General features: G+C 43.6%; 2 protein-coding genes across 6 annotated transcripts in view; both read left to right on the top strand.

Annotated features, from left to right (window-relative positions):
- Positions 1 to 11,859: 11,859 nt before the first annotated feature.
- On the top strand, positions 11,860 to 30,776 carry rnf2 (ring finger protein 2). 2 transcript variants are annotated; one of them, XM_045714390.1, is made up of 8 exons: positions 11,860 to 12,009; positions 13,206 to 13,301; positions 18,610 to 18,770; positions 20,080 to 20,295; positions 20,768 to 20,867; positions 24,150 to 24,331; positions 26,567 to 26,756; positions 30,420 to 30,776. In XM_045714390.1, the coding sequence occupies exons 2-8, from the start codon at positions 13,215 to 13,217 to the stop codon at positions 30,519 to 30,521; spliced, it is 1,038 nt and encodes a 345-aa protein (XP_045570346.1). In that variant the 5' UTR covers positions 11,860 to 12,009; positions 13,206 to 13,214; the 3' UTR covers positions 30,522 to 30,776. The 2 variants fall into 2 exon arrangements, with proteins under 2 accessions (XP_045570346.1, XP_045570345.1); XM_045714389.1 differs by having other exon boundaries at positions 11,861 to 12,009; positions 24,147 to 24,331.
- A 31,073-nt stretch (positions 30,777 to 61,849) lies between these two features.
- LOC106596213 (macrophage mannose receptor 1) overlaps positions 61,850 to 70,583 on the top strand; it is a 56,963-nt gene continuing 48,229 nt past the window's right edge. For 3 of the 4 annotated variants that reach the window (XM_045714387.1, XM_045714386.1, XM_045714385.1), the window contains exons 1-6: positions 61,851 to 61,973; positions 65,520 to 65,855; positions 66,368 to 66,541; positions 67,148 to 67,303; positions 68,004 to 68,117; positions 70,230 to 70,367. In XM_045714387.1, the coding sequence (XP_045570343.1) occupies positions 61,910 to 61,973; positions 65,520 to 65,855; positions 66,368 to 66,541; positions 67,148 to 67,303; positions 68,004 to 68,117; positions 70,230 to 70,367 (982 nt within the window). In that variant the 5' untranslated portion in view covers positions 61,851 to 61,909. Of the gene's footprint in view, positions 61,974 to 65,519; positions 65,856 to 66,367; positions 66,542 to 67,147; positions 67,304 to 68,003; positions 68,118 to 70,229; positions 70,368 to 70,583 lie in introns of all 4 variants that reach the window. The other variant, XM_045714388.1, reaches the window with a different exon arrangement.

The following is a 70,583-nucleotide window of genomic DNA, read 5'->3' as shown; positions in this document are numbered from 1 at the left end:
AGCTGTTTATCAGTCTGATGGCCTTGAGATAGAAGCTGTTTTTTAGTTCCAGCTTTGATGCACCTGTACTGACCTCGCCTTCTGGATGATAGCGGGGTGAACAGGAAGTGGCTCGGGTGGTTGTTGTCCTCGATGATCTTTTAATATGGTCATTAAACTGTCATGCATTTTATGGCTGGCTATGATGTCAACCCACATTTTATTCAACAACAAAATAACATTTCCCGCAAAGAAGTTTATTTTAGTTTGTTAACCCCTTTGTTTTGAGTTCTTTTTTTAATAAATATTTTTCATCTTTTTAAATAACTTGTAGAAAATATACTTTATGTCGTTTTGATGAAACATAATGAACATACTGTGTCACTTTACTTGGACTAAGAAAACACTTTGACACTTTCAAGAAGTATTATGACCGTCATAATCATATAAACCAGATAGACCAATCACGTACATGCCCTTAAATCAGTCATCTGTCAAAAGGGTGTCTTGGTCCTGCTCCTGAAAATCTTCTCCTGCATTCCTCCCAGTCATCAGAAACAGCATTAGAGTATGGTGCATGTCTGACATCAATGAGTGTGCAATTACAATTTATAATTTAATATGGTCCATTTAAAAACAATTAGATATAACTGAGACATAGGTTATGGTGTGCCAGCCTGGCAGGCAGTGGGCCAACTCCACTCCTCAGGACTGATTTGGAGTCACTCTTTTTCTCCATCCCAAACAAACAGCTGATTAATCAAATTGCCCCACATGGGCATGGATATGTGTAACCATTGCAATGTAACAGTTTAGCTTCCGTCCCTCTCTTCGCCCCAACCTGGGCTCGAACCTGGGACCCTCTGCATACATCAACAACTGACACCCCACGAAGCATCGTTGCCCGCCGCGCCACAAAAGCCACGGCCCTTTGCAGAGCAAAGGGGAACAACCACTTCAAGGTCTCAGAGCGAGTGACGTCACCCGATTGAAACGCTATTAGCGCGCACCACCGCTAACTAGCTAGCCATTTCACATCGGTTACATGTGCTGGGGCCTTGCTGGGTACCCCATGGGCTGAGCTAGCAGGCGCCATTGCTCCTAAAAAACCCAAAGTGAAACGTAGGTAGCGTTCGCCACTTGGGCTAGTAGCCTATCTAGTTAGCACAGTGCTAGCCAGAGAAGCTCATCCTTTAACAATATGAATGCATATAGCTTTTGCTTCGTGGGTCGATAGCCTAGCTTGTTAGCACAAAGTTAGCCAAAGGAAGCTAGCACTATGTTGGTCTTGCAACGAAGAAAAGCGTGGCTCTCAACCGATAAGCAGTAGTGGCTGCTCAGTGAAACGACCTGTCCTGATTTGTCATAGACGCTTGATAAAAAACTTTACTGAGCAAGTCTTCCTTCATGATCTGGCCTCTGTAAAATGGTATAGAATCAGCTTGATCCCCTCTGTTAAATGGTATAGAATCAGCTTGATCCCCTCTGTTAAATGGTATAGAATCAGCTTGATCCCCTCTGTTAAATGGTATAGAATCAGCTTGATCCCCTCTGTTAAATGGTATAGAATCAGCTTGATCCCCTCTGTTAAATGGTATAGAATCAGCTTGATCCCCTCTGTTAAATGGTATAGAATCAGCTTGATCCCCTCTGTTAAATGGTATATGATCAGCTTGATCCCCTCTGTTAAATGGTATAGAATCAGCTTGGTCCCCTCTGTTAAATGGTATAGAATCAGCTTGGTCCCCTCTGTTAAATGGTATAGAATCAGCTTGATCCCCTCTGTTAAATGGTATAGAATCAGCTTGATCCCCTCTGTTAAATGGTATAGAATCAGCTTGATCCCCTCTGTTAAATGGTATAGAATCAGCTTGATCCCCTCTGTTAAATGGTATAGAATCAGCTTGATCCCCTCTGTTAAATGGTATATGATCAGCTTGATCCCCTCTGTTAAATGGTATAGAATCAGCTTGATCCCCTCTGTTAAATGGTATAGAATCAGCTTGATCCCCTCTGTTAAATGGTATAGAATCAGCTTGATCCCCTCTGTCGAAGACGCTTGGACCTTCTTTTTTGATATTTTCAGTGGTATTGTTAACAAACACATAAAGAACATGAGAACTAAAAACGGGTTCAGCCCCTGGTTCGACCGTGATCTTGCAGAGTGACTCCACCTCCAGGAATTGCATTTGACGAAAGGCTCGGCACACGCATACTCAGGCTGACTGGGCGCTCGTTCAGGCAAATGAGAAATAAGTGCACTCCGGAAGGCCAAAGTTAGTTACTTTAAGGAGCAGTTCTCTCTCTGTGGGTCTCTAACCCCAAGAAGTTCTGGAAAACGGTTAAAGACCTGGAGAATAAACCCTCCTCCTCATAGCTGCCCATGTCCCTTAATGTTGATGATGTGGTTGTTACTGACAAGAAGCACATGGCTGAGCTCTTTAATCACCACTTCATTAAGTCAGGATTCCTATTTGACTCAGCTATGCCCGTCCAACATTTCCTCATCACCCACCCCTTCTAATGTGACTAGCCCTGATGCGTCTCCCTCTTTCCCCCCTGCCCCGCTACAAAGTTTCTCCCTGCAGGCGGTCACTGAGTCCGAGGTGCTAAAGGAGCTCCTGAAACTTGACCCCCAAAAAAACATTTGGGTCAGATAGTTTAGACCTTTTCTTCTTTAAGGTTGCTTTCCCTATCATCGCCAAGCCCTATCTCTGACCTTTTTAACCTCTCTCTCCTTTCTGGGGAGGTTCCCATTGCTTGGAAGGCAGCCACGGTTAGTCCTTTATTTAAACGGGGAGATCAAGCTGATCCTAACTGTTATAGGCCTATTTCTATTTTGCCCTGTTTATCAAAAGTGTTGGAAAAACTTGTCAATAATCAACTGACTGGCTTTCTTGATGTCTATAGTATTCTCTCGGGTATGCAATCTGGTTTCCGCTCAGGTTATGGATGTGTCAATGCAAACTTAAAGGTCCTCAATAACGTCACCATCACTAAGCGATGTTGTGCTGCTATTTTCATTGACTTGGCCAAAGCATTTGATACTGTAGACCATTCCATTCTTATGGGCCGGCTAAGGAGAATTGGTGTCTCTGAGGGGTCTTTGGCCTGGTTTGCTAACTGCCTCTCTCAAAAAGTGCAGTGTATAAAGTCATAACATCTGCTGCCTCAGCCACTGCCTGTCACCCCAAGGCTCGATCCTAGGCCCCACGCTCTTCTCAATTTACATCAACAACATCGCTCAGGCTGTAGGAAGCTCTCTCGTCCATTTATATGCAGATGATACTGTCTTATACACAGCTGGCCCATCCCTGGATTTTGTGTTAAACGCTCTACAACAAAGCTTTCTTAGTGTCCTACAAGCTTTCTCTGCCCTTAACCTTGTTCTGAACACCTTCAAAACAAATGTCATGTGATTTGGTAAGAAGAATGCCCCTCTTCCCACAGGTGTGATTACTACCTCTGAGGGTTTAGATCTTGAGGTAGTCACCTCATACAAGTACTTGGGAGTATGGCTAGACGGTACACTGTCCTTCTCTCAGCACATATCAAAGCTGCAGGCTAAAGTTAAATCTAGACTTGGTTTCCTCTATCGTAATCGCTCCTCTTTCACCCCAGCTGCCAAACTAACCCTGATTCAGATGACCATCCTACCCATGCTAGATTACGGAAACATAATTTATTGATCGGCAGGTAAGGGTGCTCTCGAGCGGCTAGATGTTCTTTACCATTCAGCCATCAGATTTGCCACCAATGCTCCTTATAGGACACATCACTGCACTCTACACTCCTCTGTAAACTGGTCATCTCTGTATACCCGTCGCAAGACCCACTGGTTGATGCTTATTTATAAAACCCTCTTAGGCCTCACTCTCCCCTTTCTGAGATACCTACTGCAGCCCTCATCCTCCATATACAACACCCGTTCACTCCCCCCTATCTGAGATATCTACTGCAGCCCTCATCCTCCACATACAACACCCGTTCTGCCAGTCACATTCTGTCAAAGGTCCCCAAAGCACACGCATCCCTGGGTCGCTCCTCTTTTCAGTTCCTTGCAGCTAACGACTGGAACGAGCTGCAACAAACACTCAAACTGGACAGTTTTATCTCCATCTCTTCATTCAAAGACTCAAGGTAAAGCCCCGGCTTATCTCAGCTCACTGGTCACCATAGCAGCACCCACCCTGTAGCACGCGCTCCAGCAGGTATATCTCACTGGTCACCCCCAAAGCCAATTCCTCTTTGGCTGCCTTTCCTTCCAGTTCTCTGCTGCCAATGACTGGAACAAACTACAGAAATCACTGAAGCTGGAGACTCCTATCTCCCTCACTAACTTTAAGCATCAGCTGTCAGAGCAGCTCACAGATCACTGCACCTGTACATAGCCCATCTGTAAACAGCCCATCCACCTACCTCATCCCCATACAGTTATTTATTTTTTGCTCCTTTGCACCCCAGTATCTCTACTTGCACATTCAAATTTCTGCACATCTATCACTCCAGTGTTTAATTTCTAAATTGTAATTATTTCGCCACTATGGACGATTTATTGCCTTACCTACCTTATCTTACCTCATTTGCACACACTGTATATAGACTTTATTTCTATTGTGTTATTGACTGTATGTTTGTTTATTTGGGTAGAATCAGGAATTCCCCAGGGCAGCTGTCTAGGCCCTTACTTTTTTCAATCTTTACTAATAACCTGTCACAGGCTCTGAGTAAAGCCAGTGTGTCTATGACTCAACACTATACACATCAGCTACTACAGTGACTGAAATGACTGCAACACTTAACAAAGAGCCGCAAGTTAATTTCAGAATGGGTGGAGTCTTTTACGCTGCTGCTACTCTCTTACCTATGCATAGTCACTTTTAATAACTCTGCCTACATGTACATATTACCTCAATTACCTTGACTAACCGGTGCCCCTGCAGATTGACTCTGTACCCCCTGTATATAGCTTCGCTGTTGTTATTTTACTGCTGCTCTATAATTATTTTTCCTAACTGCATTGTTGGTTAAGGGCTTGTAAGTAAGCATTTCACTGTAAGGTTGTATTTGGCGCATGTAGCCTAGTGGGGCGGCAAGTAGCCTAGTGGTTAGAGCGTTGACAAGGTAAAAATCTGTTAGTTCTGTCCCCTGAACAAGGCAGTTAACCCACTGTTCCTAGACCGTCATTGAAAATAAGAATTTGTTCTTAACTGACCTAGTTAAATAAAGGTTAAATAAAATATGTGTTATATTCGTGGCAGGGAAGTCAGGCGCAGGAGAAACTAAGTTGGTTAAATATGGAGTATTTAATTAAAAACAAACTCCAAAACCAAAGTACAAAATAAAATGGGTAAAGGATACCCGTCGCACACCGATACACAAAATCCACGTAACATAACATACAAACAATCACCGACAAGGACATGAGGGGAAACAGAGGGTTAAATACACAAGTAATTAATGGGATTGGAAACAGGTGTGATGGAAGACAAGACAAAACCAATGGATAATGAAAAATTGATCAATGATGGCTAGAAGACCGGTGATGTTGACCGCCGAGCACCACCCGAACAAGGAGGGGCTTCGACTTCGGAAGAAGTCGTGACAATATGTGACAAAAAACATTTTTATTTCATTTGAAAGATTAAGTTGTAAATATTTCAGAAACTAAAAGCATTGTATTTGGGACATATCGTTCACTAAACCTATAAAAAATAAATATTTTTAATAAATAAATGTGGAAATTGAGCAAGTAGAAGTGACTAAACTGCTTGGAGTGTAGAAAATAGTCCAGAATAAGAAAAACCCTTGAATGTGTAGGTGTTCTAAAACTTTTGACCGTAATAAAGCCCTACCTAGTTTCTACCTTCATAACAGCACTATCAACAAGGCAGGTCCTACAGGCCCTAGTTTCTACCTTCTTAACAGCACTATCAACAAGGCAGGTCCTACAGGCCCTAGTTTCTACCTTCTTAACAGCACTATCAACAAGGCAGGTCCTACAGGCCCTAGTTTCTACCTTCTTAACAACACTATCAACAGGGCAGGTCCAACAGGCCCTAGTTTCTACCTTCTTAACAGCACTATTAACAGGGCAGGTCCTACAGGCCCTAGTTTCTACCTTCTTAACAGCACTATCAACAGGGCAGGTCCTACAGGCCCTAGTTTCTACCTTCTTAACAGCACTATCAACAGGGCAGGTCCTACAGGCCCTAGTTTTGTCACACCTGGACTACTGTTCAGTCATGTGGTCAGGTGTCACAAAAAGGGACTTAGGAAAATTACAATTGGCTCAGAACAGGGCAGCACGGCTGGTCCTTGGATGTACACAGAGAGCTAATATTAATAATATGAATGTCAATCTCTGATGGTTCAAAGTGGAAGAGAGATTGACTTCATCACTACTTGTATTTATGAGAGGTTTTGACATGTTGAATGCACCGAGCTGTCTGTCTAAACTACTGGCACACAGCTCAGACACCCATCCATACCCCACAAGACATGCCACCAGAGGTCTGTTTGAACTACTGGCACACAGCTCAGACACCCATACATACCCCACAAGACATGCCACCAGAGGTCTGTTTGAACTACTGGCACACAGCTCAGACACCCATACATACCCCACAAGACATGCCACCAGAGGTCTGTTTGAACTACTGGCACACAGCTCAGACACCCATCCATACCCCACAAGACATGCCACCAGAGGTCTGTTTGAACTACTGGCACACAGCTCAGACACCCATCCATACCCCACAAGACATGCCACCAGAGGTCTCTTCACAGTCCCCAAGTCCAGAACAGACTATGGGAGGTGCACAGTACTACATAGAGCCATGACTACATGGAACTCTATGCAGTAGTTTATGTGTCGGGGGGCTAGGTTGTCCCACTGACATTACTTTATCCATCACATCTTTTAGCTCAGCGTTTAGTCTGACACATAGCACACTCTGATGGATGAGACAATGCAAACCATTCATTAGCGTGGCGTCCTTCAACCTGCTGACCAGGCCCCTGTGTCTGCTCACCATAGCAGGAGCACTGTCTGTGACCACAAAGTTGACTTTTTCGAATGACAGGCCACATAGTTTATGTGTCGGGAGGCTAGGGTCAGTCTGTTATATCTGGAGTATTTCTCCTGTCTTATCCGGTGTCCTGTGTGAATTTAAGTACGCTCTCTCTAATTCTCTCTTTTGTTGTTGTCCTTGATGATCTTTTTGGCCTTCCTGTGACATCGGGTGGTGTAGGTGTCCTGGAGGGCAGATAGTTTGCACCCGGTGATGCGTTGTGCAGACCGCACCAGCCTCTGGAGAGCCTTACGGTTGTGGGCGGAGCAGTTGCCGTACCAGGCGGTGATACAGCCCAACAGGATGCTCGCGATTGTGCATCTGTAAAAGTTTGTGAGTGGTTTTGGTAACAAGCCAAATTTCTTCAGCCACGCTGTCTGTGTGGGTGGACCATTTCAGTTTGTCTGTGATGTGTACGCCGAGGAACTTAAAACTTTCCACCTTCTCCACTACTGTCCCGTCGATGTGGATAGGAGGGCTGCTCCCTCTGCTGTTTCCTGAAGTCCACGATCATCTCCTTTGTTTTGTTGACGTTGAGTGTGAGGTTATTTTCCTGACACCACACTCCGAGGGCCCTCACCTCCTCCCTATAGGCCGTCTCGTCATTGTTGGTAATCAAGCCTACCACTGTTGTGTCGTCTGCAAACTTGATGATTGGGTTGGATGTGTGCATGGCCACGCAGTCGTGGGTGAACAGGAAGTACAGGAGGGGGCTGAGAACGCACCCTTGTGGGGCCCCAGTGTTGAGGATCAGCGGGGTGGAGATGTTGTTACCTACCCTCACCACCTGGGGGTGGCCCATCAGAAAGTCCAGGACCCAGTTGCACAGGGGCGGGGTCGTGACCCAGGTTCTCGAGCTTAATGACGAGTTTGGAGGGCACTATGGTGTTAAATGCTGAGCTGTAGTCAATGAACAGCATTCTTACATAGGTATTCCTCTTGTCCAGACGGGATAGGGCAGTGTGCAGTATGATGGCGATTGCATCGTCAGTGGACCTATTGGGGTGGTAAGCAAATGCCAAGTCACTCACCCACTATTGCACCTTGTACCAAATGGTAGGTTGGACCTCACTTTATATATGTGCAGAAAGATACATTTGTATGTGTTCATCCACAAAGGCCTTTTGGGTAAACTCCCTCTTTACCTCTGTAGTCTGGTCTCCTTCACCACCAGCAGTTACCATACTTGTGGTTGCTATGTTACCATACCCGGTCTGCTAGGTGGTTTCTATGTTACCATACCCGGTCTGCTAGGTGGTTGCTATGTTACCATACCCGGTCTGCTAGGTGGTTGCTATGTTACCATACCCGGTCTGCTAGGTGGTTGCTATGTTACCATACCCGGTCTGCTAGGTGGTTGCTATGTTACCATACCCGGTCTGCTAGGAGGTTGCTATGTTACCATACCCAGTCTGCTAGGAGGTTGCTATGTTACCATACCCAGTCTGCTAGGTGGTTGCTATGTTACCATACCCGGTCTGCTAGGAGGTTGCTATGTTACCATACCCAGTCTGCTAGGAGGTTGCTATGTTACCATACCCAGTCTGCTAGCTGGTTGCTACTTAAAGTCCCCAGGACATTCACAGTATTAGGGAAGACTGCCTTCTCTTCTTGTGCACCAGAGGCATGGAATAGTCTACAAGCCATGCTTCATCTAGATATGTTAGTACCACTGAATGAATTTAAAATGTTGATGAGAGACTCTGTTACGGAGGAGTGTAAATACATTTTTTTTTTAGGCTGGATCATGTTTTAATTATGTAATGTATTGATTATTGCTGCTGCCTTGGCCAGGTCTCCCTTTAAAAACAGAATCTGGGTTTCAATGGGCTTTTCCTGGTTAAATAAAAATAAATACAAATTTTGTCTGTAATAAAGTTCTTGGGCCTATGCCCTCCTGGGCCCACCCATGGCTGCACCCCTTGCCCAGTCATGTGAAGTCCATAGATTAGGGGCCTAATGAATATATTTCAATTAACTGATTCCCTTATATGAACTGTATGTAACTCTGTAAAATCTTTTAAATTGTTGCATGTTACGTTTATATTTTTTGTTCAGTATAATCACCATCATATAAAAGTACACTTGGGAGTCACACGATGATATGTTGTGTGGTCCTCCCACTACGACTCGGGGGAACCATGCAGTTTATTAGGCTACAGATTAAATAAACGATGAGGAAGCGAGGATGGAAAAACGTTGATAAATAACATCAAGACGAAGCAGCTGCTTTATAAGTGGGATGTACTGTTGAGAGTTCTACATCCCGAGGGGTTCCTCGGGATGTAGACAGCCGGGTTAAAATGGCGTCCCTTGAGAAGACAAGAACAAGATGTATGTCAGGAGAAGTACAGTATTATCATAAGGAGACTTATACTTGGAATATGGAGGAGGAATGGAGGGAAAAAGAGAGGCAGAGGATGTCAGAGAGAGAGAGGGATGAAGAGAGGCAGAGGATGTCAGAGAGAGAGGGAGGAAGAGAGGCAGAGGAGGTCAGAGAGAGAGGGATGAAGACAGAGCAGAGGAGGTCTAAGAGAGAGAGAGGAAGAGAGGCAGAGGAGGTCTGAGAGAGGGATGAAGAGAGGCAGGGGATAGAGAGAGAGAGAGAGAGATATGAAGAGAGGCAGAGGAGGTCTGAGAGAGAGAGAGATGAAGAGATGCAGTGGAGGTCTGAGAGAGGGAGAGGGATGAAGAGGGTGAGCTTGAGTCAGTTAAAAAATGGCGGGGAAAAGGGAGATGTTTGTTAAAGAAAAATGGTAGAAAATATTAGCAGAGTGAGCTGAAGACAGGAGGAGAAATGGAAATGAATGAGGGCGACGTATTGGAGGAGGTCGGTGGTGAAGTTCTCGGAGCCCGAGGGTTGCACCTAGGGTCAGGATAAAGATGAGTCTGTGACAGTAAGACTGACGTTTTGGGAAAAAAGTGGACCCTTGCCTTTTGGCTGATCCATGTGTGGTTTCAGGGTGGGTGAAAACAGAGTTGGGTGCTGTGGAATTGGTGAGGGGAACCAGAAGTGGTCTTGTGATAATTGTTTGTGTTTCTGCTGGTCAGAGGGAGAAGGAGCTCCGCGTTGAACAAATGGGGGGCAAGAGATGTGAATTGCCTGCAGCTATGGAACCCTGATATGTTCACCGGACGTGCTACCTGTCCCAGACCTGCTGTCCCAGACCTGCTGGAACCCTGACCTGTTCACCGGACGTGCTACCTGTCCCAGACCTGCTGGAACCCTGACCTGTTCACCGGACGTGCTACCTGTCCCAGACCTGCTGTTTTCAACTCTCTAGAGACAGCAGGAGCGGTAGAGATACTCTCAGATTGGCTATGAAAAAGCCAACTGACACTTACTCTTGTGTTACTGACTTGTTGTACCCTCGACAACTACTATGATTATTATTATTTGACCATGCTGGTCATTTATGAACATTTGAACATCTTGGCCATGTGCTGTTATAATCTCCACCCGGCACAGCCAGAAGAGGACTTGGCCACCCCTCATAGCCTGGTTCCTCTCTAGGTTTCTTCCTAGGTTTTTGGCCTTTCTAGGGAGTTTTTCCCCTAGCCACCGTGCTTCTACACCTGCATTGCTTGCTGTTTGGGGGGTTTTAGGCTGGGGGTTTTCTGTACAGCACTTTGAGATATCAGCTGATGTAAGAAGGGCTATATAAATACATTTGATTTGATTTGATTTGTGATAATTGGGGTAGAGGTACATGTGAAAGTTGGCCAACTAAAGGGGAAGATTCTCGGTGTTTGTGATGCTCGTTGTTTGGTGCGACGCAGACACGGTGGCGTGAGCGGTGAAAGTGTCGTTGTCTGTTCATGTTGAATCTCTGTCCGACAAAGTGATGTTAGGATATACAAGTTATCCTGTACGAGCTTTTGTGCCGAATACATTACGTTGTTACAGGTGTCAGGCTTATGGGCAGCAGTCTGTAGGAGGGAGGGTCCAAGGTGTGAGAAGTGTGCAGAAGGGCGATGAGACAAAGGAATGTGTAGCATTGGGGAAAGTAGTGGTTAACTGTAGGGGTGCCCATGGGGCTGGGGATCAGAAATGTCCCGTGCGAGAGAGGCAGGTTGAGGTTTCCAGGGTTAGATTAGTGCAGAAGTTGTCTTGATGATCGATACTTGGCTGCCTTTTGACAAATACAAATAATATCGCTCTTATCCATAATAATCTTATCATATAGGTAGCCAATTCGCACTGTATCAGAGCTGTTGGCTAGAGTGCCGTTTTTGTGACAAAACCGTCAGTAGAGTTAACAATGACATGGCAATACATTTAACTTGTATTTTTAATTTGATACATGGGAATTTCAAGTTTATATTTATGTGCACTACGTCACAAAGTGCAAAAAGTCAGTTTGATGGAAACATGTCTATTGGAAAAATGCGCATATAGTATTATGCAGATGTTTGAATATTCGCATGAATGTCTTTCGCAAATTAGTTGGAAACCTAGCTAATGACAATAAATATATTCACAAATAGAAGGCAGTCTGGTGCATCAACTGGGCCTATTCTAGCAAAGGATAAAGCAGATATGCTGTGAACAACAGGCAAAACTCCGATATAAAGTATTTGTTTCTCAAAGTTGCCAGGATATCACGTGTCCTACTTATATCATTACACTTGTAACAACCTCAGCATAACGAAACGTATATTTGATCAAAATAAACCATTACATTTTGTCAATAAAAATACGGCGCTCTCTCATTGACCTCCATACAAAAACGTCACCTGCTGGAGAAGACAGATTTTGGCCCAGCTATCCCTGTCGTTTCGCCTCTTCCGCTCTGCCGAAGCGGAACAAAGAATTAGAGGGGCAAATTTGTGAAACTTTTTTTGGGCCAGTGGGCCTACATTTCCCAAAACCCACTGCGACGGCCAAAATCCGCCATATTGAAATCGCCAGAACGGGAACGCGCTGGCTGTATAGTCTGTATCCACAACACAGCATGTAAGTACATAAACAAACACGTTTCTGGTGATATTTCATTATTATTATTTTTCTTCCAGCTTCATAACTAAGACGACTACAGTAACGATAAAACAAGGGTGAATCAGCTAATGGTACATTGAAGAATAGATCGCTTGTATATTAGTACATCGTTGATTTGTCGTGAGGCTCCGTCGCAGCTGTTGTAGCTACTGTAGCTAACCTTAAGTTAGCCAGCTAATCTGTCTTTCTCCCCCTAGTAATAGTGCAGAATAATATACATAAAACGCCATCTATCTTGTTGCGCATAGGCATTATACATAGATATGATTAGAAGTGAAAAGGTTCAGGTCTATATAGCAGATTTTATCCAGGCGATTGTGTATGCGCACATCTGTAACGTTAGCAGCCATAATTCAACACAAAGACAAATGGGAAAGCTAACTGCCTAGCTCTGCTAATGCTATGCTAGCAGTGTGTTAGCTAGCTAATAATGTATTGTTCCACTGTCTTGGACATATAACTGGATATATAAAATACATTCATTTTTTTTAAGACCGTTGCCTCGCAAAATAGATGAAAGTATGCATTTGGTATGATTGTACTCCGGGTTGCTAGCTAATTAATGTGCTTTTGGAGGCAAAAAAATAATAATATGAATCCTAGCTAACTGTCAAACCATCAGATGCTGTGGAAGGGAACTTCCATGGTAACAGAGTGATGCTGAGACTCAGATTTTTCTCTTTAAAAGTCTATGTCAAAGTAAAACCAATGATGGCAGATTTAAGCCTAAGCACAACGCAATGCACATTGACCTCTTTTTTTTTTTTTGGTAAACAATTTCCACAGAAAAACACATTTACTTGAAGAACAGTGCGGATCCAATGTTTGGTAACAGAAGTAATGACAGTTTGTGGTGTTGGTTCCGTCATTCTGTTACCAAACTTTGCATCTGCAACGAAACAGTGATTTGTCATCACTGCAATGTTTAAAGTTATTTATTTATGTTTTCCAGTCTCCGGATGATCTACCTTATCTATCTTATCAATTTATCTAGCTTCTCTGTTTTTCTTTTCTGCACATGAAATCCAAACATTTTGTTAAACGGTGCTGACCAAAAGTAAGCGTCTGTAAGAGGGAGGGGTGGAGAAAGAGAGAGAGAGAGAAGGATGTGTTTTTGATCCATTTTAATTATGATAATGTTTTTTTTATTCCAGATTGGGACTATGACGCAGACAGTGCAGACGAACGGGGTGCAACCCCTCAGTAAGACCTGGGAACTCAGTCTGTATGAGTTACAGAGGACTCCACAGGTAGGGACCACATTTAATGTAACACACTCAGTCTGTATGAGCTACAGAGGATTCCACAGGTAGGGACCACATTTAATGTAACACACTCAGTCTGTATGTGCTACAGAGGATTCCACAGGTAGTTATGAACTTTAGTTTAAAGTTCATAATGTAGATTTGAGAGTTTGTCACAGATCAGGGTTCATACGGTGCGTTCGGAAAGTATTCAGACCCCTTGACTTTTTCCACATTTTGTTATGTTACAGCCCTATTATAAAATGTATATATATTTTTTACATCCCTCATCAATCTACACACAGTACCCCATAATGACAAAGCAAAAACAGTTTTTTAGACATTTTTGCTAAGTATTAAAAATAAAAAAGAGATACCTTATTTACGTAAGTATTCAGGTGCTTCCTGTTTCCCATTGATCATCCTTGAGATGTTTCTACAACTTGATTGGAGTCCAGCTTTGGTAAATTCAATTGATTGGACATGATTTGGAAAGCCACACACCTGTCTATATAAGGTCCCACAGTTGACAGTGCGTGTCAGAGCAAAAACCAAGCCATGAGGTTGAAGGAATTGTCCATAGAGCTCCGAGACAGGATTGTGTCGAGGCACAGACCTGGGGAAGGGTACCAAAACATGTCTGTAGCATTGAAGGTCCCCAAGAACACAGTGGCCTCCATCATTCTTAAATGGAAGAAGTTTGGAGCCACCAAGACTCTTCCTAGAGCTGGCCGCCCGGCCAAACTGAGCAATTGGAGGAGAAGGGCCTTGGTCAGGGAGGTGACCAAGAACCCGATGGTCACTCTGACAGAGCTCCAGAGTTCCTCTGTGGAGATGGGAGAATCTTCCACAAGGACAACCATCTCTGCAGCACTCCACCAATCAGGTCTTTATGGTAGAGTGGAGCCAGACGGAAGCCACTCTTCAGTAAAAGGCACATGACAGCCTGCTTGGAGTTTGCCAAAAGGCACCTAAAGGACTCTCAGACCATGAACAACAAGATTATCTGGTCTGATGAAAACGTGATTGAACTCTTTGCCCTGAATGTCAAGCGTCACGTCTGGAGGAAACCTGGCAATATCCCTCCGGTGAAGCACGGTGGTGGCAGCATCATGCTGTGGGTGTGTTTTTCAGTGGCAGGGACTGGGAGACTAGTCAGGATCGAGGATCGAGGGAAAGATGTACAGAGAGATCCTTGATGAAAACCTGCTCCAAAGCGCTCAGGACCTCAGACTGGGGCGAAGGTTCACCTTCCAACAGGACAACGAGCCTAAACACACAACCAAGACAACACAGGAGTGGCTTCAGGACTTGTTTCTGAATGATTTTGAGTGGCCCAGCCAGAGCCCGGACTTGAACCTGATCGAACATCTCTGGAGAGACCTGAAAATAGCTGTGCAGCGACGTTCCCCATCCAACCTGACAGAGCTTGAGAGGATCTGCAGAGAAGAATGGGAGAAACTCCCCAAATACAGGTGTGCCAAGGTCATACCCAAGAAGACTCAATGCTGTAATCGCAGCCAAAGGTGCTTCAACAAAGTACTGAATAAAGTGTCTGAATATTATGTAAATGTGATATTTCAGTTTGTTATATGTTTTTTTTATTAAAAAAAATGTTTAAAAAAAACAACGTTTTTGCTTTGTTGTTATGGGGTATTGTGATGTCATTATGGGGTATTGTGATGTCATTATGGGGTATTGTGATGTCATTATGGGGTACTGTGATGTCGTTATGGGGTATTGTGATGTCATTATGGGGTATTGTGATGTCATTATGGGGTATTGTGATGTCATTATGGGGTATTGTGTGTAGATTGATGAGGTGGGGGGGGGGACTATTTAATCCATTTCAGAATAAGGCTGTAACGTAACAAAATGTGTAAAAGGTCAAGGGGTCTGAATACTTTGCGTATGCTCTGTATATGCCCTGACGTGGCTACAGACACCTACTAGCACCATCACACGGTGCATTAGACTGAAGTGGCCTGGTAGAGTAGTCCTTTATTATCCCCAGGGGGGTATTTGATTTGGCAGCGGCTAGTAAAATCACACAGAAAACATGACAATTAATGTACACCAATACAATACATACGACAATATGTAGTATGGCCTTCCCTGTGGCTCAGTTGGTAGAGCATGGTGTTTGCAACGCCAGGGTTGTGGGTTCGATTCCCACGGGGGGCCAGTACAAAAAAAAAAATTGAAATGTATGTATTCACTACTGTATTCGCTCTGGATAAGAGCGTCTGCTAAATGACTAAAATGTAAATGTGGTATAGTGCTGGGCAATTGGTACTTTTTTGACGTCGGTTCGATTATTACATAATTTTTACGGATTTCGGTTTCGATGTATTTATTTTTGACATTAAATGCATTATGAAATAGTGACATTACAATGATTTTTATAATTTTTAATGGGATTCCTTACCTTATGACTAGTGTCTGGGATTCCCTCAGAGTGGATGGCTCCTTACCTTATGACTAGTGTCTGGGATTCCCTCAGAATGGATGGCTCCTTACCTTATGACTAGTGTCTGGGATTCCCTCAGAATGGACTGCTCCTTACCTTATGACTAGTGTCTGGGATTCCCTCAGAATGGATGGCTCCTTACCTTATGACTAGTGTCTGGGATTCCCTCAGAGTGGATGGCTCCTTACCTTATGACTAGTGTCTGGGATTCCCTCAGAATGGATGGCTCCTTACCTTATGACTAGTGTCTGGGATTCCCTCAGAATGGATGGCTCCTTACCTTATGACTAGTGTCTGATACAGGTGAGAAAGGTGAAAGTTCATACATATAATCCTTCTACCCAGTTTAACAATGTTACCCAGCCTGTTCTTGCTCTGTTTAGACGACCAAAACAGTTAACGATCTGCAGAAGATGGTCATCAGCGTCTTGTCGACCCTGAAACTGGAGTTTCCTCAGAAAGAACAAGCACCGATTTCCCCTTTGAACAGATAGCTTCCACATTAGCCTCAACTCAGTTTGCTGTCAGGGAAAGTGGCAAGATATTTGTGTCAATCAGCGGTAGGGCTGGGGGCGGTAATACGGTCCAATCAGCTGTAGGGCTGGGGGCGGTAATACGGTCCAATCAGCTGTAGAGCTGGGGGCGGTAATACGGTCCAATCAGCTGTAGAGCTGGGGGCGGTAATACGGTCCAATCAGCGGTAGAGCTGGGGGCGGTAATACGGTCCAATTAGCGGTAGAGCTGGGGGCGGTAATACGGTCCAATCAGCGGTAGAGCTGGGGGCGTGTATACGGTCCAATCAGCTGTAGAGCTGGGGCGTGTAATACGGTCCAATCAGCGGTAGAGCTGGGGGCGGTAATACGGTCCAATCAGCTGTAGAGCTGGGGGCGTGTAATACGGTCCAATCAGCGGTAGAGCTGGGGGGCGTGTAATACGGTCCAATCAGCGGTAGAGCTGGGGGCGTGTATACGGTCCAATCAGCTGTAGAGCTGGGGGCGGTAATACGGTCCAATCAGCTGTAGAGCTGGGGGCGGTAATACGGTCCAATCAGCTGTAGAGCTGGGGGCGGTAATACGGTCCAATCAGCGGTAGAGCTGGGGGCGGTAATACGGTCCAATCAGCTGTAGAGCTGGGGGCGGTAATACGGTCCAATCAGCGGTAGAGCTGGGGGCGGTAATACGGTCCAATCAGCGGTAGAGCTGGGGGCGGTAATACGGTCCAATCAAGTCCCTTAGTATGATCAGTTACCCCTATAGGATGACATATAGAATATATAACATGTAGGGTCGTGGTCTGTTTGTTCCCCGTAGGAGGGTCTGTTTGTTCCCCGTAGGAGGGTCTGTTTGTTCCCCGTAGGAGGGTCTGTTTGTTCCCCGTAGGATGGGTCTGTTTGTTCCCCGTAGGAGGGTCTGTTTGTTCCCTGTAGGAGGGTCTGTTTGTTCCCTGTAGGAGGGTCTGTTTGTTCCCTGTAGGAGGGTCATGGTCTGTTTGTTCCCCGTAGGAGGGTCATGGTCTGTTTGTTCCCTGTAGGAGGGTCTGTTTGTTCCCTGTAGGAGGGTCGTTTGTTCCTGGGAGGGTCTGTTTGTTCCCTGTAGGAGGGTCATGGTCTGTTTGTTCCCTGTAGGAGGGTCATGGTCTGTTTGTTCCCTGTAGGAGGGTCATGGTCTGTTTGTTCCCCGTAGGAGGGTCTGTTTGTTCCCTGTAGGAGGGTCTGTTTGTTCCCTGTAGGAGGGTCTGTTTGTTCCCTGTAGGAGGGTCATGGTCTGTTTGTTCCCTGTAGGAGGGTCTGTTTGTTCCCCGTAGGAGGGTCATGGTCTGTTTGTTCCCCGTAGGAGGGTCATGGTCTGTTTGTTCCCTGTAGGAGGGTCTGTTTGTTCCCTGTAGGAGGGTCATGGTCTGTTTGTTCCCTGTAGGAGGGTCTGTTTGTTCCCCGTAGGAGGGTCTGTTTGTTCCCTGTAGGAGGGTCTGTTTGTTCCCTGTAGGAGGGTCATGGTCTGTTTGTTCCCTGTAGGAGGGTCATGGTCTGTTTGTTCCCTGTAGGAGGGTCATGGTCTGTTTGTTCCCTGTAGGAGGGTCTGTTTGTTCCCCGTAGGAGGGTCATGGTCTGTTTGTTCCCCGTAGGAGGGTCATGGTCTGTTTGTTCCCTGTAGGAGGGTCATGGTCTGTTTGTTCCCTGTAGGAGGGTCATGGTCTGTTTGTTCCCTGTAGGAGGGTCATGGTCTGTTTGTTCCCTGTAGGAGGGTCTGTTTGTTCCCCGTAGGAGGGTCATGGTCTGTTTGTTCCCCGTAGGAGGGTCATGGTCTGTTTGTTCCCTGTAGGAGGGTCTGTTTGTTCCCTGTAGGAGGGTCATGGTCTGTTTGTTCCCTGTAGGAGGGTCTGTTTGTTCCCTGTAGGAGGGTCTGTTTGTTCCCTGTAGGAGGGTCATGGTCTGTTTGTTCCCCGTAGGAGGGTCATGGTCTGTTTGTTCCCTGTAGGAGGGTCTGTTTGTTCCCTGTAGGAGGGTCATGGTCTGTTTGTTCCCTGTAGGAGGGTCTGTTTGTTCCCCGTAGGAGGGTCTGTTTGTTCCCTGTAGGAGGGTCTGTTTGTTCCCCGTAGGAGGGTCATGGTCTGTTTGTTCCCCGTAGGAGGGTCATGGTCTGTTTGTTCCCTGTAGGAGGGTCTGTTTGTTCCCTGTAGGAGGGTCATGGTCTGTTTGTTCCCTGTAGGAGGGTCATGGTCTGTTTGTTCCCCGTAGGAGGGTCATGGTCTGTTTGTTCCCTGTAGGAGGGTCTGTTTGTTCCCTGTAGGAGGGTCATGGTCTGTTTGTTCCCTGTAGGAGGGTCATGGTCTGTTTGTTCCCTGTAGGAGGCCATCACAGATGGGCTGGAGATCGCGGTGTCTCCCCGGAGCCTCCACAGCGAGCTGATGTGTCCCATCTGTCTGGACATGCTGAAGAACACCATGACAACCAAGGAATGTCTGCACCGCTTCTGTGCCGACTGCATCATCACCGCCCTCAGATCAGGGTATGTCTCCCTACCCTAAACCACCCTACCCTAATCCACCCTACCCTAAACCACCCTACCCTAAACCACCCTACCCTAAACCACCCTACCCTAAGTACCCCTAACCTACCCTACAGTAAGTTGACACACCACCTACACCACCACCACCACACCACCACCACCACCACCACACCTACACCACCACCACACCACCACCACACCTACACCACCTCCACTACCACCACCACCACCACACCTACACCACCACCACACCTACACCACCACCACCACCTACACCACCACCACTACTACCACCACCACCACACCTCCACCACACCTCCACCATCTACACCATCTACACCACCACACCTACACCACCTCCACTACCACCACCACCACCACACCTACACCACCACCACACCTACACCACCTCCACTACCACCACCACCACCACACCTACACCACCACCACACCTACACCACCACCTACACCACCACCACTACTACCACCACACCTCCACCATCTACACCATCTACACCACCACACCTCCACTACCACCACCACACCTACACCACCACCTACACCACCACCACTACTACCACCACACCTCCACCATCTACACCATCTACACCACCACACCTCCACTACCACCACCACACCACCACACCTCCACTACCACCACCACACCACCACCACACCACCACACCTCCACTACCACCACCACACCACCACCACACCTACACCACCACCACCACCACCACCACACCTCCACCACCACCACCACCACACCTCCACCACCACCACACCTATACTACCACCACCACACCACCACACCTCCACCACCACCACCACCACCACCACCACCACCTCCACCACCACCACCACCACCACCACCACCTACCACCACCACCTCCACCACCACCACCACCACCTCCACCACCACCACCACCACCACCACCACACCTCCACTACCACCACCACCACCTACACCACCACCTCCTACACCACACCACCACCACTACTACCACCACCACCTCCTACACCACCACACCACCACCACCACACCTCCACCACCACCACACCTCCTCCACCACCACCACATGCTACTGTTGACACACCACCACCACCACACCACCTCCTACACCACACCACCTCCTACACCACACCACCACCAAACCATCACCACCACCACCACCACCACCTCCTACCCCAGTTGCAGTGTATTGCATTTATCTATGTCTATCAACTGCTGATCAGTGTAGTGACACAGGACATCATTACCTCAGGTGACGTTCTGACCTCTGTCTGTCTGTGTGTTCGTTCTACCCAGCAACAAGGAATGTCCTACGTGCAGAAAGAAGCTGGTGTCTAAGCGATCCCTGCGGCCGGACCCTAACTTTGACGCCCTCATCAGTAAGATCTACCCCAGCAGAGATGAGTACGAGGCCCACCAGGAGAGGGTTCTGGCCCGCATCTCCAAACACAACAACCAACAGGCCCTGTCCCACAGCATCGAGGAGGGCCTCAAGATACAAGCCAAGAACAGGTACTGTACCCTGACCTTTAACCTCTAACCCCTGTCCCACAGCATCGAGGAGCGCCCCAAGATACAGGCCATGAACAGGTACTGTACCCTGACCTTTAACCCCTGTCCCACAGCATCGAGGAGCGCCTCAAGATACAGGCCATGAACAGGTACTGTACCCTGACCTTTAACCCCTGTCCCACAGCATCGAGGAGCGCCTCAAGATACAGGTCATGAACAGGTACTGTACCCTAACCCTCAACGCTTTTTCCTGACCCTTAACCCACAGCATCGAGGAGGTCCTTGAGATGCAGCCCGTGACTGTACTGCCAATCTCATTTTAATAACGTTTTCTCATTTAGGTGTCTCCTCACAAAGTTCAGAACAACTTACCCTATGATTTAAAACATGTTTCTAGAACTATGGTGAAATTGAATGTTACTTTATAAAATGGAATTTACATTTGACCTCCCACCACTGGGTGTCACTGCAGGCTGCAGCGAGGGAAGAAACACCAGCTGGAGAACGGGAGCGGGGCGGAGGACAACGGTGACTCCTCCCACTGCAGCAATGCCTCCGTCCACTCCAATCAGGTATGAGCATTCCTTCATCTGCCCCTGTCGTTCTGCCCCTGAACAAGGCAGTTAACCCACTGTTCCCCGGTAGGCCGTCATTGTACATAAGAATTTATTCTTAACTAACTTGCCTTAGTTGGGTTGCAGAATGCCAGTAACGTCCCCAAAAATTCCCAGGTTTATCAGAAATTCCCGGTATCAGGAAAAAGCAGGAAATCCGGATTCCTCCAAACAGGATTTATTGAAAACCTGACTGGATTGGTGCAATCATATTCCCATGTCTATAAAATACCTAAACAGAAATCAGTGAATCTGAGTTGTTAGCACGCGACTGACAGAATGTGTAAGGGTAGGATGTATTACATATGTGGCTGTATGAGACGTGTATGACGTGGGCAGTGTGCAGGGTAATAGTAATGTATTGTGTATATGGGATGGGATGGGTAATGTGCAGGGTAATAGTAATGTATTGTGTATATGGGATGGGTAGCGTGCAGGGTAATAGTAATGTATTGTGTATATGGGATGGGTAATGTGCAGGGTAATAGTAATGTATTGTGTATATGGGATGGGTAATGTGCAGGGTAATAGTAATGTATTGTGTAGATGGGATGGGTAATGTGCAGGGTAATAGTAATGTATTGTGTAGATGGGATGGGTACCGTGCAGGATAATAGTAATGTATTGTGTATATGGGATGGGTAATGTGCAGGGTATTAGTAATGTATTGTGTATATGGGATGGGTAATGTGCAGGGTAATAGTAATGTATTGTGTATATGGGATGGGATGGGTAATGTGCAGGGTAATAGTAATGTATTGTGTATATGGGATGGGTAATGTGCAGGGTAATAGTAATGTATTTTGTATATGGGATGGGTAACGTGCAGGGTAATAGTCATGTATTGTGTATATGGGATGGGTAACGTGCAGGGTAATAGTAATGTATTGTGTATATGGGATGGGTAATGTGCAGGGTAATAGTAATGTATCGTGTATATGGGATGGGTAATGTGCAGGGTAATAGTAATGTATTGTGTATATGGGATGGGTAACGTGCAGGGTAATAGTCATGTATTGTGTATATGGGATGGGTAACGTGCAGGGTAATAGTAATGTATTGTGTATATGGGATGGGTAATGTGCAGGGTAATAGTAATGTATCGTGTATATGGGATGGGTAATGTGCAGGGTAATAGTAATGTATTGTGTATATGGGATGGGTAACGTGTAGGGTAATAGTAATGTATTGTGTATATGGGATGGGTAACGTGCAGGGTAATAGTAATGTATTGTGTATATGGGATGGGTAATGTGCAGGGTAATAGTAATGTATTGTGTAGATGGGATGGGTAATGTGCAGGGTAATAGTAATGTATTGTGTATATGGGATGGGTAATGTGCAGGGTAATAGTAATGTATTGTGTGTATGGGATGGGTAATGTGCAGGGTAATAGTAGGGTAATAGTAATGTATTGTGTGTATGGGATGGGTAATGTGCAGGGTAATAGTAATGTATTGTGTATATGGGATGGGTAATGTGCAGGGTAATAGTAATGTATTGTGTATATGGGATGGGTAACGTGCAGGGTAGTAATGTATTGTGTATATGGGATGGGATGGGTAATGTGCAGGGTAATAGAAATGTATTGTGTATATGGGATGGGTAAGGTGCAGGGTAGTAATGTATTGTGTATATGGGATGGGATGGGTAATGTGCAGGGTAATAGTAATGTATTGTGTATATGGGATGGGTAACGTGCAGGGTAATAATAATGTATGGTGTATATGGGATGGGTAATGTGCAGGGTAATAGTAATGTATTGTGTATATGGGATGGGATGGGTAATGTGCAGGGTAATAGTAATGTATTGTGTATATGGGATGGGTAACGTGCAGGGTATTAGTAATGTATTGTGTATATGGGATGGGTAACGTGCAGGGTATTAGTAATGTATTGTGTATATGGGATGGGTAATGTGCAGGGTAATAGTCATGTATTGTGTATATGGAATGGGATGGGTAATGTGCAGGGTAATAGTAATGTATTGTGTATATGGGATGGGTAATGTGCAGGGTAATAGTAATGTATTGTGTATATGGGATGGGTAATGTGCAGGGTAATAGTAATGTATTGTGTATATGGGATGGGTAACGTGCAGGGTAATAGTCATGTATTGTGTATATGGAATGGGATGGGTAATGTGCAGGGTAATAGTAATGTATTGTGTATATGGGATGGGTAACGTGCAGGGTATTAGTAATGTATTGTGTATATGGGATGGGTAACGTGCAGGGTATTAGTAATGTATTGTGTATATGGGATGGGTAATGTGCAGGGTAATAGTCATGTATTGTGTATATGGAATGGGATGGGTAACGTGCAGGGTAATAGTAATGTATTGTGTATATGGGATGGGTAATGTGCAGGGTAATAGTAATGTATTGTGTATATGGGATGGGTAATGTGCAGGGTAATAGTAATGTATTGTGTATATGGGATGGGTAACGTGCAGGGTAATAATGTATTGTGTATATGGGATGGGATGGGTAACGTGCAGGGTAATAGTAATGTATTGTGTATATGGGATGGGATGGGTAATGTGCAGGGTAATAGTAATGTGTTGTGTAGATGGGATGGGTAACGTGCAGGGTAATAGTCATGTATTGTGTATATGGGATGGGATGGGTAACGTGCAGGGTAATAGTAATGTATTGTGTATATGGGATGGGTAACGTGCAGGGTAATAGTAATGTATTGTGTATTTGGGATGGGTAATGTGCAGGGTATTAGTAATGTATTGTGTATATGGGATGGGTAGTGTGCAGGGTAATAGTAATGTATTGTGTATATGGAATGGGACGGGTAATGTGCAGGGTAATAGTAATGTATTGTGTATATGGGATGGGATGGGTAATGTGCAGGGTAATAGTAATGTATTGTGTATATGGGATGGGTAATGTGCAGGGTAATAGTAATGTATTGTGTATATGGGATGGGATGGGTAATGTGCAGGGTAATAGTAATGTATTGCATATATGTTGCGTGTAATATATATTTTTATTTTCCATTTCAAATCTGTTCCTTTGTGAAGTGCGGGGGGTTTACATGTTTTGTTGTAAAGTGGGCGTGTAAATGCATACGAATGTCCATTTTTGTTGAGTAAATGACACCCAGGAATATAATGGCAAGATCTCCAGTCAGTGTGTCTTTCCTCGTTTTTAAAGCATCTCATCGCGTCAACGTTTTATGCCCTGGGTTGTGTTCAGCGTTTCTCATCAATCTCATCAATCACAGCAGGAGGCGGGTCCGAGCATCAAGCGTACCAAGACGTCAGATGACTCTGGTCTGGACATGGACAACGCCACGGAGAACGGAGGAGGAGCTGGAGGAGACATGGCCGTGGAAGGAGCCAGCGAGATAGAACTGGTGTTCTGTCCTCATCCTACGCTCATGGACAAGGAGGACACCGTGCAGACCAGGTAAGGGATCTGAGGTTGAGTGGGATACGGGATGGGGTGGTTTGTTCCAGGTGTAGAATCTGCACAATATTAAAGCTGCGTTATGTACATTTTTTTTTGCGTGACCGAAAGTGTCATTGAACACAAGTCTGAGAAGCGTTAGATCTGTTCTATGTGTTATGGATCTGTCGTTCTCATTTAAAGCCAGTCTGAGAAGCGGTAGATATGTTCTATGTGTTATAGATCTGTTGTTCTCATTTAAAGCCAGTCTGAGAAGCGGTAGATATGTTCTATGTGTTATATATCTGTCATTCAAAGCCAGTCTGAGAAGCGGTAGATGTGTTCTATGTGTTATATATCTGTCATTCTCATTTAAAGCCAGTCTGAGAAGCGGTAGATCTGTTCTATGTGTTATATATCTGTCATTCTCATTTAAAGCCAGTCTGAGAAGCGGTAGATCTGTTCTATGTGTTTATATATCTGTCATTCTCATTTAAAGCCAGTCTGAGAAGCGGTAGATCTGTTCTATGTGTTTATATATCTGTCATTCTCATTTAAAGCCAGTCTGAGAAGCGGTAGATCTGTTCTATGTGTTTATATATCTGTCATTCTCATTTAAAGCCAGTCTGAGAAGCGGTTGATATGTTCTATGTGTTATATATCTGTCATTCTCATTTAAAGTCAGTCTGAGAAGCGGTAGATATGTTCTATGTGTTCTATTTCTATGCTGCCCGTTAAATTTTGCGTTTTGTCTTTTATTTTCGATTTTGTACTTCAGCTTCAAACTGCTGAAAATACAATATTGTAGGTTATGGAAAAGATATTTCACAGCAGTTTAGATGGTACAAACTGAAATGAGATTAACAATTAGAATTTCAGCAACTAATAATTGCAGAGCGATTTCTGCATAGTGCACCTTTTAAATCTTTAGAATGACTGATGTAGTGTTGGTCTTCTAATCTGAGTAGGCCTGTCTCTTCTAATCTGAGTAGGCCTGTGTTTTCTAATCTGCGTAGGCCTGTCTCTTCTAATCTGAGTAGGCCTGTCTCTTCTAATCTGAGTAGGCCTGTGTTTTCTAATCTGCGTAGGCCTGTCTCTTCTAATCTGCGTAGGCCTGTCTCTTCTAATCTGAGTAGGCCTGTGTTTTCTAATCTGCGTAGGCCTGTGTTTTCTAATCTGAGTAGGCCTGTCTCTTCTAATCTGAGTAGGCCTGTGTTTTCTAATCTGCGTAGGCCTGTGTTTTCTAATCTGAGTAGGCCTGTCTCTTCTAATCTGAGTAGGCCTGTGTTTTCTAATCTGCGTAGGCCTGTGTTTTCTAATCTGAGTAGGCCTGTCTCTTCTAATCTGAGTAGGCCTGTGTTTTCTAATCTGCGTAGGCCTGTGTTTTCTAATCTGAGTAGGCCTGTGTTTTCTAATCTGCGTAGGCCTGTCTCTTCTAATCTGCGTAGGCCTGTGTTTTCTAATCTGAGTAGGCCTGTCTCTTCTAATCTGAGTAGGCCTGTGTTTTCTAATCTGAGTAGGCCTGTCTCTTCTAATCTGCGTAGGCCTGTCTCTTCTAATCTGAGTAGGCCTGTCTCTTCTAATCTGAGTAGGCCTGTGTTTTCTAATCTGAGTAGGTTCTGTCTCTTCTAATCTGCGTAGGCCTGTGTTTTCTAATCTGCGTAGGCCTGTGTTTTCTAATCTGAGTAGGCCTGTCTCTTCTAATCTGCGTAGGCCTGTGTTTTCTAATCTGCGTAGGCCTGTCTCTTCTAATCTGCGTAGGCCTGTCTCTTCTAATCTGAGTAGGCCTGTCTCTTCTAATCTGAGTAGGCCTGTCTCTTCTAATCTGCGTAGGCCTGTGTTTTCTAATCTGCGTAGGCCTGTGTTTTCTAATCTGCGTAGGCCTGTGTTTTCTAATCTGCGTAGGCCTGTGTTTTCTAATCTGCGTAGGCCTGTGTTTTCTAATCTGCGTAGGCCTGTGTTTTCTAATCTGCGTAGGCCTGTGTTTTCTAATCTGTGTAGGCCTGTGTTTTCTAATCTGCGTAGGCCTTTGTATTTGAATCCTGTCTGTGGAAAACAGTTAAATGGGGAAAGTTTAGATCGTGAAAGTCTGTGTGTATCTTTCTAGACCTCTCAGGCAATGTGTTGTGGTATTGTGTTAGGGCCCAGGTTCATCAAGAAGTCTGCTAATGCAACGTGTGTGTGTGTGTGTGTGTGTGTGTGTGTGTGTGTGTGTGTGTGTGTGTGTGTGTGTGTGTGTGTGTGTGTGTGTGGTAGTGTTGAGTTTGTTCCCAGGTACATCAAGACGTCAGGTAACGCCACAGTGGACCACCTGTCTAAGTACCTGGCTGTGCGTCTGGCCCTGGAGGAACTGAGGAAGAACGGAGAGGCCAGCCCCGTCAATGTAGACGCTGCCTCAGAGAAACAATACACCATTTATATCCCTACAGCCAACGGCCAGTTCACGGTAATAATACAATATGTTACTACAAATACTACTACAATACACCATTTATATCCCTACAGCCAACGGCCAGTTCACGGTAATAATACAATATGTTACTACAAATCCTACTACAATACACCATTTATATCCCGACAGCCAACGGCCAGTTCACGGTAATAATACAATATGTTACTACAAATACTACTACAATACACCATTTATATCCCTACAGCCAACGGCCAGTTCACGGTAATAATACAATATGTTACTACAAATACTACTACAATACACCATTTATATCCCTACAGCCAACGGCCAGTTCACGGTAATAATACAATATGTTACTACAAATACTACTACAATACACCATTTATATCCCTACAGCCAACGGCCAGTTCACGGTAATAATACAATATGTTACTACAAATACTACTACAATACACCATTTATATCCCTACAGCCAACGGCCAGTTCACGGTAATAATACAATATGTTACTACAAATACTACTACAATACACCATTTATATCCCTACAGCCAACGGCCAGTTCACGGTAATAATACAATATGTTACTACAAATACTACTACAATACACCATTTATATCCCTACAGCCAACGGCCAGTTCACGGTAATAATACAATATGTTACTACAAATACTACTACAATGACGAGAAAACAATACCTTCAGACCATAAATTATATAATTATTGTGCAATTAGTATCTAGAGGCTACATTGAGGTTTTTCTTTATATTAGGCCTTCTGGCATTAGTGCTTAAGTCCAAGTTTTAGCGTCTAACTTTACGCACGCCGAATAGCCTACTAGCCAACTGATTTTAGGAACGAGCAGAAAACGTTTACATTGATCCACTGAGGCGAAAAATAAACATGTTGGAGTTTAGTTTAATAAGAGATAATCTGAGAAATGGAGAGTTGAAAATAGAGAGAGAGGGCCTGAACAGTTTTGTTTAGGAAAGACTTGAACTGGTAAAAGAGAATGTCGTGTGAGGCTCGATACTATACTGATCATATACTAATTCTATACTGTGCTAATGATATACTATACTATACTAATTATATACTATACTAATTATATACTATACAAATTCTATACTGTACTAATTCTATACTGTACTAATTCTATACTATACTAATTATATACTATACTAATACTATACAAATTCTATACTGTACTAATTATATACTGTGCTAATTATATACTTATACTATACTATACTATACTAATTATATACTATACTAATTATATACTATACTAATTATATACTGTACTAATACTATACAAATTCTATACTGTACTAATTATATACTGTGCTAATTATATACTTATACTATACTATACTAATTCTATACTATACTAATACTATACAAATTCTATACTGTACTAATTATATACTGTGCTAATTATATACTTATACTATACTAATTCTATACTATACTAATTATATACTATACTAATTATATACTAATACTATACAAATTCTATACTGTACTAATTCTATACTGTGCTAATTATATACTAATTCTATACTGTGCTAATTCTATACTGTACTAATTCTATACTGTACTAATTTCATACTGTACTAATTCGATACTGTACTAATTCTATACTATACTAATTTTATACTAATCTATACTGTGCTAATTCTATACTATCCTGTACTAATTATATGCTAATACTATACTAAATCAATATTATACTAATTCTATACTGTACTAATTCTATACTAATTCTATACTGTACTAATCATATACTGTACTAATTATATACTAATACTATACTAATTCTATACTATACTAGTTCTATACTAATACTGTACTAATTATATGCTAATACTATACTAATTCTATACTATACTAATTCTATACTGTACTAATGATATGCTAATACTATACTAATTCAATACTATGCTAATTCTGGTCTATGCTAATTCCATACGATACTAATTCTGTTCTATGCTAATTATATACTAATACTATACTAATTATATACTGTACTAATTCTATACTGTACTAATTCTATACTGTACTATTTTATACTGTACTAATTCTATACAAATTCTATACTGTACTAATTATATACTGTGCTAATTATATACTTATACTAATTCTATACTGTACTAATCATATACTAATTCTATAGTATACTAATTATATACTAATACTATACTGATTCTATACTGTACTGATTCTATACTGTGCTAATTATATACTAATTCTATACTGTACTAATTCTATACTGTACTAATTCTATACTGTACTAATTCTATACTGTGCTAATTATATACTAATTCTATACTGTACTAATTCTATACTGTACTAATTCTATACTGTACTAATTTTATACTAATTCTATACTGTGCTAATTCTATACTATCCTGTACTAATTATATGCTAATACTATACTAAATCAATATTATACTAATTCTATACTGTACTAATTCTATACTAATTCTATACTGTACTAATTATATACTGTACTAATTATATACTAATACTATACTAATTCTATACTATACTAGTTCTATACTAATACTGTACTAATTATATGCTAATACTATACAAATTCTATACTATACTAATTCTATACTGTACTAATTCTATACTTTACTAATGATATGCTAATTCTGGTCTATGCTAATTCCATACGATACTAATTCTGTTCTATGCTAATTATATACTAATACTGTACTAATTCTATACTGTACTAATTCTATACTGTACTAATTCTATACTAATTCTATACTGTGCTAATTCTATACTATCCTGTACTAATTATATGCTAATACTATACTAAATCAATATTATACTAATTCTACACTGTACTAATTCTATACTGTACTAATTATATACTAATACTATACTAATTATATGCTATACTAATTCTATGCTATACTAGTTCTATACTAATACTGTACTAATTATATGCTAATACTATACTAATTCTATACTATACTAATACTATACTAATTCTATACTGTACTAATTCTATATTGTACTAATTCTATACTTTACTAATTATATGCTGATACGATACTAATTCAATACTATGCTAATTCTGGTCTTTGCTAATTCCATACGATACTAATTCTATTCTATGCTAATTATATACTAATACAATACTAATTCAAAATTATATTAATTCTATACTATTCAATACGATGCTAATTCTATACTGTACTAATTATATGCTAATACTATGCTAATTCTGGTCTATGCTAATTCCATACGGTACTACATCTATACTATGCTAATTCTATACTAATTCTATACTATTCAATACGATGCTAATTCCATACGGTACTACATCTATACTATGCTAATTCTATACTAATTCTATACTATTCAATACGATGCTAATTCTATACGGTACTATTCCACTGTTATGCTAATTCTATACGATCCTAATTCTATAGTATGCTAATTCTATACCATGCTAATTCTATTCTTTACTAATTCTATACTATACTAATTCGACGATCACAAGACGGACTTCAAATAGGCACACACTCCTAGTTGTCACCCAGGTGATCGTTAGCCTAGTGTTGCGTCTAATCGCTGGTCACCCAGTTGAGCTTGTGTGTATATAATGCAACTAGTGAAATGTGGAAAGAATTTCCTCCTGAAAGACGATAAATCAGTCAATGCTCTCTGCCGGTCCTCTAGGTGCTGAACGGGTCGTTTTCTCTGGAGCTTGTCAGTGAGAAGTACTGGAAGGTGAACAAGCCCATGGAGCTGTACTTCGCCCCCACCAAAGAGCACAAGTAGACCACCTGGAGTACACCTGGGGGGTAGACCACCTGGAGTACACCTGGGGGGTAGACCACCTGGAGTACACCTGGGGGGTAGACCACCTGGAGTACACCTGGGGGGGTAGACCACCTGGAGTACACCTGGGGGGTAGACCACCTGGAGTACACCTGGGGGGAAGACCACCTGGAGTACACCTGGGGGGTAGACCACCTGGAGTACACCTGGGGGGAAGACCACCTGGAGTACACCTGGGGGGTAGACCACCTGGAGTACACCTGGGGGGCTAGACCACCTGGAGTACACCTGGGGGGCTAGACCACCTGGAGTACACCTGGGGTGTAGACCACCTGGAGTACACCTGGGGGGCTAGACCACCTGGAGTACACCTGGGGGGTAGACCACCTGGAGTACACCTGGGGGGTAGACCACCTGGAGTACACCTGGGGGGGTAGACCACCTGGAGTACACCTGGGGGGGTAGACCACCTGGAGTACACCTGGGGGGGCTAGACCACCTGGAGTACACCTGGGGCGTAGACCACCTGGAGTACACCTGGGGGGGTAGACCACCTGGAGTACACCTGGGGGGGCTAGACCACCTGGAGTACACCTGGGGGGGTAGACCACCTGGAGTACACCTGGGGGGAAGACCACCTGGAGTACACCTGGGGGGGTAGACCGAATGATACCGTATTCCCTGTGTACCAGGGTAATGTCAGGAGGGAATAGGGTTCCATTTGGATCACAGTCCTGGACGAGACCTGCCAGGAGGACCAGGTGTCTAATGGACACTATGGACTCTCACTCTCCGTCTCTCCCCTTTTCTGATCTCTCTCTTTCTCTCTGTCTCTCCCCCTTTCTGATCTCTCTCTTTCTCTCTGTCTCTCCCCCTTTCTGATCTCTCTCTTTCTCTCTGTCTCTCCCCCTTTCTGATCTCTCCATCCCCTTCTGATCTCTCTCTTTCTCTCTGTCTCTCCCCCTTTCTGATCTCTCTCTTTCTCTCTCTCTCCCCCTTTCTGATCTCTCTCTTTCTCTCTGTCTCTCCCCCTTTCTGATCTCTCTCTTTCTCTCTGTCTCTCCCCCTTTCTGATCTCTCTCTTTCTCTCTGTCTCTCCCCCTTTCTGATCTCTCTCTTTCTCTCTGTCTTTCCCCCTTTCTGATCTCTCCATCCCCTTTCTGATCTCTCTCTTTCTCTCTGTCTCTCCCCCTTTCTGATCTCTCTCTCCATCTCTCTCCCTGTTTCTGATCTCTCTCTTTCTCTCTGTCTCTCCCCCTTTCTGATCTCTCTCTTTCTCTCTGTCTCTCCCCCTTTCTGATCTCTCTCTCTCTCCCTCTCTCTCCCCCTTTCTGATCTCTCTCTTTCTCTCTGTCTCTCCCCCTTTCTGATCTCTCTCTCTCTCCCTCTCTCTCCCCCTTTCTGATCTCTCTCTTTCTCTCCGTCTCTCCCCTTTTCTGATCTCTCTCTTTCTCTCTGTCTCTCCCCCTTTCTGATCTCTCTCTTTCTCTCTGTCTCTCCCCCTTTCTGATCTCTCTCTTTCTCTCTGTCTCTCCCCCTTTCTGATCTCTCTCTCTCTCCCTCTCTCTCCCCCTTTCTGATCTCTCTCTTTCTCTCCATCTCTCTCCCTGTTTCTGATCTCTCTCTTTCTCTCTGTCTCTCCCCCTTTCTGATCTCTCTCTCTCTCCCTCTCTCTCCCCCTTTCTGATCTCTCTCTTTCTCTCCGTCTCTCCCCTTTTCTGATCTCTCTCTTTCTCTCTGTCTCTCCCCCTTTCTGATCTCTCTCTTTCTCTCTGTCTCTCCCCCTTTCTGATCTCTCTCTCTCTCCCTCTCTCTCCCCCTTTCTGATCTCTCTCTTTCTCTCCATCTCTCTCCCTGTTTCTGATCTCTCTCTTTCTCTCTGTCTCTCCCCCTTTCTGATCTCTCTCTGATCTGTCTCTCCCCCTTTCTGATCTCTCTCTTTCTCTCTGTCTCTCCCCCTTTCTGATCTCTCTCTCTCTCCCTCTCTCTCCCCCTTTCTGATCTCTCTCTCTCTCCCTCTCTCTCACCCTTTCTGATCTCTCTCTTTCTCTCTGTCTCTCCCCCTTTCTGATCTCTCTCTTTCTCTCTGTCTCTCCCCCTTTCTGATCTCTCTCTCTCTCCCTCTCTCTCCCCCTTTCTGATCTCTCTCTTTCTCTGTCTCTCCCCCTTTCTGATCTCTCCATCCCCTTTCTGATCTCTCTCTTTCTCTCTGTCTCTCCCCCTTTCTGATCTCTCTCTCTCTCCCTCTCTCTCCCCCTTTCTGATCTCTCTCTCTCTCCCTCTCTCTCCCCCTTTCTGATCTCTCCCTCTCCGTCTCTCCCCCTTTCTGATCTCTCTCTCTCTCCCTCTCTCTCCCTGTTTCTGATCTCTCTCTGATCTCTCTCTGATCTCTACACCTCTGTTTAACCATGTCTGGTGTATATTAGTTGGTAACATGTTAGTATATGGGGCCTACACATGGAAAACCATCCATCAGCAAGCCATAACATCTTCATAAGCATTACTGGGGACATAACTGCAGTGCCAGGGTGGTGATCAGGAGGGCAGTGCCAGGGTGGTGATCAGGAGGAGGGCAGTGCCAGGGTGGTGATCAGGAGGAGGGCAGTGCCAGGGTGGTGATCAGGAGGAGGGCAGTGCCAGGGTGGTGATCAGGAGGAGGGCAGTGCCAGGGTGGTGATCAGGAGGAGGGCAGTGCCAGGGTGGTGATCAGGAGGAGGGCAGTGCCAGGGTGGTGATCAGGAGGAGGGCAGTGCCAGGGTGGTGATCAGGAGGAGGGCAGTGCCAGGGTGGTGATCAGGAGGGCAGTGCCAGGGTGGTGATGAGGAGGAGGGCAGTGCCAGGGTGGTGATCAGGAGGAGGGCAGTGCCAGGGTGGTGATCAGGAGGGCAGTGCCAGGGTGGTGATCAGGAGGGCAGTGCCAGGGTGGTGATCAGGAGGGCAGTGCCAGGGTGGTGATCAGGAGGAGGGCAGTGCCAGGGTGGTGATCAGGAGGGCAGTGCCAGGGTGGTGATCAGGAGGAGGGCAGTGCCAGGGTGGTGATCAGGAGGAGGGCAGTGCCAGGGTGGTGATCAGGAGGAGGGCAGTGCCAGGGTGGTGATCAGGAGGAGGGCAGTGCCAGGGTGGTGATCAGGAGGAGGGCAGTGCCAGGGTGGTGATCAGGCGGAGGGCAGTGCCAGGGTGGTGATCAGGCGGAGGGCAGTGCCAGGGTGGTGATCAGGAGGGCAGTGCCAGGGTGGTGATCAGGGGGGGGCAGTGCCAGGGTGGTGATCAGTGTTGCACCCTACTAAACACAACCCTGGTGTTGACCAGTGGTAGTTCATACCAGCGGACTAAACTCTGAAACTAGGTCTCAAATGTCTGCTTGTTCTCTATGTAGTGGACTGCTTGGACCACAGCCCTACTGACCCTGGTCTAAAGTAGTGCACTGCATGTGGAATAGGGGGCCATTTGGGATAACCTGAATGTATTATGACTTGCTGTCTGAAGGTGTTGTGACTAGCCAGTGGTCCTGTTACATAGCCCCTGTTGTAGAGTCCTCTTACTGAGTTAGTACCTGCTCGTTCCAGGGCTGTCTACCTTCTACCTGCTCTGGATAGAGGTAGTACCTGCTCGTTCCAGGGCTGTCTACCTTCTACCTGCTCTGGATAGAGGTAGTACCTGCTCGTTCCAGGGCTGTCTACCTTCTACCTGCTCTGGATAGAGGTAGTACCTGCTCGTTCCAGGGCTGTCTACCTTCTACCTGCTCTGGATAGAGGTAGTACCTGCTCGTTCCAGGGCTGTCTACCTTCTACCTGCTCTGGATAGAGGTAGTACCTGCTCGTTCCAGGGCTGTCTACCTTCTACCTGCTCTGGATAGAGGTAGTACCTGCTCGTTCCAGGGCTGTCTACCTTCTACCTGCTCTGGATAACTGTGGCTGCTTTGGGACCTTGGATTGTCTTTTTGTATCTGGGGTTACGGGGAGTTGGGTTGGCGATGGGACGGTGTGGGAGGCTTCTAGAAGATCTATTACCACTGTGTACGTACCGAGGGCTTCTGGTATGTTATGTTCTCAACCGACACAATATCAAGAAGCTTGTTTTCTGTTAAACCCCGTGATATCTGTTGTATCTGTTGACATTGGAATGTGTCTCAAATGGCAGACTGTTCCCTATTAAGTGCAATATACACAGGGCTCTGGGCTATAGTAGTGCACTATGTAGGGAATAGGGCTCTGGGCTATAGTAGTGCACTATATAGGGAATAGGGCTCTGGGCTATAGTAGTGCACTATATAGGGAATAGGGCTCTGGTCTAAAGTAGTGCAGTATATATGGAATAGGGCCCTGGTCTAAAGTAGTGCACTATATAGGGAATAGGGTTCTGGTCTATAGTAGGGCACTATATAGGGAATAGGGCTCTGGTCTATAGTAGTGCACTATATAGGGAATAGGGCTCTGGTCTAAAGTAGTGCACTATATAGGGAAAAGATTGCCCTTTGGGACGTTAACTTTAATAATGTCGCTGTCACCTGACTGATCTGGTAACCATGGAAAACATCTGATACGACCCAACGACATTCTATTAGACAGACTTCATCTCGTTATTTACCCATCTCTCTAGTCTGGTTGGCTCTCGTTCTGTTGTCCTAGAAATGGTCATCGTTTACAGCAGGGTCTGGGATCCGTTTGGATCAGGCCGTGGAATAATCTCTATACCTTCTCTCTCTGAGGAGGACCTCTCCTGTGTGCTCTGACAAATAAAAAAAAAACACTCATAGAAAACCATGAATTAAACTAGTATAAGAATGAAATTGAGCCCAACCCTGTTTCATAGTAACATTTGATTATCTCAGCAGGTTAAAGTCTAGTTCAGTATAACATGGTATTGTAGTTACACCTTTTGTTCATTCATCTCAACCAGGAATGTATCACTCAAACTGATCCCAACACACCTAAACTGTATGCAAGTGATCTGTCTGTGGACATAAACCAACCAGCTCTATTCATCACCTTCAAGCTTAATGAACTGTGTGTGTGTGTGTGTGTGTGTGTGTGTGTGGGGACCCAAATTGTGTTTTCTCCCCCCAAAAAATATTTCATAACGATGATACCATGGAAGAAACATTTTACAAATATACTTTTTAAAAGCATGTTGTTCGGTTATTATTATTATTTTTTTTTACAATTTTCTTTGCATAAATATCTGTTTTTGTTTTGGGAAAACTGCAAACTGCATTAACTGTTTGGAAAATAAACAACAAAATATGTGTAAAACATGGAACCCACGATATCTCAATGCTCCGCTGTGAAGTTTCCCCTAGTTACTGATCTGGGATCAGCTTTTCCCTCCCCCAGTCCTTCCCATAACCATTAGTGGGGGAAATGTCAAACTGACCCAAGATCAGCATCTATGGAACAAATTCACCCAACACCTTTTTTCACCACCACCTCTTCAGGGGTGTGTTTTAGACATAAAACGTTTCGGGGGGGGGGGGGGGTGAGATTTCCCAAATCTTTGTGGTACTTTTTAAGGCTGGATCTGCAAACATTACTAGTCTTAATTCATGATTCCTCCGTTTCCCCATTCCTCACCTCCCTCTCAAAGCGCGTTGGAGGAGACGAGGACGGAGGAAGCAAGGATTTGACAGCCAGTAGGGTCATCCTTGTTTTTGGATGCTCTGGATCGACAACATGTTCCAGTTCCTGCCAATTTCCATCGACTTCGCACAGCCGTTGAAGAAGAGGAGTGGGACAAACATCAACAGCCTGATCAACTCTGTGTGAAGGAGATGTGTCACGCTGCATGAGGCATACCAGATACTGACTGGTTTTCTGTGCCAGGGTGGTGATCAGGAGGGGCAGTGCCATACATTAAAAAAATAAAAAATAAATCTGTGACCAACAGATGCATATCTGTATTTCCAGTCATGTGAAATCCATAGATTAGGGCCTAATGAATTAATTTACATTTACTGATTTTCTTACGAACTGTACACACTTGAAATTGTTACATGTTGCGTTTTTTTATATTTTTGTTCAGCGTAGAAACAGGTGAACAGTTTTGGAACACTGAGCCATTGACTGCCTGCAGCAGGTAGTTGTTATGAATGGGTTTGCTGAGCCATTGACTGCCTGCAGCAGGTAGTTGTGTTATGAATGGGTTTGCTGAGCCATTGACTGCCTGCAGCAGGTAGTTGTGTTATGAATGGGTTTGCTGAGCCATTGACTGCCTGCAGCAGGTAGTTGTTATGAATGGGTTTGCTGAGCCATTGACTGCCTGCAGCAGGTAGTTGTTATGAATGGGTTTGCTGAGCCATTGACTGCCTGCAGCAGGTAGTTGTTATGAATGGGTTTGCTGAGCCATTGACTGTCTGCAGCAGGTAGTTGTTATGAATGGGTTGCTTTAGACAATAAGGCACCAGGCTCCAGCCATGTACTTTTGAACCCAGGAGAACCAATGTACAGGTCCCAGTTTGGAAAAATGAGGTGCACAGGTGCTCTTAAATAATGTTGTTTTATTTTAACACAAAACTTTGTAGAAGAAAAATAAACGCACACCTATTAAGGTGAGGTGCTGGCTAGCGGAGTAGAAAACTAGAAAATAAAGGGAGAGCCGCACACTCCAGGAGCTCAGATGCAAAAATGTTCATATCCAACGTTTCGACAGCCAAGCTGTCTTCATCAGGGTATCATCACAAGCACTGAGAGATGACTCGTTTATATAGTGTCAAAAGACACACAGGTGTCTGTAATCATGGCCAAGTGTGGCCTAATATCATTGGTTAATTCTCAAATATAAAAATGGCATACAAAGAACAGCATACAAAAAAAAAAAAAATGGATAGCATACGATCATAGATTCATTTTAGACTACACAAGCTTACAAACAATTACAATGGCAAAGTCACAGTAATCACAAGAATGGCTTCAGATCAAAGTCTATGTTGAGACCGAAGGGAGCAAGGGTCTTTAAGTTAAAGATCCAGGCAGCCTCTCGTTTTAACAATAAATTATCAAGGTCACCCCCTCTCCTAGGGAGGGTGACATGTTCGAAGCCGATATAACGCAGAGACGAAATCGAGTGGTTTGATTCCGAAAAGTGGGCCGCAACTGGGTAAGTCGACTTTTACCACCAAATGGTGCTACGATGCTCTGAGATACGTACTTTTAATTCACGCTTTGTTTTACCCACATCATTTTTTACCACAAGGACAAGTTATAAGATAAATAACTGCCTTAGTGGAGCACGTAATAACACCTTTGATTGGGATCTGTTTCCCTGTTTGGGGGAGTTAAGGATCTACATTTATAAGTGCCATTGCATTGAGCTCAGCCATTACACTTGTAGTTTCCATCCAGTAGGGGGCGCAAATAGACATTGTTCAGGAATATCTTGGGGTGGTAAATCAGAGTGTACCAATTGATCTCTGAGGTTTCTGCCCCGCGAGAATACGACCAAGGGAAGGTCCGAAAACACATTACCGAGACTATCATCGGATCTTAGAATGTGCCGATGTTTGTGAACGATTCCCTTAATTTGTTCAGAGCACTTTGAATAGCGGGTAGTTAGAACGCAAGAATGCGTCTTTTTACGAGACTGACCTTGAAAAAGGTCATGTCTCTTTTTGAATTTTATCAATGGCAATATTAATCTGATCATTTTTGTACCCCCTCTCTGAACTTTCTTTGCGTCTCAGCCATATTTCTGTCGAAATCTGATAGTTTTTTGCAAATTCTTTTGATTCGAACAGAATTGGCTGTAGGGCCAACTAACCTAGGAGAACCAATGTACAGGTCCCAGGTTAGAAAAATGAGGTGCACAGGTGCTCTTAAATAATGTTTTATTTCAACACAAAACTTTGACCATACATTTTGTTTGTGTCACACGCTCCCCAAAAGATCGTGGAAGGTACAGTTGAAGTCGGAAGTTTACATGCACCTTAGCCAAATATATTTAAACTCAGTTTTTCACAATTCCTGACATTTAATCCTAGTAAAAATTCCCTGTTTAGGTCAGTTAGGATCACCACTTTATTTTAAGAATGTGAAACGTCAGAATAATAGTAGAGAGAATGATTTATTTCAGCTTTTATTTCTTTCATCACGTTCCCAGTGGGTCAGAAGTTTACATACACTCAATTAGTATTTGGTAGCATTGCCTTTAAATTGTTTACCTTGGGTCAAACATTTTGGGTAGCCTTCCACAATCTTTCCACAATAAGTTGGGTGAATTTTGTCCCATTCCTCCTGACAGAGCTGGTGTAACTGAGTCAGGTTTGTAGGCCTCCTTGCTTGCACACGCTTTTTCAGTTCTGGCCAGGGCTTTGTGATGGCCACTCCAATACCTTAACTTTGTTGTCCTTAAGCCATTTTGCCACAACTTTGGAAGTATGCTTGGGGTCACTGTCCATTCGGAAGACCCATTCGCGACCAAGCTTTAACTTCCTGACTTATGTCTTGAGCTGTTGCTTCAATATATCCACATAATTTTCCTGCCTCATGATGCCATCTATTTTATGAATTGCACCAGTCCTCCTGCAGCAAAGCACCCTCACAACATGATGCTGCCACCCCCGTGCTTCACGGTTGGGATGGTGTTCTTCGGCTTGCAAGCCTCCCCCTTTTTCCTCCAAACATAACGATGGTCATTATGGCCAAACAGTTATATTTTTGCTTCACAGACCAGAGGACATTTCTCCAAAAAGTACGATCTTTGTCCCCATGTGCAGTTGCAAACCGTAGCCTGGCATTTTTATGGCGGTTTTGGAGCAGTGGCTTCTTCCTTGCTGAGCGGCCTTTCAGGTTAAGTCAATATAGGACTTGTTTGACTGTGGATATAGATACTTTTGTACCTGTTTCCTCCAGCATCTTCACAAGGTCCTTTGCTGTTGTTCTGGGATTGATTTGTACTTTTCGCACCAAAGTACGTTCATCTCTAGGAGAAAGAATGCGTCTCCTTCCTGAGCGGTATGACGGCTGCCTGGTCCCATGGTGTTTATACTTGCGTACTATTGTTTGTACAGATGAACGTGGTACATTCAGGCGTTTGGAAATTGCTCCCAAGGATGAACTAGACTTGTGGAGGTCTACTATTATTTTCTGAGGTCTTGGCTGATTTGATTTTGATTTTCCCATGATGTCAAGCAAAGAGGTAGTGAGTTTGAAGTTAGGCCTTGAAATACATCCACAGGTACACCTCCAATTGACTCAAATGATATCAATTAGCCTATCAGAAGCTTCTAAAGCCATTACATCACATTCTGGAATTTTCCAAGCTGTTTAAAGGCACAGTCAACTTAGTGTATGTAAACTTCTGACCCACTGGAATTGTGATACAGTGAATTATAGGTTAAATAATCTGTCTGTAAACAATTGTTGTAAAAATTACTTGTGTCATGCACAAAGTAGATGTCCTAACCGACTTGCCAAAACTATAGTTTGTTAACAAGAAATTTGTGGAGGGGTTGAAAAACAAGTTTTAATGACTCCAACCTTAGTGTATGTTAACTTCAGATTTTAACTATGTAGGTGTGGTATGGTGTATTGGAGTGAGGTGCAACTTGGTAGTGTGGTGCAGCGGCAGTCAGTGCAGTTAATGAGGGAGCACAATGTTTCGTTCTCTAGGTTGCTTCATTGGCGCAGCTTTGGCTGGACGTGGAGGTACGTCGGACGGTACGAGGAGAAACGGGTTCCAATGGAGCGTCCTCGATCTACCTTCGCTGGTCTCTGGGCTGATTTTATTAACTGACGGAGAGAGAGAGAGAGAGAGATCAGGTTGTCAACAACTTTGTTCTCTGACTATGTAGATGTTCCTCTCCCAGTATGATCCGTTTACCCAGACCACCTCTTTCACAGACTGAAGAACTACACCCCTTGTCTGCTTGTTTCTGGAACTTGACTGTTTACTGTTTCCAGACGCTATCTTATATGCTTCAGTCATCCGGTCTGCCCGTTTCTCTGCATATCCTCTCGGTGAACAACATTGAACAAAAATATAAACGCAACACGTGAAGTGTTGGTCCTGTGTTTCATGAGCTGAAATTAAAGATCCAAGAAATGTTCCATACGCACAAAAAGCTGTTTGTTTACATCCTTGTTTGCGAGTATTTCTCCTCTGCTAACATAATCTAGCCACCTGAAAGGTGTGGCATATTAAGAAACGGATTGAAAAACATGATCATTACACAGGTGGACCTTGTGCTGGGAAAATAAAAGGCCATTTTAAAATGTGCAGTTTTGTCACACAGCACAATGCCACAGATGTCTCAAGTTTTGAGGGAGTGTGCAATTGGCATGCTGACTGCAGGAATGTCCACTAGAGCTGTTGCCAGAGAATTTAATGTTCATTTCTCTACCATAAGCCTCCTCCACTGTCATTTTAGAGAATTTGGCAGTACGTCCAACCAGCTTCACAACCGCAGACAACGTGTATGGTGTCATGTGGGCGAGCGGTTTGCTGATGTCAACATTGTGAACAGAGTGGCCCGTGGTGGGGGTGGGGTTATGGTATAGGGCCCCGTGGTGGTGGTGGGGTTATGGTATAGGGCCCCGTGGTGGTGGTGGGGTTATGGTATAGGGCCCCGTGGTGGTGGTGGGGTTCTGGTATGGGCAGGTATAGGCTACGGACAACAAACAAAATGGCATTTTATTGATGGGAATTTGAATGCACAGAGATACCGTGATGAGATCCTAAGGTCCATTGTCGTGCCATTCATCCACCGCCATCACCTCATGTTTCATGATAATGCACGGCCCCGTGTTGCAAGGATCTGTACACAATTCCTGGAAGCTGACAATGTCCCAGTTCTTCCATGGCCTGCGAACTCGCCAGACATGTCACCCATTGAGCATGTTTGGGATGCTCTGGATCAATGTGTATGACAGCGTGTTCCAGTTCACACCAATATCCAGAAACTTCACACAGCCATTAAAGAGGAGTGGGACAACATTCCACAGGCCACAATCAACAGCCTGATCAACTCTATGCGAAGGAGATGTGTCGCGCTGCATGAGGCAAATGTTGGTCACACCAGATACTAACAGGTTTTCTGATTGACACCCCTACCTTTTCTATTTAGGGTATCTGTGACCAACAGATGCATATTTGTATTCCTAGTAATGTGAAATACATAGATTAGGACTTAATTAATTTCAATTGACTGATTTCCTTATATATGAACTGTGCACTCAGTAAAATCTTTGACATTGTTGGATGTTGCGTTTATGTTTTTGTTCAGTGTAACTTTTCTCCACCTCATCATTCCACCCTGTTAATTCAAGTAATGTGCAAAAGTATGTTATGACATTATGATGTTTAACTACAGTACATGCAGTATATATTGAGATATGATGTTTAACTACAGTACATACAGTGCCTTCAGAAAGTACTAATTCCCCTTGACGTATTCCACATTTAGTTGTGTCAATTCCCCTTGACGTATTCCACATTTAGTTGTGTCAATTCCCCTTGACGTATTCCACATTTAGTTGTGTTAATTCCCCTTGACGTATGCTCTGGATCGACAACATGTTCCAGTTCCCCTCAATATCCGGGCAGGTAGCAGGTAGCCTAGTGGTTAGAGCGTTGGACTTGTAACCGAAAGGTTGCAAGATTGACTCCCCGAACTGACAAGGTAAAAATCTGTCGTTCTGCCCCTGAACAAGGCAGTTAACCCACTGTTCCTAGGTTAACTGACTTGCCTAGTTAAATAAAGGTAAAATATATATATATATAATATGTATTTTAAATATCCATCAACTTCACACAGCCAGTGAAGAGAAGTGGGACAACATTCCACAGACCTCTCCAACAGAACAAACTTTTCAACAAACATTCCACAGACCACAATCAACAGCCTGATCAACTCTATGAGAAGGAGAGGCAAATGTTGGTCACACCAGATACTGACTGGTTCTGATCCACACCCCTACCATTTTTTCCCCATACCTATTTTTTTTTAAGTTATCTATGGTGTGAAATCAATAAAGTTTTTTTTTTCAATTGATTGATTTCCTTGTATGAACTGTAACTCAGTAAAAAAATTGAAATTGTTGCGTTTTATATTTTGGTTCAGAATAGTCTCTTCATCTGTGATCAACCTGAACAGCAGGTCAACAGCAGGGAGACGGGGTCAGTATAGTCTCTCCATCTGTGATCAACCTGAACAGCAGGTCAACAGCAGGGAGACGGGGTCAGTATAGTCTCTCCATCTGTGATCAACCTGAACAGCAGGTCAACAGCAGGGAGACGGGGTCAGTATAGTCTCTCCATCTGTGATCAACCTGAAGAGCAGGTCAACAGCAGGGAGACGGGGTCAGTATAGTCTCTTCATCTGTGATCATCCTGAATGATCCTCGGGATGAAATCATTAACCTCTCTAGGGTAGGGGGCAGTATTTTCACGGCCGGATAAAAAACATACCCGATTTAATCTGGTTATTACTACTGCCCAGAAACTAGAATATGCATATAATTGTTTGATTTGGATAGAAAACACCCTAACGTTTCTAAAACTGTTTGAATGGTGTCTGTGAATATAACAGAACTCATATGGCAGGCCAAAACCTGAGAATATTCTGTACAGGAAGTGCCCTCTCTGACCATTTCTTTGCCTATTACACTCTCTTTATCGAAAACAGAGGATCTCTGCTGTAATGTGACACTTTCTAAGGCTCCCATAGGCTCTCAGAAGGCGCCAGAACGTTGAATGATGACTCTGCAGTCCCTGGCTTATAAACAGTAGCGCATTTGGTAAGTGGTCGATCTGAGAACAATGAGACGGGTGCGTGCATGCACGTGAAGAGTCCATTTTACTTTTTCAGTCTTTGAACGAAAACAACGACTCCCGGTCAGAATATTATCGCTATTTTACGAGAAAAATCGCATAAAAATTGATTTTAAACAGCGTTTGACATGCTTTGAAGTACAATAATGGAATATTTTGACATTTTTTGTCACGATACGCGTCCGCGCGTCACCGTTCGGATAGTGTCTTGAACGCAAGAACAAAACAGAGGATATTTGAACATAACTATGGATTATTTTGAACCAAAACAACATTTGTGGATGAAGTAGAAGTCCTGGGAGTGCATTCTGATGAAGAACAGCAAAGGTAATCCAATTTTTCTTATAGTAATTCTGAGTTTAGTGAACGCCAAACTTGGTGGGTGTCAAATTAGCTAGCCCGTGATGGCGAGCTATCTACTCAGAATATTGCAAAATGTGCTTTTGCCAAAAAAGCTATTTTAAAATCTGACACCACGATTGCATAAAGGAGTTCTGTATCTATAATTCTTAAAATAATTGTTATGTTTTTTGTGAACGTTTATCGTGAGTAATTTAGTAAATTCACCGGAAGTTTTCGGTATGTTTGCTAGTTCTGAACGTCACATGCTAATTTAAAAAGCTGGTTTTTGATATAAATATGAACTTGATTGAACAAAACATGCATGTATTGTATAACATAATGTCCTAGGGTTGTCATCTGATGAAGATCATCAAAGGTTAGTGCTGCATTTAGCTGTCTTCTGGGTTTTTGTAACATTATATGCTAGCTTGAAAAATGGGTGTCTGATTATTTCTGGCTGGGTACTCTGCTGACATAATGTAATGTTTTGCTTTCGTTGTAAAGCCTTTTTGAAATCGGACAGTGTGGTTAGATTAACGAGAGTCTTGTCTTTAAAATGGTGTAAAATAGTCATATGTTTGAGAAATTTAAGTTATAGCATTTCTGAGGTATTTTTATTTCGCGCCACGCGATTCAACTGGCCAAGCCAGAAATAATCAGACACCCATTTTTCAAGCTAGCATATAATGTTCAATCAAGTTCATATTTATATCAAAAAACAGCTTTTTACATTAGCATGTGACGTTCAGAACTAGCAGACCCCCCGCAAACTTCCGGGGAATTCGCTAACAATTTACTAAATTACTCACGATAAACGTTCACAAAAAACATAACAATTATTTTAAGAATTATAGATACCGAACTCCTTTATGCAATTGCTATGTCCGATTTTAAAATAGCTTTTCGGTGAAAGCACATTTTGCAATATTCTGAGTAGATAGCCCGGCCATCATGGCTAGCTATTTTGACACCCACCAAGTTTGGCGTTCACTAAACTCAGATTTACTATAAAAAAAATTGGATTACCTTTGCTGTTCTTCATCAGAATGCACTCCCAGGACTTCTACCTCAACAACAAATGTTGGTTTGGTTCCAAATAATCCATAGTTATATCCAAACAGCGGTGTTTTGTTGTGCGTTCAAGACACTATCCGAAGGGTAACGAAGGGTGACGCGGCCAGCGCGTATCGTGACAAAAAATTTCAAAATATTCCATTACCGTACTTCGAAGCATGTCAAACGCTGTTTAAAATCTATTTTTATGCGATTTTTCTCTTAAAAAAGCGATAATATTCTGAGTTGTTGTTTTCGTTCAAAGACTGAAAATGTAAACATGGAGTCGTCTCGTGCACGCGCGACCCAGTCTCATTGTTCTCAGATCGACCACTTACCAAATGCGCTACTGTTTTTCAGCCAGAGAGAGCAGAGTCATCATTCAACGTTCTGGCGCCTTCTGAGAGCCTATGGGAGCATTAGAAAATGTCACGTTACAGCAGAGATCCCCTGTTTTGGATAGAGATGGCAAAGAAGGCTAAGAAATGGTCAGACAGGGTACTTCCTGTACAGAATCTTCTCAGGTTTTGGCCTGCCATTTGAGTTCTGTTATACTCACAGACACCATTCAAACAGTTTTAGAAACTTTGGAGTGTTTTCTATCCAAAGCTAATCATTATATGCATATTCTAGTTTCTGGGCAGGAGTAATAATCACATTAAATCGGGTACGTTTTTATCAGGCCGTGAAAATACTGCCCCCTATCCATAACAAGTTAACCAAACCCATATGTCCAAGATTTTGTGTCCTACAGGTGAATGACAGGAGAAGGTGATTCACTCAATCCAACCAGGAGACTGGGTGTGGATCCATTCCCTGAGGAGAAAAGACTGGAAGCAGCCCCGTTGGGAAGGCCAATACCAGGTTCTGTTAAACCACTGCCTTTGCCATTAGAAAAGCTGAGAGAGTCACTTGGGTCCACGTTACCCACTGCAAGAAGGTATGTACACATATGAGCACTGCTGATCACACACAGAGTTAGGAGAAGAACAGAGTACCAACAGGGTCCGGGGGTTACCTCCTTAACTAAGATTCCCTATCCCGACCGTACATCACTGTGTGCTCCTAGAGGTGTGAGTATGGGGCAGTACCTAGCAGATCGACTAAGGGCAGGAGAGGGTTGCCGGTTTTTGGGAAGAGTAGGGACTCTGAGCTGCATCATAGTCTTGGTAACCTTTCTGATACATCCAGATCCACCACCTTCCGGTATTAATTATATGACACCGTTGTCATTGAAAAGAAGTAAAAGACAAACAATATAGAATACTGACCATCAAGGATGAGTAACTTACAGAATAGGAGTCAAAGAATGTCAGGATGTAGGTTTAACCTGTTGGGGCTAGGGGGCAGTATTTGCACGGCTGGATAAAAAAATGTACCCGATTTAATCTGGTTACTAATCCTACCCAGTAACTAGAATATGCATATACTTATTATATATGGATAGAAAACACCCTAAAGTTTCTAAAACTGTTTGAATGGTGTCTGTGAGTATAACAGAACTCATTTGGCAGGCAAAACCCTGAGACATTTTCTGACAGGAAGTGGATACCTGATGTGTTGTATTACCTTTAAACCTATGCCATTGAAAAACACAGGGGCTGAGGAATATTTTGGCACTTCCTATTGCTTCCACTAGATGTCACCAGCCTTTACAAAGTGTTTTGAGTCTTCTGGAGGGAGATCTGACCGAACAAGAGCCATGGAACGATGATGGCCCATTAGACACCTGGCGCGCGAGTTCATGTTGGGTACCCTCGTTCCAATACGTTATAAAAGAGAATGCATTCGTCCACCTTGAATATTATTCATGTTCTGGTTAAAAAAGGCCCTAATGATTTATGCTATACAACGTTTGACATGTTTGAACGAACGTAAATATATTTTTTCCCCTCGTTCATGAAGTGAAGTCCGGCGGGCTTAGATCATGTGCTAACAAGACGGAGATTTTTGGACATAAATGATGAGCTTTTTTGAACAAAACTACATTCGTTATGGACCTGTGATACCTGGAAGTGACATCTGATGAAGAGAATCAAAGGTAATGGATTATTTACATAGTATTTTCGATTTTAGATCTCCCCAACATGACGGCTAGTCTGTATCGCAACGCGTATTTTTCTGGGCGCAGTGCTCAGATTATTGCAAAGTGTGATTTCCCAGTAAGGTTATTTTTAAATCTGGCAAGTTGATTGCGTTCAAGAGATGTAAATCTATAATTCTTTAAATGACAATATAATATTTTACCAATGTTTTCTAATTTTAATTATTTAATTTGTGGTGCTGACTTGAATGCCGGTTATTGGAGGGAAACGATTTCCTGAACATCAACGCCACAGTAAAACGCTGTTTTTGGATATAAATATGAACTTGATAGAACTAAAAATGCATGCATTGTCTAACACAATGTCCTAGGAGTGTCATCTGTTGGAGATTGTAAAAGGTTAGTGCATAATTTTAGCTGATTTATGGTTTTGGTGACGCCTGTCTTTGAATTGGCACAACATTACACACAACTCTTGTAAATGTACTGTCCTAACATACTCTAAATTTATGCTTTCGCCGTAAAACCTTTTTGAAATCGTAAAACGTGATTAGATTAAGGAGATGTTTATCTTTCAAAGGGTGTAAAATAGTTGTATGTTTGAAAAATTTGAATTTTGACATTTATTTGGATTCAAATTTGCCGCTCTTGAAATGCACCTGCTGTTGATGGAGTGCACCACGGGTGGGACGCTTGCGTCCCACCTAGCCCATAGAGGTTAACCTGTTATGGCTAGGGGGCAGTATTTTCACGGCTGGATAAAAAACGTACCCGATTTAATCTGATTATTAGTCCTGCCCAGAAACTAGAATATGCATATAATTATTAGCTTTGGATAGAAAACACTCCAAAGTTTCTAAAACTGTTTGAATGGTGTCTGTGAATATAACAGAACTCATTTGGCAGGCCAAAACGTGAGAAGATTCTGTACAGGAAGTACCCTGTCTGACCATTTCTTGAACTTCTTTGCCATCTCTATCTATTACAAAGGATCTCTGCTCTAACGTGACACTTCCTACGTCTTCCATAGGCTCTCAGAGCCCGGGAAAAACCTGAATGTCGTCATTCCAGCCCCAGGCTGAAACACATTATCGCCTTTCTCAAGTGGCCGATCAAGGGACTGTGGGCTTAGGCGCGTGCACTGGCCGCCCCCGTCTTTGTGTTTTTTCCTCTGTTTGCCGAAAAGGAGATTCCCGGTCGGAATAGTATCGCTTTTTTACGAGATAAATTGCATAAAAATTGATTTTAAACAGCGGTTGACATGCTTCGAAGTACGGTAATGGAATATTTAGAATTTTTTTGTCACGAAATGCGCCATGCGCACAACCCTGATTTACCATTTCGGATAGTTTCTGGAACGCACGAACAAAACGCCGCTATTCGGATATAACGATGGATTATTTTGGACCAAACCAACATTTGTTATTGAAGTAGCAGTCCTGGGAGTGCATTCTGACGAAGACAACAAAAGGTAATCAAACTTTTGTAACAGTAAATCTGATTTTGGTGAAGGCTAAACTTGCCGGGTGTCTAAATAGCTAGCCCGTGATGGCTGGGCTATGTACTTAGAATATTGCAAAATGTGCTTTCACCAAAAAGCTATTTTAAAATCGGACATATCGAGTGCATAGAGGAGTTCTGTATCTATAATTCTTAAAATAATTGTTATGCTTTTTGTGAACGTTTATCGTGAGTAATTTAGTAAATTGTTAGTAAATTCTCCGGAAGTTTGCGGGGGGTATGCTAGTTCTGAACGTCACATGCTAATGTAAAAAGCTGTTTTTTGATATAAATATGAACTTGATTGAACAAAACATGCATGTATTGTATAACATAATGTCCTAGGTGTGTCATCTGATGAAGATCATCAAAGGTTAGTGCTGCATTTAGCTGTCTTCTGGGTTTTTGTGACATTATATGCTAGCTTGAAAAATGGGTGTCTGATTATTTCTGGCTGGGTACTCTGCTGACATAATCTAATGTTTTGCTTTCGCTGTAAAGCCTTTTTGAAATCGGACAGTGTGGTTAGATTAACGAGAGTCTTGTCTTTAAAATGCTGTGAAATAGTCATATGTTTGAAAAATGGAAGTTTTCGGATTTTAGAGGAATTTGTATTTCGCGCCACGCCCATCATTGGATATTGGAGCAGGTGTTCCGCTAGCGGAACGTCTAGATGTAAGAGGTTAAGTTAAACATTAAACAATTCCCTAGGAAAATAGACAACTGTACAGGGACCAGATTGAAGTACTCAGCCAACCCACCTCGGTTCACTTAACTATTTGAGGCTTTGGGATGCTAGCGTCCCACCCACCGTGCACACTATTCAACAGCCAGTGAAAAATCAGAGCGCCAAATTCGAAAACAACGAAATGTCATAATTCAAATCTTTCAAACATACAACTATTTTACACCATTTTATAGATAAACATCTCCTCAATCCAACCACGTCGTCCGATTTCAAAAAGGCTTTATGGCGAAAGCATAAAGTTAGATTATGTTTGGACAGCACATAGACAAAGAATTACACACAGCCATTTTCAATGCAAGGACAAGCGTCACCAAAAGCAGAAAACCAGCTAAAATTATGCACTAACCTTTGACAATCTTCATCAGATGACACTCCTAGGACATTGTTAGACAATACATGCCTTTTTTGTTCTATCAAGTTCATATTTATATCCAAAAACAGCATTTTACATTGGCGCATGACGTTCAGAAAATGTATTTCCCCAAAACTCCCGGTGAATCAGCTCAATAATTTACAAAATGACTCATGATCAACGTTGATAAAATATTAAACTGTTATTCAAAGAATTATAGATTAACATCTCCTGAATGCAACCGCATTGACAGATTTCAAAAGAACTTTACTGGGAAAGCACACTTTGCAATAATCTGAGTACAGCGCTCAGAAAAAAAACATCAGGCAATTACAGATACCCGCCATTTTGGAGTCATCTAAATGCATAAATAGCATTAGAAGTATTCACTTACCTTTAATAATCTTCATCAGAAGGCACTTCCAGGAATCCCAGGTCCACAATAAATGTTGTTTTGTTCGATAAAGTTCATAATTTCTGTCCAAATAACTCCATGTTGTTTGCGCGTTCAGTAAGCTACTCAAAATGTAGGACCCACGAGGAAAATGTCACGATGAAAAGTATTTTTTTTTTATTTACGTTCGTTCAAACATGTCAAACATTGTATAGCATCATCATTATGGCCATTTTAACTTGAAACTTCAGTAATATTCGAACCGGACGGTTCCAGTGTCTTGAAAAACGTTTTGGAACACAGCTACCTCATCACATGAACGCTCGCCTATAAACTGATGTCCTTTCCTGGGTCAACAACTTCCAACTTCCTTTGATGGCTCTCTGTTCACCTTAGAAGCCTCAAACAACTTTCTAAAGACTGTTGACATCTAGTGGAAGCCTTAGGAAGTGCAAAATGAACCCTAACTCACTGTGTGTTCAATAGGCAATCACTTGAAAAAACTACAGACACCAGATTTTCATTTCCTGGTTGTATTTTTCTCAGGTTTTTGCCTGCCATTTGAGTTCTGTTATACTCACAGACACCATTCAAACAGTTTTAGAAACTTCAGAGTGTTTTCTATCCAAATATACTAATAATATGCATATTCTAGTTTCTGGGCCAGAGTAGTAACCTGTTTAAATTGGGTACGTTTTTCATCCGGCCGTGAAAATACTGCCCCCTAGCCCAGACAGGTTAAATTCCTGATGAGTACCAGTGTTATAGATACAAGAATGGCACCGAGAACTTAGATGATTTTAATGGCTGAAAGGTAATCGTTAATGTGACTGACTTAGGTTTAGAAGTACAGGAGAAAATTCTGAACCTCACAGCACCTATAACTAACTGATGAAGGGTGGGCTAGTACCAGTAAAGGACGCATACGAAGAAGTCACAAAGGGTGGTTAGGAACTTGCGCCCGGGGTTATTGGTCTAACCAGTTCGAGTTAGTCATCAGAGGCCAGTTATAGGAGGCTAAAGTAGGCACAGGAGGAGTTTTGACCAGGATGGGAGTAGCTTTGTCTAGATGGATGCTATTGGCATCCTCAGGGAAGTTCCAGATGAATACAAAGCTATGAATCAAATAGGTGAAGACTTTACCGCTACGTTCTTTTGATAGTTGACAATAAATAAAAATGTGGATTGGATTAATGACATCATTGGGTTAATGCAACAGAGATTCAGAAATGAAACCGGGGATGCAGTAAAGGGGTTCTCTGACCAATTATCCACCACCTCCCTCATGACCTGGTAAAATAGACTGACCCTCGATATGTTATTGGCAAAAAAGGGCGGTGTAGGTAGAATGATTGGGTTTCATTGCTGCACGTACATTCCTGATAACACAGCTTCAGCTGGATCAGTGACTAAGGCCCTGGCAGGTTTAACCACATTAGCTAATGACTTAGCAGAGAATTCGGGGGTGGATACTTTCCTGACAGGATGGTTTGATAACATGTTCGAGAAATGGAAAAGTGTTGTAAGTATGGTATTGTGGGCTGCTTTCACCTGTAAGAGTGGGTTTGTGTTGTTGTTTGGTCCCTTGTGCGAGAGGTCTCATTTCCAGGGTTCTGGAGAGATCGATAATGGAGCAGATGGTGAGATACGGACCGATTCCAAGTTCAGACCAGTGGGACAACAAATACCTACCGCCGAGCCTGGTGGAGGATTCATTCAATTATGTTATCTTTAGAGTTTAGGAAGGCTGTTTCTTTAAGTAAAGGTCATAACAAAAATCCTGATTCGAAGTGTTATGATTGGAGATAGGCTTAGAACAGTCATCGATAAGTATGTGTTGACAGTAAATGCATTTGTTTTCTTTGATGTCGTGAATTAGTTTGAGTTTGTGTAACATTTCTGAATTAGTTTGATTTTGTGTGACATTTCTGAATTAGTTTGATTTTGTGTGACATTTCTGAATTAGTTTGATTTTGTGTGACATTTCTGAATTAGTTTGATTTTGTGTGACATTTCTGAATCCAATAAAAATAGATGTGTTATAGTGAATGTGAAATATTTAGCCAACCGGGTGGATAGTAATGGAAGTTATATGATTAACCTGTTAGGGCTAGGGGGCAGTATTGACACGGCCGGATAAAAAACATACCCGATTTAATCTGGTTACTACTCCTGCCCAGTAACTAGAATATGCATATAATTATTGGCTTTGGATAGAAAACACCCTAAAGTTTCTAAAACTGTTTGAATGGTGTCTGTGAGTATAACAGAACTCATATGGCAGGCAAAAACCTGAGAAGATTCTGAACAGGAAGTGGCCTGTCTGACAAAGTTGTTGTTCATCTTGGCTCTTTTTATTGAAGACTGAGGATCTTTGCTGTAACGTGACACTTCCTACGGCTCCCATAGGCTCTCAGAGCCCGGGAAAAAGCTGAATGATATCGAGGCAGCCCCAGGCTGAAACACATTATCGCGTTTGGATAGTGGCTGGTCAGAGTACTCTGAGACTCAGGCTCGTGCACGAGGGCACGAGATGTTTTTATTTTCTCTCTCTTTGTACGTATACACGCTTTCCCGGTCGGAATATTATCGCTTTTTTACGAGAAAAATGGCATAAAAATTGATTTTAAACAGCGGTTGACATGCTTCGAAGTACGGTAATGGAATATTTAGAATTTTTTTGTCACGAAATGCGCCATACTCGTCACCCTTATTTAACCTTTCGGATAGTGTCTTGAACGCACAAACAAAACGCCGCTATTTGGATATAACAATGGATTATTTGGGACCAAACCAACATTTGTTATTGAAGTAGCAGTCCTGGGAGTGCATTCTGACGAAGAACAGCCAAGGTAATAACATTTTTCTTATAGTAAATCTGACTTTGGTGAGTGCTAAACTTGGTGGGTGTCTAAATATTTAGCCCTGTGATGCCGGGCTATCTACTTAGAATATTGCAAAATGTGCTTTCACCGAAAAGCTATTTTAAAATCGGACATATCGAGTGCATAGAGGAGTTCTGTATCTATAATTCTTAAAATAATTGTTATGTTTTTTGTGAACGTTTATCGTGAGTAATTTAGTAAATTCACCGGCAGTGTTCGGTCGGAATGCTAGTCACATGCTAGTCACATGCTAATGTAAAAAGCTGGTTTTTGATATAAATATGAACTTGATTGAACAAAACATGCATGTATTGTATAACATAATGTCCTAGGGTTGTCATCTGATGAAGATCATCAAAGGTTAGTGCTGCATTTAGCTGTGGTTTGGGTTTATGTGACATTATATGCTAGCTTGAAAAATGGGTGTCTGATTATTTCTGGCTGGGTACTCTGCTGACATAATCTAATGTTTTGCTTTCGTTGTAAAGCCTTTTTGAAATCGGACAGTGTGGTTAGATTAACGAGAGTCTTGTCTTTAAAATGGTGTAAAATAGTCATATGTTTGAAAAATTGAAGTTTTTGCATTTTTGAGGTATTTGAATATCGCGCCACGGGATTACACTGGCTGTTGAGTAGGTGGGATGCAAGCGTCCCACCTAGCCCATAGAGGTTAACCTGTTAGGGCTAGGGGGCAGTATTGACACGGCTGGATAAAAAACATACCCGATTTAATCTGGTTACTACTCCTGCCCAGTAACTAGAATATGCATATAATTATTGGCTTTGGATAGAAAACACTCCAAAGTTTCTAAAACTGTTTGAATGGTGTCTGTGAGTATAACAGAACTCAAATGGCAGGTCAAAACCTGAGAGATTCCTTTACAGGAAGTGGCCTGTCTGACCATTTCTGGAACTTCTTTGCCATCTCTATCATTTACTAAGGATCTCTGCTCTAACGTGACACTTCCCACGTCTTCCATAGGCTCTCAGAGCCCGGGAAAAAACAGAATGTCGTCATTCCAGCCCCAGGCTGAAACACATTATCGCCTTTCTCAAGTGGCCCATCAAGAGACACTAGCTTATGCGCGTGACCCCGACCGCCCCCGCCTTTGGGATTTTTTCCTCTGTTTGCCGAAAAGGAGATTCCCTGTCGGAATATTATCGCTTTTCTACGACAAAAATGACGTAAAAATTGATTTTAAACAGCGGTTGACATGCTTCGACGTACGGCAATGGAATACTTTGAATTTTATTGTCAGGAATTGCGCCAAGCGCGTGACACTTCTTTACTATTTCGGATAGTGTCTGGAACGCATACGAACAAAACGCCGCTATTCGGATATAACGATGGATTATTTTGGACCAAACCAACATTTGTTATTGAAGTAGCTGTCCTGGGTGTGCATTCTGACGAAGACAACAAAAGGTAATGACATTTTTATAATAGTAAATATGATTATGGTGAGTGCTAAACTTGCCGGGTGTCTAAATAGCGAGCCCGTGATGCCTGGGCTATGTACTTAGAATATTGCAAAATGTGCTTTCACCAAAAAGCTATTTTAAAATCGGACATATCGAGTGCATAGAGGAGGTCTGTATCTATAATTCTTAAAATAATTGTTATGCTTTTTGTGAACGTTTATCGTGAGTAATTTAGTAAAATGTTAGCGAATTCCCCGGAAGTTTGCGGGGGGTATGCTAGTTCTGAACGTCACATGCTAATGTAAAAAGCTGGTTTTTGATATAAATATGAACTTGATTGAACAAAACATGCATGTATTGTATAACATAATGTCCTAGGGTTGTCATCTGATGAAGATCATCAAAGGTGAGTGCTGCATTTAGCTGTCTTCTGGGTTTTGGTGACATTATATGCTGGCTTGAAAAATGGGTGTCTGATTATTTCTGGCTTGGTACTCTGCTGACATAATCTAATGTTTTGCTTTCGTTGTAAAGCCTTTTTGAAATCGGACAGTGTGGTTAGATTAACGAGAGTCTTATCTTTAAATGGCTGTAAAATAGTCATATGTTTGAGAAATTGAAGTAATAGGATTTTTAAGATTTTGAAAATCGCGCCACAGGCTGCAAGTGGCTGTTACGTAGGTGGGACGAATTCGTCCCGCCTAGCCTAGACAGGTTATCTAACCACACTGTCCAAAAAAAAGAAAAAGGAAAAAAAAGAGCCAAGATGAACAACAACTTTGTCAGACAGGCCACTTCCTGTTCAGAATCTTCTCAGGTTTTTGCCTGCCATATGAGTTCTGTTATACTCACAGACACCATTCAAACAGTTTTAGAAACTTTGGAGTGTTTTCTATCCAAAGCTAATAATTATATGCATATTCTAGTTTCTGGGCAGGAGTAATAATCAGATTAAATCGGGTACGTTTTTTATCCGGCCGTGAAAATACTGCCCCCTACCCATAACAAGTTAAACTCTTAGACTATCGATACCGACAGAATAAGAGCAAGTCTTTAGTAATTAATAGTTTGCAGTCTGCAGCTTGGAATTCAATATCATTGAACGCGAAGACCGACGAAACATCTGTCCTATAATGACATTAATGAATGTCACTTTGAAAATCCATTCTAACCGAGAGAGAGAGAGAGAGAACAAGAGGACAACCTCTCCAACAGAACGAACTTTTCAACAAAGATCCCGACAACACACTGAGCGTAAATATATATATATTGATTGCAATTGTTCCCGAATGAGTGAGCGGTCATTATAATTATCAACTCTTATCAACCTTGTCTAACAAGCTGGGGAGTATCGCCACCCGCAGTGGGAGATCGAGGCGGCGATAGCTGAGAGGCGCTGGTATGAAGCGAGGGAGTGCAACAGATACGAGAGGCAGCCCCCAAAAAATGTTTGGGGGGGCACACGGGGAGATTGGCGGAGTCAGGCGTTAGACCTGAGCCAACTCCCCGTGCTTACCGGAAGCAGCGTGGTACTGGTAAGGCACCGCGTTATGCTGTGAAGCGCACGGTGACTCCAGTGCGCGTTCATAGCCCGGTGCGCTACAGGCCAGCCACCCGCAAGTGCCATGCGAGTGCAGGCATTGAGCCAGGACGGATTGTGCCAGCTCAGCGTGTCTGGTCTCCAGTGCGCCTTTTCGGTCCAGGTTATCCTGCACCGGTTCTGCGCACTGTGTCTCCAGGGTCCTGGGAGGGCCCAGTTCGCCCAATGCCTGCGCTCTGCCCGTGCCGGGCCAAAGTGGGAATTCAGCCTGGAGTGTGGGTAAAGAGCCTACGTACCAGAACTCCAGTGCTCCCCCACAGCCCAGTTTATCCTGTGCCTCTTCCTCGGACCAGGCCTCCAGTGGGTCTCTCCAGCCTGGTCTATCCTGTGCCTCCTCCCAGGACCAGGCCTCCTCTGGGACTCCGCAGCCTGGTGAGTCCTGTGCCTGCGCCCAGAGCCAGGCCTCCTTCATGTCTCCCCAGCCTGGTGAATCCTGGTGAATCCTGGGCCAGAGCCGTCAGAGCCGCCCACCAGTCCGGAGCCGCCAGAGCCGCCCGCCAGTCCGGAGCCGCCAGAGCCGCCCGCCAGTCCGGAGCCGCCAGAGCCGCCCGCCAGTCCGGAGCCGCCAGAGCCGCCCGCCAGTCCGGAGCCGCCAGAGCCGCCCGCCAGTCCGGAGCCGCCAGAGCCGCCCGCCAGTCCGGAGCCGCCAGAGCCGCCCGCCAGCCCGGAGCCGCCAGGGACGCCCGGAGCCGCCAGGGACGCCCGCCAGCCGGGCGCAGTCAGGGTCGCCCACCAGTCCTCTGGCGCGGCCAGGGGCGCCACCTAAGTGGGCGACGCCGAGGGTGGAGCGGAGGCCACGTCCCGCATCTGAGCCACAGCCGTAAGAAGGCCCACCCGGACCCTCCCCTTCAGAGTCAGGTTTTGCGGCCGGAGTCTACACCTTTGGGGGGGGGGGGGTACTGTAACGCCCTGGCCATAGAGAGGGGTTTTTGTTCTTTATTTTGGTTAGGCCAGGGTGTTACATTGGGTGGGCGTTCTGTATTCATTTTTCTATGTTTTTGTATTTCTTTGTTTTGGGCCGTGTGTGGCTCCCAATCAGGCACAGCTGTAGTTCGTTGTTGCTGATTGGGAGTCACACATAAGGAGCCTGTTTTTCCTTTGGGTTTTGTGGGGGATTGTTTCTGTTTAGAGTTTTTCCTGACAGGACTGTTTGGCTGTCGTTTTTGTTTATTTTTGTAAAGTGTTCTCTTACGTTTATTAAAATTCAAAGATGAACACTAACTCCGCTGCACCTTGGTCTACTTCCACAGACAGCCGTTACAAATATTGACCAATAAACATTCAGATAGGCGTGACCTGGCACATAAATGCATATGAATCAGACATGGATATTGGTATTGTAACACAAAGTGGTGCACATGTTCCAAGCACTGTCAAGAATTAACATATGCAAGCATATTCAGATCGACCAAACGGTGGCACTATAACGGGCAAATTATATCTCTTGATCTGTTTGATTTGATAGCGATGGACACATTTCACTTTACATCTGGTAAGAAGAGCTCTTAGAGATTAAAAATATGCCTTTGTTGACAGGAAACATTTTATTGGGGTAGCTGCTATATTGTGGTCGGGTTATTTTCCGTTGCCAGAACGATACACAACTCAGGGAGTCCAACCAAACACAGTCTCTCAATGTTGTTTCCCAAAGCTAACTTAGAGCTATCAGTCAGGTTAGCTGTCCTCTACTTTACCTACTGGCTTAGAGGTATCAGTCAGGTTAGCTGTCCTCTACTTTACCTACTGGCTTAGAGGTATCAGGCAGGTTAACTGTCCTCTACTTTACCTACTGGCTTAGAGGTATCAGTCAGGTTAGCTTTTTAGTCATTTACATTTACGTCATTTAGCAGACACTCTTATCCAGAGCAACTTACAAATTGGTGCATTCACCTTATGATATCCAGTGGAACAACCACTTTACAATAATACATCTATATCTTTTTTTTTCTTTTTTGGGGGGGGTGGTGGCTTTGGGGGGTAGAAGGATTACTTTATCCTATCCCAGGTATTCCTTAAAGAGGTGGGGTTTCAGGTGTCTCCGGAAGGTGGTGATTGACTCCGCTGTCCTGGCGTCGTGAGGGAGCTTGTTCCACCATTGGGGTGCCAGAGCAACGAACAGTTTTGACTGGGCTGAGTGGGAACTGTGCTTCTGCAGAGGTAGGGGGGCCAGCAGGCCAGAGGTGGATGAACGCAGTGCCCTTGTTTGGGTGTAGGGACTGATCAGAGCCTGAAGGTACGGAGGTGCCGTTCCCATCACAGCTCCATGGTCTTGTAGGCAAGCACCATGGTCTTGTAGCAGATGCGAGCTTCAACTGGAAGCCAGTGGAGTGTGCGGAGGAGTGGGGTGACGTGAGAGAACTTGGGAAGGTTGAACACCAGACGTGCTGCAATGTTATGATCGGCCAACAACTGTCAATCCCATATCAGGATGTTGTGTCTCCAGTACTGATGTTATGTGTGTATCATGGTTGTCGTAAGGATTGGACCAAGGTGCAGCGGGAATATGTATACTCATCTTTTTATTAGAAAAAACATCCCTCTTAAATAAGACCTTCAATTAGAAGCAACGAGGAGCAGCTGCTTCCAATTGAAGGTCAACCCCATTAACTAAACATAGAAATAGAATGACTAGAACTAACATAGCCCAACAAACCCCGAAACACTCTAAACAAACACCCCTCTTACATCGGCACATAGCCCAACAAACACCGAACCACATAAAACAAACACCCCCTGCCACGTCCTGACAAAACTACAATAACAAATAACCCCTTTACTGGTCAGGACATGACAATGTGTCCACCGCAATGCTTACGACGCACAAAGACAGAGCTGCATCATCGTCCATATCACAGTTAGGCAATATTCAGTCAGACACAATTCTAAGAACAACCTATAATGTAGTGGGAAATCAGACGACACATAAAGGAAAGTGATTCTGATAGATGAGAGAGCATCACGCATTTCTTATGAATTTCTCTGCTGTGTGGGTGGGGTCCTTGTATTATTGGTTGTTTCTGAGAATTTTGTCTGCCTGCATATTGCCCAACTGTGGTTTTGATGATAATATAGCTTTCTATTTGTGCACCGTAAGCGTTGAAGCAATGAATCAGTGCCAATCAATCACTCTATCAATGAATCAGTACCAATCTATCACTCTATCAATGAATCACTACCAATCTATCACTCTATCCGTTGAAGCAAATGCACTGGTGTTAATCATCCTGTGTTATTGGCTTTGCTTTAGCCATATAGACTCATAACAAACAAATGAGAAGATGGTTGATAGTCCTGAAGTTTCCATTGCTGTTGTCCTACATTTCACATTTCACTATATGTTCCAGTAGGATAGTAGACCTAGCTGATCTATAGGTTCCAGTAGGATAGTAGACCTAGCTGTAGGTCTATAGGTTCCAGTAGGATAGTAGACCTAGCTGGTCTATAGGTTCCAGTAGGATAGTAGACCTAGCTGTAGGTCTATAGGTTCCAGTAGGATAGTAGACCTAGCTGTAGTCTATAGGTTTCAGTAGGATAGTAGACCTAGCTGTAGGTCTATAGGTTCCAGTAGGATAGTAGACCTAGCTGTAGGTCTATAGGTTCCAGTAGGATAGTAGACCTAGCTGTAGGTCTATAGGTTCCAGTAGGATAGTAGACCTAGCTGGGTCTATAGGTTCCAGTAGGATAGTAGACCTAGTTGTAGGTCTATAGGTTCCAGTAGGATAGTAGACCCAGCTAGGTCTATAGGTTCCAGTAGGATAGTAGACCCAGCTGGTCTATAGGTTCCAGTAGGATAGTAGACCTAGCTGTAGGTCTATAGGTTCCAGTAGGATAGTAGACCTAGCTGTAGGTCTATAGGTTCCAGTAGGATAGTAGACCTAGCTGTAGGTCTATAGGTTCCAGTAGGATAGTAGACCTAGCTGTAGGTCTATAGGCTCCAGTAGGATAGTAGACCTAGCTGGTCTATAGGTTCCAGTAGGATAGTAGACCTAGCTGGGTCTATAGGTTCCAGTAGGATAGTAGACCTAGCTGGTCTATAGGTTCCAGTAGGATAGTAGACCCAGCTGTAGGTCTATAGGTTCCAGTAGGATAGTAGACCTAGCTGTAGGTCTATAGGTTCCAGTAGGATAGTAGACCTAGCTGTAGGTCTATAGGCTCCAGTAGGATAGTAGACCTAGCTGGTCTATAGGTTCCAGTAGGATAGTAGACCTAGTTGTAGGTCTATAGGTTCCAGTAGGATAGTAGACCTAGCTGGTCTATAGGTTCCAGTAGGATAGTAGACCTAGCTGGTCTATAGGTTCCAGTAGGATAGTAGACCTAGCTGGTCTATAGGTTCCAGTAGGATAGTAGACCTAGCTGTAGGTCTATAGGTTCCAGTAGGATAGTAGACCTAGCTGGTCTATTGTTCCAGTAGGATAGTAGACCAAGCTGGTCTATAGGTTTCAGTAGGATAGTAGACCTAGCTGATCTTTGTCCTCCTTAGCACTCAGACAGTTGCTTCCTGTGTTCTGGTGAATCACGTCCCCTCTGTTCTTCCCGTCTTCGAGGGTGTGTGGTGGTAGAGGCCATAGCTCCCTGGGGCCCCATGGTACCACTTCTTCTTTCTCAAACAAACACACCCCTTCTCTTTCTGTGTGCTCAAGGATGAATCAGAGCTGTCCGCAAGAAATGTTTTAATAACAGACTAGTTTCACTCCCTGGGGTCAGGGTCAAGTGTGTGTTCCTTAAAGAGTGGTAATTATTAAACAGACAGCTAGCCGTTAGCCAGGTATAGTCTGACAGCTAGCCGTTAGCCAGGTATAGTCTGACAGCTAGCCGTTAGCCAGGTATAGTCTGACAGCTAGCCGTTAGCCAGGTATAGTCTGACAGCTAGCCGTTAGCCAGGTATAGTCTGACAGCTAGCCGTTAGCCAGGTATAGTCTGACAGCTAGCCGTTAGCCAGGTATAGTCTGACAGCTTGCCGTTAGCCAGGTATAGTCTGACAGCTTGCCGTTAGCCAGGTAGTCTGACAGCTAGCCGTTAGCCAGGTATAGTCTGACAGCTAGCCGTTAGCCAGGTATAGTCTGACAGCCAGCCGTTAGCCAGGTATAGTCTCACAGCTAGCCGTTAGCCAGGTAGTCTGACAGCTAGCCGTTAGCCAGGTATAGTCTGACAGCTAGCCATTAGCCAGGTAGTCTGACAGCTAGCCGTTAGCCAGGGAGTCTGACAGCTAGCCGTTAGCCAGGTATAGTCTGACAGCTTGCCGTTAGCCAGGTATAGTCTGACAGCTTTCCGTTAGCCAGGTAGTCTGACAGCTAGCCGTTAGCCAGGTATAGTCTGACAGCTAGCCATTAGCCAGGTAGTCTGACAGCTAGCCGTTAGCCAGGTAGTCTGACAGCTAGCCGTTAGCCAGGTATAGTCTGACAGCTTGCCGTTAGCCAGGTATAGAGAAGCGTCCCAAATGGCACCTTATTATTCACTATATAGGGTACCATTTGGGATGCTCCTATAGTGCTGGTTATTGTAGCTAATGAGATGACACGTAGGCTTACTTTACATTGTTGTAATAACCATCTAACCTGTTGGGATGAACAGACATTGGTTAGTGATTTACATCCTAAATGGTACCCTATTGCCTTTGTAGTACACTACTTTTAACCAGGGCCCTTTGTAGTACACTACTTTTAATTAGGGCTCTTTGTAGTGCACTACTTTTAACCAGGGCCCTTTGTAGTACACTACTTTTAAACCAGGGCCCTTTGTAGTGCACTACTTTTAACCAGGGCCCTTTGTAGTGCACTACTTTTAACCAGGGCCCTTTGTAGTGCACTACTTTGAACCAGGGCCCTTTGTAGTGCACTACTTTTAACCAGGGCCCTTTGTAGTGCACTACTTTTCACCAGGGCCCTTTTGTAGTGCACTACTTTTAACCAGGGCCCTTTTGTAGTGCACTACTTTTAACCAGGGCCCACAGGGTTCTATATCAGAATAGGATGCCATTCGGGGCCCAGAAATTGACTATAGTCTCATGACTTGTGGTCCGCTTAAAATACACAGAACTTATATTTTTTTAACACCACAGTGTTTTCAGCGAATCGTAAACCCTGACGTAGTGAGTACATGTTGGCTGATCGAGGGTGTCAGTGCACCTCCCATTCACCAGAAAAGTGAACAACATCCATTGATAGAGAAGAAAAAAAGATGTCATGTGACAGAGAACTTGATGGTTAATAAATAGCAGACCCAGTCGTACAGAACACTCCACTCTGCTGTAGGAGGTCTGTATGTCAGGCACAACCCTACTGGGACCATGACAATCATGATAACTGTACTGATGCTCTTCATTCAAACCACCCTGGGGGCTCCTGAAACAGGTATGTTGTTTATCTCGTTGGTTATTAGTTTACACCTGAAACAGGTAGGTTGTTCATCTCATTGGTTATTAGGTTACACCTGAAACAGGAATGTTGTTCATCAATCAAATGTATTTATAAAGCCCTTTTTAATCAGCCAATGTCACAAAGTACTATACAGAAATCCAGCCTAAAACCCCAAACTGCAAGCAGTGCAGATGTAGAAGCACGGTGGCTAGGAAAAACTCCCTAGAAAGGCAGGAACCTAGGAAGAAACCTAGAGAGGAACCAGGCTCTGAGGGGTGGCCAGTCCTCTTCTGGCTGTGCCAGGTTGAGATTATAACAGTACATGGCCAAGATGTTCAAACGTTCATAGACGACCAGCAGGGTGAAATAATAATAATCACAGTGGTTGTCGAGGGTGCAACAGGTCAGCACCTCAGGATTCAGAGTTAGATACAGCAGGTGCGGTAGAGAGAGGGAGTCAAAAACAGCAGGTCTGGGACAGGTAGCACATCCGGTGAACTCGTCAAGGTTCCATAGCCGCAGGCAGAACAGTTGAAATTGGAGCAGCAGCAGCACCAGGTGGACTGGGGACAGCAAGGAGTCAGTGACTCAACCCACTCAAGTGATGCACCCCTCCTAGGGACAGCATGGAAGAACACTAGTAAGCCAGTGAGTCAGCCCCCGTAATAGGGTCAGAGGCAAATAATTCCAGTGGAGAGAGGGGAACCAGCCAGGCAGAGACAAGGGCGGTTCGTCGCTCCAGTGCCTTTCCGTTCACCTTCGTATCCCTGGGCCAGACTACACTCAGTCATAGGACCTACTGAAGAGATGAGTCTTCAAAAAAAAGTTAAGACTTACAGGTCAAGACAGAGTCTGTGTCTCACATGGAGAAAACTCTGCCTCCAGATGTTTGCTTAGAAATTCTAGGGACAGTAAGGAGGCCTGTGTCTTGTGTCCGTAGTGTACGTGTAGGTATATACGGCAGGACCAAATCGGAGAGATAGGTAGGAGCAAGCCCATGTAATGCTTTGTAAGTTAACAGTTAAACCTTTAAATCTGCCTTAACAGGAAGCCAGTGTAGAGAGGCTAGCACTGGAGTAATATGATCAAATTTGGGGGTTCTAGTCAAGATTCTAGCAGCCGTGTTTAGCACTAACTGAAGTTTATTTAGTACTTTATCCCGGTAGCCGGAAAGTAGAGCATTCCAGTAATCTAGAAATGTCAAAAGCATGGATACATTTTTCTGCATCATTTTTGGACAAAAGGTTTCTGAGTTTTGCCAAGTCCTTAACGATTACAAGCATAGCGAGGGGCTCCCGAGTGGCGCAGCGGTCTAAGGCACTAGATCTTAGTGCAAGAGGCATCACTACAGTCCCTGGTTCAAATCCAGGCCGTAATTGGGAGTCCCATAGGGCGGTGTACTGGTTTGGCCATGGTAGGCCGTCATTGTAAATAAGAATCTGTTCTTAAATGACTTGCCTTGTTAAATAATTTTTTTAAATTAAAATACCCATAACATGATGCAGCCACCCCCATGGTTCAAAATATGAAGAGTGGTACTCAGTGATGTGTTGTGTTGGATTCGCCCCAAACATAACGCTTTGTATTCAGAAAACATTTATTTCTTTGCCACATATTTTGCAGTATTACTTTAGTGCCTGCAAATAGGATGCATGTTTTAAAATATTTTATTCTCTGCGGGCTTCCTTATTTTCACTCTGTCATTTAGGTTAGTATTGTGGAGTAACTACAATGTTGTTGATCCATCCTCAGTTTTCTCCTATAACAGCCATTAAACTCTGTAACTGTTTTCAAGTCACCATTCGGCTCACGGTGAAATCCCTGAGTGGTTTCCTTCCTCTCCGGCAACTGAGTTAGGAAGGAGTCCTGTATCTTTGTAGTGACTGGGTGTATTGATACACCATCCAAAGTGTAATTAACAACTTCACCATGCTCAAAGGGACATTCAATGTCTGCTTTTTTTTTTACCCATCTACCAATAGGTGCCCTTCTTTGCGAGGCATTGGAAAACCTCCCTGGTCTCTGGTTGAATCAGTGCTTTAAATGTACTACTAGACTGAGGGACCTTATAGACAATTGTATTGTATGTGTGGGCAGTGACGTGTATTCATGGCTGCCAAGGGAAGCCACGCTTCCCCAAATAATTTACCAATACAAAATACGTTATTTTATCATTTTTATCTTTAGTCTCTCTGTGTTTTCATAATTTTCACTCAATTCACAAGTGGCTGAATGTATCTCCCAGGGAAAACATCCTAGCAAGGGAAACAGCACCCCTCTGTGTCAACATCTGAGTGAGGGAAACAGCGCCCCTCTGTGTCGTTATGTGTAGCTAATAGGAACCTATAGAAACAGCGAGTCTGATCTAACCATAGTTTACTATGTTGTTCCACTGGCCTGAGAGGAAGTTCAATACGTAGCCTGGATGAACCTCGTAAGCTGATGTTAACTAGCTAGCTAACTTAGCTTGTTCATTGTTGCGCAAGTACACACACACACACACACACACACACACACACACACACACACACACACACACACACACACACACACACACACACACACCCTGAGAAATCAGTTTCAAGGAATTGCCACATGATTTTTACCAACATTGATTGGACTAAATTGTTTTTGGTATCTTTTAAGTTGGTTTTCAGTATCTGCTCTGAACAAGTCCGGTTCTGGAGTGTCTTAACAAAACAAAAAACAAAATATTTAGTCTGACTTCATCCAGTGTCCAGAAAAATGTATTTCCACCATATGCAAATATGCACATATTTATTGAGAATGCCTAATTTGCATATGTTAATAGCATACTGCAGATTTTCTTTATACTTAAAAGTAGTAGATTTGTGTTTACATTCAACTGGTAAAAGTTGATTGTGATATTGATTAAGGAAAAATAATATCCTATGAGGGTGTGGTGCCTGGCCTTAATAGGATTTATGTAGCCCTATGACAGTGTTATGTAGCCCTATGACAGTGTTATGTAGCCCTATGGCAGTGTTATGTAGCCCTATGACAGTGTTATATAGCTCTATAACAGTGTTATATAGCCCTATGAAAGTGTTTTATATAGCACTATAACAGTGTGATGTAGCTCTATGACAGTGTTATAGAGCTCTATGGCAGTGTTATGTAGCCCTATGACAGTGTTATGTAGCCCTATGACAGTGTTTTATATAGCTCTATGACAGTGTTATATAGCTCTATGACAGTGTTATATAGCTCTATGACAGTGCTATGGCGCCCTATGACAGTTTTATGGCGCCCTATGACAGTTTTATGGAGCTCTATGACAGTGTTATATAGCTCTATGACAGTGTTATATAGCTCTATAACAGTGTTATGTAGCCCTATAACAGTTTTATGTAGCCCTACGACTGTTAAAAAGTCCTCATGAAAGAGGGTTCAATTAAAGTGTTCAAATGTTTGCCTATTATGTCAATGCTGGTTAGTGATTGTTGTAATTTTTGTTTGTAGACGGTCCCTTCAATCTCTTCAATGCTGGTTAGTGATTGTTGTAATTTTTCTTTGTAGACGGTCCCTTCAATCTCTTCAATGCAGCAAGTGGCGTTAGACAGGAGCTGGCACGCTGGGTGTCAGAGGGACGTCTCTACTACACCAACATTAGGAAGTGTGCTGGGGTTTCTGGGAAGACAGAGGGTAGTACCCTGGTGAATTCTGACTGTGATGAGAACAGCCACCTTCAGCAGTGGGAGTGTAGTAACAACACACTGCTCACGCTGAAAGGACAGACTCTGTACCTCCACGTCAACGACAACAATGATCTGGTGCTGTCCAGAGACACTGGGCCTCGGAGTCGCTGGATCATCTCTGGTACAACGGACGGCCCCTGCTCAAGGACCCACAGAGGTACGGGATTACAAACACAAGGTTCTCATTGTTTAGGATTGTAAAATGGATTTTGGACAAAATGGACCAAGTCTCAACACACTTCAAAAGAAGCAGGTTACATATAACTACATCAGACAGTATATTTTATACTTTACAGGTTACATATAACTACATCAGACAGTACATTTTATACTTTACAGGTTACATATAACTACATCAGACAGTATATTTTACAGGTTACATATAACTACATCAGACAGTATATTTTACAGGTTACATATAACTACATCAGACAGTACATTTTATTGAAAAGAAACGTCATTTTTCCCTGTGAATCCACAACGTACAGTAACACAGGGACACACTCACAGCCAGATTCCCGTAAGAGTGTTAGTATAGAAGGCCGTGTTCCCCAACAAGGTCACACAGGGAGGCAAGATGGCAGACACACTAATATAGTAAAATCCTTGGGGTCCCACGTCACACTGAGCTACATACAGTACCCACAGTAACCACTATCCCCTTTTCAGAGCTCTTTACCATCGAAGGAAACGCGTTTGGCCGTCCCTGTCAGTTTCCTTTCCGGTACAAAGACCAATGGTATGGAGACTGCACCTCGATAGACTCCTCTGATAGACGGCTTTGGTGTGCCATTGAAACAAACTACCAAGACAATGAATTGTGGGGCATTTGTCCATCCAAATGTGAGTATTACATCTGTTACTTACTCTGTGTCAATCTACACAGTTGTTAGATGCATCTCTCTCTCTCTCTCTCTCTCTCTCTCGCTCTCTCGCTCTCTCTCTCTCTCTCTCTCTTCAATTCAATGGCTTTATTGGCTTGATAAACATATGTTAACGTTGCCAAGGGAAGTGAAATGGATAAAAAGTGAACAGTAAATATTACACTCACACAAGTTCCAAAATAATAAAGACATTTCAAATGTCATATTATGTCTATATATAGTGTCGTAACGATGTGCAAATAGTTAAAGTAGAAAAGGGAAAATATTTACAATGGTGTTTGTTCTTCACTGGTTGCCCTTTTCTTGTGGCAACAGGTCACAAATCTATTTCACCCAATAGATATTCTTTGTGGATCTGTGTAATCTGAGGGAAATATGTGTCTCTAATATGGTCATACATTTGGCAGGAGGTTAGGAAGTGCAGCTCAGCTTCCACCTCATTTTGTGGGCAGTGTGCCAATAGCCTGTCTTCTCTTGAAAAGCCAGGTCTGCCTACGGCAACCTTTCTCAATAACAAGACTATGCTCACTGAATCTGTACATCTCTCCCCCCCATCCCTCTGCAGCTATGGAGCATTGGCATAAGAACCCGGTCACAGGTACATTCTACCAGGTGAACCTCCACTCTGCCCTGACCTGGCACCAGGCTCGGACCAGCTGCCAACAGCAGGGAGCAGACTTGGCCTCAATCACCGAACCCCACGAGCAGACCTTCGTAGCAGGTAGCGCCACCCGGTGGCCACGCTCACATTCACACGCATCAGGCGTGTCAAACTCAAGCAGTGTGTGTATTTGTGTACTGTTCATGTACCAGTGTGTTTATTAGTGTACTGTTCATGTACCAGTGTGTTTATTAGTGTACTGTTCATGTACTAGTGTGTTTATTAGTGTACTGTTCATGTACCAGTGTGTTTGTGTACTGTTCATGTACTAGTGTGTGTATTAGTGTACTGTTCATGTACTAGTGTGTTTATTTGTGTACTGTTTATGTACTAGTGTGTTTATTTGTGTACTGTTCATGTACTAGTGTGTTTATTTGTGTACTGTTCATGTACCAGTGCGTTTATTTGTGTACTGTTCATGTACCAGTGTGTTTATTTGTGTACTGTTCATGTACCAGTGTGTTTGTGTACTGTTCATGTACTAGTGTGTTTATTAGTGTACTGTTCATGTACCAGTGTGTTTGTGTACTGTTCATGTACTAGTGTGTGTATTAGTGTACTGTTCATGTACTAGTGTGTTTATTTGTGTACTGTTCATGTACTAGTGTGTTTATTTGTGTACTATTTGTGTACATGGACTATTTATGTCATATGCAACTTTATCTCCTTCTCTTATGCACACACACACACACACACACACACACACACACACACACACACACACACACACACACACACACACACACACACACACACACAGGCCTGTATGGTAGACAGGGTGCTCCACTGTGGACGGGGCTGAATGCTCTGGAAGAGGACAGTGGGTGGCAGTGGATCAGTGGGAAGCCTCTACGCTACTTCCGCTGGGACTCTGGTGAGTCCTCACCTTCACACTATGCCCTTCATGCTGCACTACTTTGGACCAGGGTCAGTCACTCTATATAGGGGAAAAGGACCAGGGTCAGTTACTCTATATAGGGGACCAGGGTCAGTTACACTGTATAGGGGAAAAGGACCAGGGTCAGTTACTCTATATAGGGGACCAGGGTCAGATACTCTATATAGGGGTCCAGGGTCAGTTACTCTATATAGGGGACCAGGGTCAGTTACTCTATATAGGGGACCAGGGTCAGTTACTCTATATAGGGGACCAGGGTCAGTTACACTATATAGGGGACCAGGGTCAGTTACTCTATATAGGGGACCAGGGTCAGTTACACTATATAGGGGAAAAGGACCAGGGTCAGTTACTCTATATAGGGGACCAGGGTCAGTTACTCTATATAGGGGACCAGGGTCAGTTACTCTGTATAGGGGACCAGGTTCAGTTACACTATATAGGGGAAAAGGACCAGGGTCAGTTACACTATATAGGGGACCAGGGTCAGTTACTCTATATAGGGGACCAGGGTCAGTTACTCTATATAGGGGAAAAGGACCAGGGTCAGTTACTCTATATAGGGGACCAGGGTCAGTTACTCTATATAGGGGACCAGGGTCAGTTACTCTATATAGGGGAAAAGGACCAGGGTCAGTTACTCTATATAGGGGACCAGGGTCAGTTACACTATATAGGGGACCAGGGTCAGTTACTCTATATAGGGGACCAGGGTCAGTTACTCTATATAGGGGACCAGGGTCAGTTACTCTATATAGGGGACCAGGGTCAGTTACACTATATAGGGGACCAGGGTCAGTTACTCTATATAGGGGACCAGGGTCAGTTACACTATATAGGGGACCAGGGTCAGTTACTCTATATAGGGGAAAATGACCAGGGTCAGTTACTCTATATAGGGGACCAGGTGAACCCTTTGGCATTTTAGATGGGACTCTGGTGAGAACATTAAACATTTGATAGTGTTACTATTTCTGTTGCTGTTAGTCTTCAGATGTAGTGACATAGCTGTTAGTCTTCAGATGTAGTGACATAGCTGTTAGTCTTCAGATGTAGTGACATAGCTGTTAGTCTTCAGATGTAGTGACATAGCTGTTAGTCTTCAGATGTAGTGACATAGCTGTTAGTCTTCAGATGTAGTGACATAGCTGTTAGTCTTCAGATGTAGTGACATAGCTGTTAGTCTTCAGATGTAGTGACATAGCTATTAGTCTCCAGATGTAGTGACATAACTGTTAGTCTTCAGATGTAGTGACATAGCTGTTAGTCTCCAGATGTAGTGACATAGCTGTTAGTCTTCAGTTGTAGTGACATAGCTGTTGTTAGTCTTCAGATGTAGTGACATAGTTGTTAGTCTTCAGATGTAGTGACATAGCAGTTAGTCTTCAGATGTAGTGACATAGCTGTTAGTCTTCAGATGTAGTGACATAGCTGTTAGTCTTCAGATGTAGTGACATAGTTGTTAGTCTCCAGATGTAGTGACATAGCTGTTAGTCTTCAGATGTAGTGACATAGCTGTTGTTAGTCTTCAGATGTAGTGACATAGCTGTTAGTCTTCAGGTGTAGTGACATAGCTGTTGTTAGTCTTCAGATGTAGTGACATAGCTGTTGTTAGTCTTCAGATGTCGTGACATAGCTGTTAGTCTTCAGATGTAGTGACATAGCTGTTAGTCTCCAGGTGTAGTGACATAGCTGTTAGTCTCCAGATGTAGTGACATAGCTGTTAGTCTTCAGATGTAGTGACATAGCTGTTAGTCTTCAGGTGTAGTGACATAGCTGTTGTTAGTCTCCAGATGTAGTGACATAGCTGTTAGTCTTCAGGTGTAGTGACATAGCTGTTGTTAGTCTCCAGGTGTAGTGACATAGCTGTTGTTAGTCTTCAGGTGTAGTGACATAGCTGTTAGTCTCCAGATGTAGTGACATAGCTGTTAGTCTTCAGATGTAGTGACATAGCTGTTAGTCTCCAGATGTAGTGACATAGTTGTTAGTCTCCAGATGTAGTGACATAGCTGTTAGTCTCCAGATGTAGTGACATAGCTGTTAGTCTTCAGGTGTAGTGACATAGCTGTTGTTGTTGTTTGTCTGTAGGTCACCCTCTCTCTGATCCTGGTCAGATGTGTGGACTGGTTGACCCAGCTCAGCAGTCCTACTGGCAGAGCTCCCTGTGCTCCAAGAAACATGGCTACATCTGTCAGAAAGACCCACCTTCACCCCCCATTCACCCAGGTAAGTCTGTCAGAAAGACCTCCCTATAACCCCCATTCACCCAGGTAGGTCTGTCAGAAAGACCTCGCTATAACCCCCGTTCACCCAGGTAGGTCTGTCAGGAAGACCAACCTACACCCCCCATTCACCCAGGTAGGTCTGTCAGAAAGACCTCCCTATAACCCCCATTCACCCAGGTAGGTGTGTCAGAAAGACCCACCTTAACCCCCCATTCAC

This window comes from Salmo salar, chromosome ssa03 (genome assembly GCF_905237065.1).
Source record: "Salmo salar chromosome ssa03, Ssal_v3.1, whole genome shotgun sequence".
Classification (NCBI taxonomy): domain Eukaryota; kingdom Metazoa; phylum Chordata; class Actinopteri; order Salmoniformes; family Salmonidae; genus Salmo; species Salmo salar.
This window is presented reverse-complemented; position numbering and strand designations above follow the sequence as displayed.

Excerpts from the sequence above, each read along its gene's own strand:
- rnf2 (XM_045714389.1), top strand. The coding sequence starts at position 13,215 with ATGACGCAGACAGTGCAGACGAACGGGGTGCAACCCCTCAGTAAGACC. Across the intron at positions 20,868-24,146 it reads CCTCCGTCCACTCCAATCAG|CAGGAGGCGGGTCCGAGCAT; the intron begins GTATGAGCATTC and ends CATCAATCACAG. Across the intron at positions 24,332-26,566 it reads GAGGACACCGTGCAGACCAG|TGTTGAGTTTGTTCCCAGGT; the intron begins GTAAGGGATCTG and ends TGTGTGTGGTAG.